The sequence below is a fragment of the Nicotiana tabacum genome, chromosome 13 (assembly GCF_000715075.1).
Source record: "Nicotiana tabacum cultivar K326 chromosome 13, ASM71507v2, whole genome shotgun sequence".
NCBI lineage: Eukaryota > Viridiplantae > Streptophyta > Magnoliopsida > Solanales > Solanaceae > Nicotiana > Nicotiana tabacum.
This window is the reverse complement of record NC_134092.1, coordinates 106471466-106543554: the sequence shown is the minus strand read 5'-3', so window position 1 is coordinate 106543554 and position 72089 is coordinate 106471466. Positions and strand designations below refer to the sequence as shown.

Below are 72089 nucleotides of genomic sequence, written 5' to 3'. Positions count from 1 at the left end.
CTATGGTCCACGCCATTCGATCTTCTGGCAGTACACAGTTTAAATATTTGTTGGATCGGGTCGCACGACTTCGGCATGATTTGCGCATGCTTGTATTGCTTGCCTTGAAATTTATAAATAATGATATTGCCTCCTCGGCCTGGGTTAAATTGTTAAATAATGGGAGATAAATTTGGAGATTTCTTAATTATAAAAGAACTGCTTACCTACTTCAAAATATTGAGCTTGCAACCGTTTATATTATCTATACTTAATTATATCATTGATATCCTATTTTTATCCCATAGTAAGTATCGAAGTCGATCCCTCGTCACTACTTCTTCGAGGTTAGCCGGGATACTTACTGGGTACGCGTTGATTTACGTACTCATACTACACTTACTACAAATTTTTGTGCAGGTACACATATGTTTAGCGGCCTTGTGGGCGTAGAGGTGCGATTATGGTGGGGACTTAGGTGAGCTGCTTTCTATACGACGCTCCGCAGCCAGCAGAGTCTCCTTCAGAGTATTGTATTTTCTTTCATGTCCAAATTTATATTCCGGACATTTATTGTAGTTTATTTTAAAATCCTAGAAAATGCTCATGCACTTGTGACACCGGGTTCTGGGATGATTAGGGGATGTTCAGTATTGAAATTGAAAAAATATTGTTATTTATTTTGTAAATTCATCTTTTACTAGATAAATTGAAGTAAATTACGATTTTAAAATATTAAAATGAGAATTTATTTAACCATTTAGTATTGACTTGCCTGACAATGGTGTCCAGCGCCATCACTGCCTCTAACGGATTTTTGGGTCGTGATACATCTGGTAAAACTCTAGCATTGAGTGATGTGTTGTATGTTCTTAATATCCAAACCAATTTGGGTTCTGTCAAACTATTAGAAAAAGTTAGAGTGAAGGTTTTTTTTGAAAATGATGAGGTCATATTGACCAAAAATAATACTTTTGTGGGCAATGGATATTGAACAATGGGTTATTTGCGCTTAGTATTTCTGATGTTATCAATGAAAATACATCTGCTTCTGCTTATATGATTGGGTCTATTTCTTTATGGCATGCTAGATTAGGACATGTGAATATCGCATATATAAGAAAAATGCAGTCACTAGGTTTAATATCTGGTTTAGACTTAAATAATATTGACAAGTGTGGAATATGTGTCGAAGCTAAAAGTACTAGAAAGACTAAATTATTATCTTTGATTCACACTTATATAGGCGATTTGAAACAAACTATGACTAGACGTGGTAAAAGATATTATATGACATTTGTCGATGATTTCTCTAAATATACTAAGTTGTATTTGTTTAGAACTAAAAGATGATGCTTTTAATACTTTTATTTCTTATAAAACTGAGGTTGAAAATTAACTTAGTAGAAAAATTAAGAGAATTAGATCTGATAGAGGTGGAGAATACTTATCGTTGAATAATTTTTGTGGAAAAGAAGGAATAATTCATGAAGTAACTCCTCTTTATTCACCTGAGTCTAATGGAATCGCTTAAAGGAAAAATAAACATTGAAAGAGATGGTGCACCCAATGTTAGTTAGTTATAATGCACCTGATAATTTGCAGGGTGAAGCTATATCATCTGCATGTTACTTACAAAATAGAATTTCACATAGAAGAACTAGCAAAATCCCTTATGATTTGTGAAAAGATTATAAACCTAACTTGAAATATTTAAAAGTATGGAAGTGCTTTGCTAAAGTTCTTTTGCTTGAACCCTAAAAAAAAGGTTCAAAAACTACTAATTGCATGCTTATTGGATATGCTGAACATAGTATTGTGTATAGATTCCTTATTTTAAAAAGTGATGTGCTTGATTTCAATACTATAATTGAAACAAAGAATACAGAGTTCTTTGAACATAGTTTTTCACTGTCTGATAAAATTTCTCATACACCAGTTGAAAGAAATAATGAGATTACCTCTAATGGGGAACTAAGAAGGATCAAAAGGCATAGAAAAGAATATGTTTTCTATGGAAATGAATTTTAAACTTTTCTTGTTGGCAATTAACCATCAAATTATTTTGAAGCCATATCTTCTTCATATGCTGAATATTAGAAAGAAGCAATAAAAGTTAAAATTTATTCTATTATGAAAAATAAAACATGACTTTTATTAGATTTACCTCCTTGTGCAAAACTTATTGGTTGTAAATAGATTTTCAAAAGGAAATTTAATCCTATTGGATCCTTAAATAAATATAAAGCGCCGTTAGTAAAAAAATATTTTTCTTAAAAATAAAATATTGATTATTTGATATATTTGCATGAGATACTAGAATTTCTTCTAAGTGGGTACGGTCCATTTAAGTTGATGTGGCATTTATTTTTGAATTTTTCTCATTAAATTTTATGTCATGTCATATTTATGGTGGAGATTTGATCCAGAATGAATTTGAAGTGATAATGATAAAGTTTAGTTACTTATAAATGATAAAAAAAATAGTTAAATGACATTAGTAAAACTGAGAGATAGTTAAATGTCCTTCGGTCAAATTTACCCCATTTGTCACCGTTGGTGTACTTAAGGGGATATATTTGAATTATAATACTTCTAGTTCTGGTATAATTTAAGGGTTGAAAAACAGTTCAATTCAGCTGGAAATTGAAAATGTCTGAATGAAGAGGTGTTGGCCCAAGAAAGAGAATAGTTTTGAAGATTGACAAAGGAACTGCGATATGAACCAAGTCCATCACTGGCATACATAGACACCGGCAGAGTCAAGGCACGTGAGGTGCACATGCAGGAGATAAGCGTATTCTGGTAGAATGAGATATCTCCTGATCGAAAAGATTGCAAAAATGATAAGGAGAAGGACTCCTTATTCAGTAAGAATAGTAACTAAGATAAGGAAGGATTTAGGAGCTGAGTTTAACTAGAATTCTTCCACCAAGGAAGAATAGCATTAGGATTCTAGTTAATTCTCTATCTACTAACTCTTATATATTGCAGAATGTTCTTATTGTACAAGGACGCACAAAAGCAAAAGTTAAGCAAGAATTGAGAGCAAAATAGTGAGGCAATTTGCAAGCAATTCGAGTGATATTTGAGTGTGCGAATCTGACGCTACTTGAACCAGCTAGAAGAACCAGTTCCAACTGTTGTCTTTTAGTCTAGTTATTTGCAGTAGGTGGTTTTAACTTGAACCTTTTCAGCTTTATCTAGAAGCATTTGTAATAGGTACGTTATGTTTCAAGTTAGAGTTAACTTGAAGTTTGTCGCTAATAGATAGAGGCTAGTTTGCTACAAAGGGTTAGAGGTAATCCTAGGTTTACAAAAGAGTTTTTGTAAATGTTGTTTCGGCTCACTGATTTAGTAAAGAGTTGTGGGAAAATCCTACTGGGAAGTAGGTCGTGGTTATTTCACCTCTTGAGCCAGGTGTTTTCCACGTAAGAATCTCTGTGTTCTTTATTTTCTGTACTTATTATTCCGCAACAGTAGTAGTTGAAACACATAGAAGAACCATGTCGTTTTATAATATGTGCACGCAAAAAATTAGACACCACATAAATCACTCCCCCCCCTTTTGTGTGGCATTGAAGTATAAAACAACAATTGATATTAGAGTGGGTTATCCTTGAAGAGGCTAACACTTTAGGAGAAGATCAAGATGAGTGCACCACCTGAAAACTGGGAAGGGCAATCCACTGCTAGGCCACCACTCTTCAATGGCCAGTACTATTCCTGGTGGAAAAATAGAATGAGAGACCACATCATAGGAGAAGACTATGAACTATGGGACATTGTCATAGATGGTCCATTGGCTACCATAAAAATAAATGTCGAAGGAGAAGAGGTGCCAAAAACAATAGCTGACTGCACTGCTGACGACTTGAGGAAATGGGAGAAGAATGTTAAGGCCAAGAAATGGTTTGTGTGTGGACTTGGCCCAAACGAGTACAGCAGAATTCAAAGTTGTACTACTGCTAAGAAAATTTGGGACACCTTGCAAGTGGCTCATGAAGGAATTGCTCAGGTGAAGAGGTCCATAGGTACTTTACTATATTCTCAATATGAGAATTTCTCTATGAAGGAAGGAGAGACTATCTAAGAGATGTATACAAGGTTCACCACACTGACAAATGAACTGAAGTCTCTTGGAAGGACTCTTCTTGAAGAAGACAAAGTTGAGAAGATTCTGACTAGGGTTCTACCAGTTTCTTGGGAAAGCAAAATCACTGCAATTCAGGAATCTAAGAACATTGCAACTCTTAGGTTGGATGAGCAAATTGGAAATCTCACTGCTTATGAACTTAGAAGGCAGATCATGAAGATGGATGTGCCCAAGAATGAAAGGAGTCTGGCACTCAGAATCACTGAAGGTGCTGATCTGGAGGAAGATGAAATGGCTATGATCACCAAGGACTTTAAGAAATACCTTATGAGAGGAAAAGGATCCTCAAAAGGTGGAAATTACAACAAAGCAAGGGTTCCTGAAAAAATGACCAATGAGGGCTGCTACAAGTGTGAGAAGACTGATCATCACATCAAGAACTGCCCTCAATGGGAAATTTAATGGAAGAAGGAAAGATCTAAACGAAGGAACAAGAAGAAGGAACCAGTTCATCCCAAGTAGAACAAAGAATCAACAAAGACTATAGTTGTTGCTTGGGGAGAAAGTTCAGATAAGGAGTCAGATGATGAAGATAGAGATGAACAAGCACTTATGGAAATTGGAGAATCAGATGAGGAATCTGAGGTATGTATAATTCATCTCAAAGACAAGATTAAGTTTTTGTCTAACGAAAAACTCTTTGAATTATTGCTAGATTTCATTGATGAATCTGAGGTAATAAATAAAGAAAAAGAATTATTGTCTAAGGATTGTGTGATTTTAAAAGCAAAGTGTAAGAACCTGGAGCTCAGAGTTAGTGAGACTGTGAGTGAAAATACTGCTCTGAAGAACCAGGTTCATACATTTGAAGCAAATATTCTTGAGTTAAAATCTGAAAATCTAAAACTGAAACTAGGAACCAGTAAGAAGACAGTTGATTGCACACAACTCACTTTAGAAGAAAATGTAGGCAAACTGAAAGATGAGTTGTATAGGAAGGATGAGCAGGTAAGAGTGCTAAAGGGGGATCTAGGCAAGGTCAAGCATGAACTAGACAGAACTAGTAAATGGAACAGGTCCTCCGATGCTTTGTCATGGCTACAGGAACATCACTGTAGCAATAGAAGATGACTTGACTTTGGGAATCAGCTACGTAAGTGGGATTCTAAAAGCAAGTACCTCACTCTTCCTGAGAGCAAGATTTGTACTCACTGTGGTAAGATTGGTCACTATAAAAGTGAATGTAACGCAAAAGAAAGGGCCAGTCAAAAGAACAAAAATTTTGTTCAAGGGAAGAATTGGTTACCAAGTTGGGCTAAAAGGAATTTAATTCATCCTTTTGCTTATAGAAAGGGACCCAAACTAGTTTGGGTTCCTAAGACTAACCCCTGATTTCCTTTTGTAGGTTCAAGTGAAGGGGAGCAGCCAAATATGGTACATGGACAGTGGCTGCTCAAAGTATATGACAGGAAGCAAGGACCAGTTCCTTTCGCTTGAAGACCTCAAAGGAGGAAATGTCTCCTTTGGAAATGGAAAGAAAGGTAAAATCATTGGGGTTGGTAAGGTAGGTAAGGATGACTCTCATTCCATTGAGAATGTCTACTTGATAAACGGCTTGAAGTATAGCCTAATCAGTGTGTCACAATTGTGTGATAGAGGTAACTTGGTAGCATTCACCTCTACTAAATGTTTTGTGATAAATCTTATCACTGACAAGATTATTTTGCAGGGTAAAGAGTGAATAATATATATATTATAGATATGTCCACACTCTCAGAGAATGAACTAACTTGCTTAAGTGTGCTGGATAGTGATCCCCCCCCTGGCTTAAGAGGCTTGGACATGCAAGTCTAAGTCAATTCAACAAATTAGTCTCCAAGGACTTGGTGATAGGACTGCCTAACATAAAGTTCAAGGAAGACAAAGTTTGTGAGGCTTGTGCAAGGGGGAAGCAGGTAAGATCCTCTTTTAAATGCAAAAAAGTGGTAAGTACCACCAGAACGATGGAACTGGTTCATATGGATCTCTGTGGTCCAATGAGAATATTAAGTTGAGGTGGTAAGAGATATGTGATGGTGCTTGTTGATGATTATTCTAGGTTTACCTAGACACTGTTTCTAACATCTAAGGATGAAGCATTTGACATGTTCACTTCCTTTGTTAGAAAAACTTAGAAACAATTAGGAAATCAACTTACATCACTTAGGTCTAATCATGGTACTGAATTTGAAAATGCTAAATTTGCTGAATTTTGTGATGTGCATGGCATAGATCATAATTTTTCTGCCCCTAGAACTCCATAACAAAATGGAGTAGTTGAAAGAAAGAATATAACTCTTGAAGATATGGATAGAACTATGCTTCTTTCTAGTAAGTTGCCCTATAGCTTCTGGGCAGAAGCTGTAAATACTGCATGCTATATCATAAATAGGTGCATGACAAGACCTCTAGTAGAGAAGACTCCCTATGAGTTACTTAAAGGGAGAAAACCAAATATATCCCATCTTAGGGCATTTGGATGCAAGTGCTTTGTGCACAACAATGGTAAAGACTCCCTAGGCAAGTTTGATCCCAGAAGTGATGAGGGAGTATTCTTGGGATATTCTTCACATAGTAAAGCATATAAGGTATATAACAAAAGAACTATATGTGTTGAAGAAAGTGTTCATGTGGTTTTTGATGAAACTAACATTCTAAGAGACAGGAACATGATGATGAAGCAATTGGACTGGTAAGAAACTTAAATGAAACCACAGCCCAGGCTGAAGCTGCAGTAGAAGAAGGAACAGGTGATGGAACAGGTCCTTCTACCCAGGGCAGCCTAACAGGGGGAATAGAACAAAGAGAAAATGATTCTCAAACCTCAAGGGAACCTGTCCATGAACCTGTTCCACAGCAACAAAGCATTGAAGGAACATCAAGGGGAAACTAGTTGGTTGTGAAACCTTACAAGTATCAAAGTTCTCATCCCATTGAGAATATAATTACCGATCCAACTTCTGGAATCAAAACCAGATCTTCATTAAAGAATCTTTGTGCTTTTGATGCTTTCTTATCTCTTATTGAACCTAAAAATGTTGTTGAGGCTTTGCAGGATGCAGTCTGGGTAAATGCAATGCAAGATAAACTCAACCAATTTGAAAGGAGTCAAGTTTGGCATCTGGTGCCAAGACCCTTGGACAGATCAGTAATTGGCACAAAATGGGTCTTCAGAAACAAACTTGATGAAGATGGAACTGTTACAAGGAATAAGGCAAGATTGGTGGTTCAAGGATATAGCCAAGAGGAGGGCATAGATTATGATGAAATATTTACTCCAGTTGCAAGGTTGGAAGCAACAAGACTCCTCATAGCTTTTGCTGCTTATATGGAATTCACCCTCCACCAGATGGATGTCAAGAGTGCCTTCCCCAATGGCTATCTAAAGGAAGAAGTGTTTGTCAAGCAATCTCTAGGGTTTGAAAGCAAGGAGAGTCCTGATCATCTGTACAAACTTGACAAAGCTCTTTATGGGCTCAAGCAGGCGCCAAGAGCATGGTATGAAAGATTATCAAAGTTTTTGCTTGTGCATGTAGTTCAGATATATGTTGATGATATAATCTTTAGAGCAACTGCTGATAAGTTAAGTAAAGATTTTGCTAAACTAATGGGGAGTGAATTTGAAATGAGCATGATGGGTGAGCTTAATTTCTTTTTAGGCTTACAAATTAAACAAAACTCAAATGGAACTATGATCCATCAGCAGAAGTATGTAAATGAGTTGCTTAAAAGGTTTAAAATGGAAGATTCCAAAGAAATTGACACTCCTATTGCAGCAGCTACAAAGTTGGATATAGATGAACCTAGTTCATCTGCCGATCAGAAGTTGTATAGGGGAATGATTGGTTCATTGTTGTATCTCACTGCTAGTAGACCTGACATTATTTTCAGTGTAGGCCTTTGTGCAAGATTTCAAGCAAATCCGAAGGAATGTCACTTGACTACTATCAAAAGAATTTTGAGATATCTAAAAGGCACCACCGATCTTTGTCTTTGGTATCCAAAAAGTAGTAATTTCAATCTTGTGGGATATGCTGATGTTGATTATGCAGGTTTTCTTGTGGATAGAAAGAGCGCCTCAGGTATGGCATACTTTCTTGGCTCATGCCTTGTGTCTTGGGCCACTAAAAAGCAGAATTTTGTGGCCTTATCTACTGTTGAGGCTGAGTATATGGCTGCAGCCTCATGTTGTGCTCAACTATTGTGGATTAAATAGCAATTGAGGGGTTTTGGAATCGATGTTGGATGTATACCTATCTTTTGTGATAACACTAGTACTATTAGTATGACAAAGAACCCCATTCATCATAAAAGAACAAAGCACATAGATGTTAGACATCACTTTTTAAGGGACAATTATGAGAAGGGATTGATCACTATAGATTTTTGTGCTACTGAAAAACAGATTACTGACATCTTTACAAAAGCACTAAGTAGAGAGCACTTTGAAAGGAACAGGTTAGAATTAGGGATGATTAAGATCACCTAAGTGAACCAATTCAGATTGTACATGAAAAAAAATTGGTTAGAAAATCTGGAATTTGTGTAAATAACCAGATTAATTGTTGCTCAGTCTCATACTGTAAATAGTATACTCCTATGCCATGTTTTAATATGAATCACTGGTCTCTAATGAAATTTTCTCTATTTTTGCAAATTGAGACATGGATGAGAGGATTATTCGTGAAGAACCTAGTTCATCATTGCTAGTTCATCTGAAAAACGAGGTATGTGTTCTACACTCTGCACATTTTGAAATACTAATATTTAAATCATGAGCAGAACTCTACCCCAATCCAAAATCTTCCAAAGCCTATCAAATAAAGATTTGAACCAGTTTCATTTCAACTAAAGAATCCTCACTGAATTAAAACACCTAGATTCTAGGGGAGCTGTAACCGTCACTCCAAACTAAAAATTGCAGAGTGATTAGACTTCTAATTGACCACAAAAAGCTGCCGTTGTGTATTAATTACACTTCTCCTTTAAATCCCTCATCATCAACTCTGAAAAATTCTTCATTATTTTTGGAAAAACAAAAACGTTGAAACCTTTTCTTCTCTCCTTGCCTTCGAATTCAATCCAAGCATTTTCCTTCATCACAAAACCATAACCAAAATGTCTAACCCCTGGAATAACCCTGGTACTCTTCCACCCCCTACTCCTTCCTCTTCCTCTACAAACCCTCAACCTAGTTCTACCCCCCAACCTAGAAAAAGGACAGTCAAAATGCTTGCTAGAAAAACAGTGGCCATCGGTGCTTTATTTCGAAAATTAAATGCCCAGCTTCAAGCAAGCCAAGCCCAAAACTCACAAAATTCTAGTGATTCCTTTAAATCAGCGACTGAGGGGGAAGAAACTGGGTCTTCCGATTCTGAACAGGTAACTTCTGTCCCAAAACCTTCATCTGAGGTTATTTCTGAGATTGCTAAAAATTTAGAAACTAGGTTCATCCTGGTTGGGTCTGTGATAGATGTGGAAATTCTTGAGGCAAGAAGGAGAGGTGGTAAAAACAAAATTGAAAAAGAAAAGGAGTTAAAGGGAGTACGAAGTGAAAAGAGGGGAAAAGGGAAAGAAGTGTTTGTTTCTTCACCCACCTCTGAATCTATTAGAATGGTTATTTGTGGAGCTGAGCCAGAGAGGGAGGAAGAAGGTGGCAGGCACACAGGGGGGAGTGGATCAGGAGAAGCCGCTGAAGGGCTAGTAAATCTTGGAAAGCAAGAAGACGAACCTGGTTCATCTGTTGAGGAAACCCTAGCTGATATCTTGAAAAGGTTAAGTGACAGTTACCAACCCAAGAAAAAAGGAACTCCTAAAGCTACAACCTCTGGGACAGCAAGAGCCAACAAGAAACGGAAAGCTGCTCTTTCTGAGACCTTTGATATTCCTCTTCCAAGAGGAAGAACTACAAGGAGCAAGCTAAAGCAGAGTGAGGAGGAGTTGCAGAGAGCTTTAGAGGAGAGTAAGAAGAAAAGAGTGGATAAAGGGAAAGAAAAGGTGGTTGAGCATGTCGAGGCTATTGAGTTGGATGAGATGGACCTAATCCATCAAAGTGAAAAAGTGGCAGAGGTAGAAGTTCAGACCCCTAAGCCAAAGAAAGCCAATACTTCCTCAAAGAAGTCTTCATCTGTTTCTAAGTCTGTTGAACCCTCTATCTTGGCTAAGCGAACCAGGTCTGCAGTGAAATCCAAGCAAGTGAAAATTACTTAAGAAGATGATTGGAGTGGTGAAGAGGAGGATGGTTCTGATGGTAAGAAGGACAAGATGACAAAGTTTGGTAAAAGAACAATTCTGAAAGGGAGATTGTTGAAGGACTTGGAAGAAGAAGGAATGATTTTGCTGCTGGAGAAGCTTGAGATACAGGGGTGGAAGGACATGGTCCTTCAGTTGGATGGGAGACTGGCTAGGAATGAGATTGTGGAATTCATGGCCAATGCTGAGGTCAAGGAAATCTCTTTTGATGCTAAAGAATTGGGTGAAATCCTTGGCATACCCTCTGAAGGCTATGATGACTATACTAGGCGGAAATGGCCCAGCCAGGATTCTCTTCCACCTGCCCTAGCTATCATAAGGAAATTTTGTGATAATGAAGAAGAGAGAGAGCCCAAGTCAGTCTATAAGAGTGAAATAAAGCCACCCCACAATGTGATCTTTGAATTCATCAACAAGTGTGTGTTGCCAAGGCAGGAAAGGAGGCATATTGCAAATTACATGGACTTGGTCTTGATGGAGTGTATGGACAGTGGGAGGCAGATAAACTAGCTTGGGTTCATCATTCAGCTTTTGGACAGAGTTGTCAATGGCTCCAAAGCCCATGCCATTCCTTATGGTTTCATCCTCACTTCTGTTCTTGCTCATTATAAGGTGCCATTGAAGAAGGCGGAGATAGCCACAAGCAAAGACCATTTTGGGACCAATACTCTTCTTGCTTGTGATTATGAGATCCATGTCGTTCCCAATGAACCTGGTTCATCGAAAAGGACACCTGTAAACAGCAAGGTCAGAGCCCTAGTGCAGGAGAGTGGGGCAAAGGATGCTGAGATAGCAAGGCTGAAGACTCGTTTGGCTGAGGTTGAATCTGAGAGGGATGTTCTCAGAGTTGAGCTTACAAAGGAAAGGGAGAAGAATGAGGGAATTCTTCACGATATGTTGAATCTTCTCCAAGCCAAAACCTAAGCCCCTAGTTCTTCCAATCCTTAGTTGTCTAGCCTGCCTGAAAATTCAGTGACCCAGATTCGGGACTTTTTCTTTTTTTGTTGCTTATGCTTTAAATGTTTTTGTTTCATTTTGTGGACTGTGGAAGAACCGTACTTTCTATCAATGAAATTTGATGCTCTTGTTCTTATGCACTGTCTCTATTTCCTTGATAGTTTGAATTCTTAGTTGACTACTGATGATTGATCCATGAATGCATTTGCAGTTGCCCCAGTAGCCATGAGTAATTTTTATAAAATCTAGGACTCACACATCTTTTTGCAACTTTTCGATGATGCCAAAAGGGGGAAGATGTACTCTGAACATGTGATATTTATAACCTAAATGACCCTGGTTCTTTATGATAAGTGCTTAATACTCCAATATGTGTCAATGTTGGATTAAGTTGAAACAAGCCTAAGCTTATGGACGCACAAAGTTTGTCATCATCAAAAAGAGGGAATTTGTTGGCCCAAGAAAGAGAATAGTTTTGAAGATTGACAAAGGAACTCTGATATGAACTAGGTCCATCACTGGCAGACATAGACACCGGCAGAGTCAAGGCACGTGAGGTACACATGCAGGAGATAAGCGTATTCTGGGAGAATGAGATATCTCCTGATCAAAAAGATTGCAAAAACGATAAGGAGAAAGACTCCTTATTCAATAAGAACAGTATCTAAGATAAGGAAGGATTTAGGAGCTGAGTTTAACTAGAACTCTTCCACCAAGGAAGAATAGCATTAGGATTTCTAGTTAATTCTTTATCTACTAACTTCTATATATTGCAGAATGTTCTTATTGTACAGGGACGCACAAAAACAGAAGTTAAGCAAGAATTGAGAGCAAAATAGCGAGGCAATTTTGCAAGCAATTCGAGTGATATTTGAGTGTGCGAATCTGACGCTACTTGAACCAGCTAGAAGAACCAGTTCCAATTGTTGTCTTTTAGTCTAGTTATTTGTAGTAGGTGGTTTTAACTTGTACCTTTTAAGCTTTATCTAGAAGCGTCTGTAATAGGTACGTTGTGTTTCAAGTTAGAGTTAACTTGAAGTTTGTCGCAAATAGCTAGAGGCTAGTTTGCTACAAAGGGTCAGAGGTAATCCTAGGTTTACAAAAGAGTTGATGTAAATGCTGTTTTGGCTCACTAATTTAGTAAAGAGTTGTGGGAAACTCTTACTGGGAAGTAGGTCGTGATTTTTTCACCTTTTGAGCCAGGTGTTTTTCACGTAAAAATCTCCGTGTTCTTTATTTTCTGTACTTATTATTCCGCAACAGTAGTAGTTGGAACACATAGAAGAACCAGGTCCTTCTATAAATCTGTGCACGTGAAAAATTGGACACCACACAAATCACCCCTTTTGTGTGGTATTGACGTATAAAATATCAAGAGGTCATCAAGAAAGTCACAGATCAGTCACCAATGCCACCGACTCCATGTAAGAAATTTTTTAGCTTGTTTTCTTCCCTTTTTGTTTTCTTTTTCACCATCAGTTGATAATTTATAATGATTAGAATGATTTCTTGTGCATAAAGATGGTGATATAAAAGAAAATATCACTCAAAAAATTTCTTAGTTATTTAAATTTTGTTAGAGTTGACCACTGATCAATCGTTCTAGCAATGGTGAACAAATTAGCAGAATTTGACCCCTCAGCCTCAAATGAAGTATGGGAAGTTCCAATATGCAGCTGCGAAATTCTGGAGATGTAGCTTTCCTAGAATCAGATAACATGTTAATTAGTAATAAACTATAAGATTTGACTTGAATACACTGAATAGTGTTAGGAATTTTTACAGTAATAGTGTACTTTTACTAATTATAGTAGGTTATCTGTCTTATTTTTCAAAAATATTAATACACATTTATCATGGATGGTTACTTATAGTTATGAATCGTTTTTATCTAGCTTGGTAATGTCTCTTCCAACTCCAATTTATGGTACTGCACTAGCATTAATTGCTACGGGAGAGATGTGCTTATAATCAATTGATCTATTATAAGCTTGTTTATTTTAATGTATATGATCTTGTTTCATGAACCCAATTATGATTCTTAGAATTTTGTGATTAATCTATTGGATTCTTCTGTTTACTTGTTTTGAACTAATATAAGACTAATACTATCTATGTTCATTGATTCTTAAAACCCTACAATTACTCTTGGAAAAAAAGGATATTCCTGTGCATAAAGTATCGCGCGTTCACGCAGGGTCCGGGGGAAGGGCCGCACCTCAATGGGATTGGGGTGTTATGTAAGCAGCCTACCCTGATGAAGCATCAGTGGCTGATTCCATGGCTCGAACCCGTGAGGTATAGGTCACACGGAGGGACTGTTGCTCCAAGGCTCCCCTCGGAGATATGTTTTGTGGTTGTCTGTGTAGTTTAATACCTCGAAGCGCATGATTCTTTAATCTGTGAAAAAACTAAGGTCTGTTTAAGATGAATATCCGACAGCCACTGGTCCAATTTCCCAGAGAAAATCCACAGAATTATGAGCAGAGGATGAACCAAACTGGATTTACTTGCCAGCAGCAGATCAAACTTGAATTGAGTGGCATCCATTTGCTCAACCAAATATGTGGCCTCAGAATTCTAGAGGTGATGCTATCTCAGAACCAGAATACTACAGGTGCATATATAAACTTCCAATTCTCTTTGTCTTAGCTTATTGTAATACTCATTACTCACACTCTGCTATATGATTTATGAATTTTGGTGAGTGATGTATCGATTTCGTTCATTACTTGTTGGACTAAGAGTAATTCCGCATTCTCTGTTATTTCCTCGCCCGAAAGAGAGAAACAAGAATGACAATTTATTCTTAGAACCAAAAAGTTACCAATCATTTTGTTGCCATTTGCTGATTAATTTACAAAAGGGCATTTCCTTGCCCTTTGGTTTAGGATGGATCCGGACTGAATTAATCTTGAAGATCTAAATACGGACTGGAAGTGAAAATACCGTCAAAATGTCCTCTTCCTCCTCCTAATTTCTTGCTCCCAAGGAACTCCAAAAGTCTCAGTCCAAGGAAATTCCACATTATTCTTCCTCCTTGTCTTCCTCTTTCTCCTCCTGTGACAACAATAACAACAATGATAATAAAAGCACTATTGCGAAGGAGGTTTGCAAAAAGCCATTTTCTACTGAAACAAAGTGGCTAAATCAAACTATTATGGTCTTAACTGCTTTTTCATATAAGCTAAATGACAATTAATATATTATAGCACGTATTGCATGTTATATCTTTTCTTTCAAGAAGGTTATTTGTAACATCTGGGAAATATTGAAACTCACCGGGTATATTGGATTTCTGACACGAACGTCTAAGACGTTGCCTCCAACTTCTTGTTGAATCCACAATAGAAAGTTTACACATATTCAGCTCAATTAGTTGTAGTGTGGTTACATCTGCAAAATCTTGAGGGATGGAGTGTAATGAGTCACAATTTCCCAAGACTAGGCATTCAAGACATGGAAAATAATCGCTGTTGGTTTTCCACAATGCTAGATCTGTCCCGTTTAGTAGCAAGAATTTTAATTGAGGAAACCCATCCTCAATTGTTTCCCACACTGTGCCTCGACAACTATATATCTTTAGTTTGAGGACTTCAAGTTTAGGCAACTTGCTAACAGTTCTTATGTCCTCCCATGGAACAAATGTGTTTTGCAATGTTAGCTTCTTCAGTTTTTTTGGAAAAGCATTTGCATAAGGAAGCCTCAAAGTTGAAACGATTTCGCCTACCCCAAATTCTGTCTCCTCAACTACAACAAACATATTCTCGCCTACACCAATTTCTGTCTCCTCATCTACAGTGCTTAGACTCTCGAGTTGATGTAGATGGCTGAGGTTATGGTGCGGAAAACTGCCCAACCGACCAAATAAGTAGTCCTTTTTGGTACCGCATATTTGCAACTTCTTTACATTTGAAATTGCTTGTTTGACTGATGGTGTGCAGCAAGCAGGATTCAATCCTGAAAGAGTGTGTGGGTAATTCCAAAAGTCAGAGATTTGTTTTCAAGTGGTGGATCGACCAAGTGGTTCACGGTTGACTTGATATGCCTTAATTGTGACATCCCCCAAATTTCCTTTGGTAAACATAGAGGACCATAACCAAGGAACACTGAAGGCAGAACACACTTAATTGTTAAACTCTGCAGATTCTTGAGTAAACCGGAGTATTTGAAGGTTGATATATGGTGAAAGCTAGGTATCTCAAGTAAAATAAACCTTCTATAATATTTGGCCTAGAGTCGAGTGTCACTGAACTTATATCTAGTACTCTTAGCAACTTGAAACGCGAAAAGTCTAGCTTTATGGTACAGAAACTATTACCGCAATATAGAATAGAACGCACTTCTGTATCTGTATCATCACCAAGGGGTAATTGATAATTCATCCCACTAGATTGGATACTTACTAGACGTTGATGGGAAGGGAAAAGGATGCTGGACTGCGAACCTTGATGTTGAACATCGTTCTCTGTGATAACATTCAAGAAGTTTATATTTTGAGCTTCCTCCAAGCAAAATCCATGTACCATATCATGAAGTCCACAGCTTTTGATTTTGCCAAAGAAACCCAACATATTGACAATAATCAAGCTTATGTCAACCAGATCTTTCAAATATTTCTCTGCCACCATTTCGAAGCTTTCGTCCCTCTTTACCTTAACAAACCCCTCTGAAGCCCATAATCTGACTAGTTTACTTACTTGAATGATGAATCTCACTACTCTTCTTGAAGACAACCAAATACAAAAGGCAAGCTCTGAGGTGATGAGGCAAGTGGTAGTAACTCAACGCTAGCACTCTTGAGCAATACTGATAAAGATCTGTGCTCATCAACAAGTTCACATCTTCAACCACTTTTGTCCATTCATCAAGTGATTTACCTATTTTTAGGAGAACTCCAGCCATGACAACAGTTGCTAGTGGTAATCCTTGGCACTTTCGGGCTATTTCTTTCCCTATTTTCTTCAAATTCAGGGGTTAAGCATTCATTCTCGAACACCTTCTGATACAACAAGTTCCAACATTCATCAAAAGTCAAAAGACGCATTTTAATAGGAGGCGTACCTAAACTAGCATACTTGGCAACCTCTGCGTTCCGAGTAGTCAATAGTATGCGACTTCCATTATTGTTGAATGGAAAACACATTCTTATATCATCCCAAGCCTCTATGGTCCATATGTCATCGACAATCACCAAGTACCTCCTACCTTTCAAGCTTTTTTGAAGTAAATCTGCAAGTTCTCCATCGTTCTTCTCATCAAGTACTTCGCTCCTTGAGAAAGTGTGACGAAGGAGGCCAAGGAATAAATCTCTCAAATGATATTCTTGTGAAACAATGATCTCTGCACGAACATCGAAATGAGACATTATCCGTGGTTCACTGGAAATCCTTGTTGCGAATGTTGTCTTGCCGATTCCCCCCATTCCTACTAGGGAGATAACTTTCAATTCTCTAACAAGTTGATCTTGCATCATCTCAAGTTCATTGTCGTAACCCACCATTTTACTCTTTGACTCTAAAACATGCTGTGATGAATCAAATAGATCAAAAGTTTGTGGTTTTGGATCTTTGATGTTTCTATACATGATCTTCATCTTCATCCACACCTTGCTATTGGAATCAACATTTTTAATCACTTGCTGCAAGCATTTTCAATCCCCCCATTCCTACTAGGGAGATAACTTTCAATTCTCTAACGCCCTTTTGCTTTTTTGACTTGCTGTAAGAATTCGCAAATAGTTTTTCCTTGAGGTCTTCCTTGAGAGTCTGGTTTCCGACAGAGCAAGTTCTCTCAATTTTGACTCCACCATATCTTCTGCAGTATATGCTACCTTCATTGTTTGTGCTTCAAGAGTTTTTAGCACCTCGCGATCTCTGATAATCTTGTCAGTTTCCTTGTTGAGGTTTTATTTTTTAAGATGTAATATTCTTAAAATGAGGGTGAATGGGAAATGGAGGGAAAATGAAATTTTGAGTAAAATTTTAAGTTTCCCCCTCTAAACAATGAGACATTGTCCCATATTGGAAGTGGAAGACATTTTTGGTGAGTATATATATAATTGCTCTTCTTGTAGCTCTTAAAGAGTTAAGAAGAAAGCAAGCCTCGCGCCGTCGTCGTCGTCGCTCGCTCGGCTCGGCTTCGGCTTCGGCTTCGGCTTCGGCTTCGGATTTGGATTCGGATTTGGTCAAGCGGCAATTGGAAGGGCTGGGAGCGTCATGTATAACGGCAAATCTCGTCATATACGACGAAGACATAAAACCGTTAGGCAATTACTCTCTAGAGGAATTATCACAATTGACTATGTAAAGTCAAGTGATAATGTGTCGGATCCACTTACAAAAGGCCTAACTAGAGAGGTAGTTGAGAAATCATCAAGGGGAATGGGGCTATGGCCGAGAACAAGTCATTGTGGCGGTAACTCTACCTAGAAGACTGGAGATCCCAAGATCTAGGTTCAAAGAGATCAAACAAAGTCATTAATGACGGTTCAACATTGTCAAATAAAATTTTAGTCCATTCTCGTGATGAGACAATGTTCAGTACCAAGGATAAAGCATTAAAGCTTTTTAATGATTTCTAAATTTGATACGGGGTATATCAAATAGTGTATCTACAGGATGACACGTTTAGGAATCACCTATTTAAGTGTGAAGTGTGAGCCGCTTCAAGGAGAACTTTGTAAGGCCAGTTCTCTACGCACTTATGAAACCAGGCGGTGTTCATGGCTGAAACGAACACAACAATGAGAACCAAAGACGGTTAAGGGTTGATTGTGTGACTTATGGTTGTCTAGGTATACACCAAAGATCGACGGTTCAAAGATATCAAATCTACCGATTGACCGAGTATATCCGACATAAGTTTACTACGGAAAGTTCAAAGGGAAACCTACTTATCCAGATGCAATTAATCCTTGCTTGTAAATCACACAGTTTTTTCATGCATACTTCCGTGATATAGCCATTCCCCATTCATGTGGGGGATTGTTGAGGTTTTATTTTTTAAGATGTAATATTCTTAAAATGAGGGTGAATGGGAAATGGAGGAAAAATGAAATTTTGAGTAAAATTTTAAGTTTCCCCCTCTTAACAATGAGACATTGTCCCATATTGGAAGTGGAAGACATTTTTGGTGGGTATATATATAATTGCTCTTCTTGTAGCTCTTAAAGAGTTAAGAAGAAAGCAAGCCTCGCGCCGTCGTCGTCGTCGCTCGCTCGGCTCGGCTTCGGCTTCGGCTTCGGCTTCGGCTTCGGATTCGGATTCGGTTGTAAACGGATATTTTCCAATCCGTGTATTGATAATTTGGCAGCCGGATAATGGTCTTCCCACCATGAAGTGCTTGCTCCACAAACATGAAGTGCTTGCTCCACAAACATGTAATGCTTGCTCCACCATGAAGGGTGGACGTTTGGTCTTGCACTCCTTCTTGGCTGCTATATATATGAGCAGCAAATGTTGAAGAAAAACTCAACATACAATTCGCTCAACAAATTGGCTATACATTGCACTCCTTCCTCTCAGAACTTCCATACGTTTTTCTGAGTATATACTCCTTCGTTCTGCATTATTTTTTAACTTCAAACAAAGCAACTGTAAGTGTGATTTGCTACCGAACTTTGTGTTCGCCGAAACACTGGGGTTTGAAGTACCGCTACACCAGTGTGTTATTCGTTCTATCCTGGGAGGAAATAATCCATTACCTTGGGTACTAGGAGGGGATTAAATTCCTTAAGGAAACACTGTGAATTCAGTGGGCTCGAATTTATTATTATTGTTTCATTACGTTAACTTATATTTTGCAGAATTAATATTTATAAATACAGCAATATTGACCGGGAATAACAATCTTAAGGAATTTAATATTTATTTCTGTACTTGTGTTATTCTTATTATTCTGCAAACTAAAACCTTTGTGGTTTGTGTACTCCCGTTTTGGAGAGTTAAGCCTTCGTGGCGTTTTGTTGGATATTAAAATCTACGTGATTTTTACTCCAGTTTGAAAACGTGTATTAAACGTTTGTTTGTGTCATTCTTTTACATAAAAGATGATGACTGAAAACGAAAACCAAGCTGTTCCGATGGCGACTGCCAACGCAACGACAAGCCGAACACCGGCGTTGGCACCGGCAGAAAAACCCGGAAAATTTTCCGGGATTGATTTCAAACGCTGGCAGCAGAAGATGTTCTTCTACTTAACTACGTTATGTCTACAGAAGTTCATCAAGGAAGATGTTCCTGATCTGCCGGATAAAACTCCAGATAATGAACGTTTTCTCGTGATTGAAGCGTGGAAGCATTCTGATTTTTTATGCAAGAATTATATTCTTAGCGGACTGGATGATAATCTGTATAATGTATACAGTAGCATGGAGACATCCAAAGAATTGTGGAATGCGCTTGAAAAGAAATATAAGACTGAAGATGCCGGGATGAAGAAATTCGTTGCCGCAAAATTTCTGGACTACAAAATGATAGATAGCAAGTCTGTTATTACTCAAGTCCAGGAATTGCAAGTGATTATTCATGATCTACTTGCTGAAGGTCTTGTAATCAACGAAGCATTCCAAGTAGCAGCAATGATTGAGAAGTTGCCTCCGTTGTGGAAGGACTTCAAAAATTATTTGAAACACAAACGAAAGGAAATGTCCCTTGAAGATCTCATTGTTCGGTTGAGAATCGAAGAGGACAATAAAGCTGCTGAAAGGAGAGGCCGTGGAAATTCAACAATAATGGGAGCAAATATTGTTGAAGCTAACAAAAAGAGGAAGAAGGCTTCTGGTCCGAAATACAACCCAAGCAAGAAGCGGTTCAGTGGAAACTGCTACAACTGTGGGAAAACCGGACACAAATCTACGGAGTGTCGTGCTCCGAAGAAAGACAAGAAAAGGGGTCAAGCAAACATGGTAGTAAACCATGATGATGTTGATAACTTGTGTGCCATGCTCTCTGAATGTAACTTGGTGGGAAATCCTAAACTGTGGTGGTTTGATTCAGGAGCCACTCGCCATGTTTGTGCAGTTAGAGAGGCTTTTGCTACCTATGCTCTTGCTGAACCCGGAGAGACAGTTTATATGGGAAATGCTTCAACAGCAAAAGTTGAAGGATATGGGAAGGTATTTCTAAAAATGACTTCTGGCAAGGTCATGACTTTGAACAATGTCCTTCATGTTCCCGAAATGAGAAAGAATTTAGTCTCTACTGGACTTCTTGTTAAGCACGGTTTTAAGTGCGTTTTTGTATCCAACAAGGTTGTAATTAGTAAGAATGAAATATTTGTGGGAAAAGGTTACCTCACCGAGGGCCTTTTCAACCTAAATGTAATGGTTGTTAAAAATAATAATAATATTTCAGCTTCTTCTTACTTACTTGAGTCAAATGATTTATGGCATGTACGTTTGGGTCATGTCAATTATAAAACCTTGCGGAAAATGATTAACTTGGAAGTACTGCCCAAGTTTGAATGCGAAAAATCAAAATGTCAAATATGTGTGGAATGTAAGTATGTTAAACATCCTTATAAGTCAGTTGAAAGGAATTCAAATCCTTTAGACTTAATTCACACAGATATTTGTGACATGAAGTCAATACCATCTCGCGGTGGAAAGAAGTATTTCATAACTTTTATTGACGATGGTACTCGATATTGCTATGTTTACTTACTGAATAGTAAAGATGAAGCAATAGACGCATTCAGGCAATACAAAAATGAAGTTGAAACGCAACTTAACAAGAAAGTAAAAATGATAAGAAGTGATAGGGGTGGTGAATATGAATCTCCTTTTGAAGAAATATGTTTAGAATATGGAATTATTCATCAAACAACAGCCCCTTACACGCCCCAATCTAATGGGATTGCGGAAAGAAAGAATCGCACATTAAAGGAGATGATGAATGCGTTGTTGATAAGTTCTGGTTTGCCACAGAACTTGTGGGGGAAGCCATTCTTACGGCTAATCGAATATTAAATCGAGTGCCCCATAGCAAAACACAATCCATTCCTTATGAACAATGGAAAGGAAGGAAGCCCAACTTGAATTATTTTAAAGTGTGGGGGTGTTTGGCAAAAGTGCAAGTTCCTAAACCCAAAAGGGTAAAGATAGGACCGAAAACCGTTGATTGTGGTTTCATAGGATATGCGACAAATAGTAAAGCATATCGATTTCTGGTTCATAAATCAGAAAATCCCGACATTCATAATAATACGGTTATAGAATCAGATAATGCTGAGTTTTTTGAAAATATATATCCGTATAAAAAGGAATGTGAGTCGTTTGGTGAAGGATCTAAACGACCTCGGGAAGAAACAAAAGAAAGTACATGTAATCAGGAGAATCCAAGACGTAGTAAACGTCAAAGAACGTCTACTTCATTTGGACCAGATTTTGTGACTTTCTTATTGGAGAATGAGCCTCAAACATTTAAAGAAGCTATGACTTCTTCGGAATCATTGTTTTGGAAAGAGGCAGTCAATAGTGAAATAGAATCCATATTGAACAACCATACATGGGAATTGGTTGATCTTCCTCCTGGAAATAAACCTTTGGGTTCTAAATGGATTTTTAAGAGAAAAATCAAAGATGATGGCACTATTGATAAATTCAAGGCAAGGCTCGTAGTCAAAGGGTATAGACAACGAGAAGGTCTAGACTACTTTGATACATACTCTCCAGTTACAAGAATTACGTCCATACGGATGTTAGTAGCATTAGCTGCAGTGTATGGTCTTGAAATTCATCAAATGGATGTTAAGACGGCCTTCTTAAATGGAGAGTTGGAGGAAGAAATTTACATGGAACAACCTGAAGGGTTTGTGGTTCCAGGTAAAGAAAAGAAGGTATGTAGACTTGTTAAGTCTCTTTACGGACTAAAACAAGCACCCAAACAATGGCATGCGAAATTTGACCAAACAATGTTGTCAAATGGTTTTAAGATAAATGAATGTGATAAATGCGTGTACATTAAAAATGTTCCAAATCACATAGTCATTGTTTGCCTATATGTGGATGATATGTTGATAATGAGTAATGACATTGCCAACATAAATGCTACTAAGCGTATGCTCAATAGCAAGTTTGATATGAAAGACTTGGGAGTTGCTGATTTAATTCTGGGAATTAAGATCAATAAGACTCCTCAAGGTCTGGCATTGTCACAATCTCATTATATTAAGACAGTACTTGAAAAATTCAAGCACTTGGGCTTTAAAGTTGCAAAGACTCCAATTGACGTGAATCTTGCATTAGCAAAGAACAAAGGCCAAAGCATATCACAATTGGATTATGCTCGTGTATTGGGATGCTTAATGTATATCATGAATTGTACACGACCAGACATAGCTTGTGCTATAAGTAAACTGAGTCGATATACGAGCAATCCAGGCCAATCTCATTGGATGGCAATGAAACGAGTTTTGGGATATTTAGAACATACCCAGAACTTTGAATTGCACTACAGTAATTTCCCTGCGGTGATTGAGGGATACTGTGATGCAAATTGGATCACCGGTTCAACTGATTCTAAGTCCACGAGTGGATATGTATTCACTATTGGTGGAGGAGCGGTATCTTGGAAGTCGTCCAAACAAACATGTATTGCCCGCTCTACAATGGAGGCTGAATTCATAGCCTTAGATAAAGCCGGTGAAGAAGCTGAATGGCTTCGGAATTTCTTGGAAGACATTCCATTTTGGCCCAAACCGTTGGCACCAATATGCATACATTGTGATAGTCAAGCGGCAATTGGAAGGGCTGGGAGCGTCATGTATAACGGTAAATCTCGTCATATACGACGAAGACATAAAACCGTTAGGCAATTACTCTCTAGAGGAATTATCACAATTGACTATGTAAAGTCAAGTGATAATGTGTCGGATCCACTTACAAAAGGCCTAACTAGAGAGGTAGTTGAGAAATCATCAAGGGGAATGGGGCTATGGCCGAGAACAAGTCATTGTGACGGTAACTCTACCTAGAAGACTGGAGATCCCAAGATCTAGGTTCAAAGAGATCAAACAAAGTCATTAATGACGGTTCAACATTGTCAAATAAAATTTTAGTCCATTCTCGTGATGAGACAATGTTCAGTACCAAGGATAAAGTATTAAGGCTTTTTAATGATTTCTAAATTTGATACGGGGTATATCAAATAGTGTATCTACAGGATGACACGTTTAGGAATCACCTATTTAAGTGTGAAGTGTGAGCCGCTTCAAGGAGAACTTTGTAAGGCCAGTTCTCTACGCACTTATGAAACCAGGCGGTGTTCATGGCTGAAACGAACACAACAATGAGAACCAAAGACGGTTAAGGGTTGATTGTGTGACTTATGGTTGTCTAGGTATACACCAAAGATCGACGGTTCAAAGATATCAAATCTACCGATTGACCGAGTATATCCGACATAAGTTTACTACGGAAAGTTCAAAGGGAAACCTACTTATCCAGATGCAATTAATCCTTGCTTGTAAATCACACAGTTTTTTCATGCATACTTCCGTGATATAGCCATTCCCCATTCATGTGGGGGATTGTTGAGGTTTTATTTTTTAAGATGTAATATTCTTAAAATGAGGGTGAATGGGAAATGGAGGGAAAATGAAATTTTGAGTAAAATTTTAAGTTTCCCCCTCTTAACAATGAGACATTGTCCCATATTGGAAGTGGAAGACATTTTTGGTGGGTATATATATAATTGCTCTTCTTGTAGCTCTTAAAGAGTTAAGAAGAAAGCAAGCCTCGCGCCGCCGTCGTCGTCGTCGCTCGCTCGGCTCGGCTTCGGCTTCGGCTTCGGCTACGGCTACGGCTTCGGCTTCGGCTTCGGCTTCGGCTTCGGATTCGGATTCGGATTTGGATTTGGATTTGGATTTGGTCAAATGATCGATTGATTGATTAATTTTTTGGACCAAATTTATTTGTTAATAGTAAATATTAAAGTAAGATTATCCGTATTTGTAAACGGATATTTTCCAATCCGTGTATTGATAATTTGGAAGCCGGATAATGGTCTTCCCACCATGAAGTGCTTGCTCCACAAACATGAAGTGCTTGCTCCACAAACATGTAATGCTTGCTCCACCATGAAGGGTGGACGTTTGGTCTTGCACTCCTTCTTGGCTGCTATATATATGAGCAGCAAATGTTGAAGAAAAACTCAACATACAATTCGCTCAACAAATTGGCTATACATTGCACTCCTTCCTCTCAGAACTTCCATACGTTTTTCTGAGTATATACTCCTTCGTTCTGCATTGTTTTTTAACTTCAAACAAAGCAACTGTAAGTGTGATTTGCTACCGAACTTTGTGTTCGCCGAAACACTGGGGTTTGAAGTACCGCTACACCAGTGTGTTATTCGTTCTATCCTGGGAGGAAATAATCCATTACCTTGGGTACTAGGAGGGGATTAAATTCCTTAAGGAAACACTGTGAATTCAGTGGGCTCGAATTTATTATTATTGTTTCATTACGTTAACTTATATTTTGCAGAATTAATATTTACAAATACAGCAATATTGACCGGGAATAACAATCTTAAGGAATTTAATATTTATTTCTGTACTTGTGTTATTCTTATTATTCTGCAAACTAAAACCTTTGTGGTTTGTGTACTCCCGTTTTGGAGAGTTAAGCCTTCGTGGCGTTTTGTTGGATATTAAAATCTACGTGATTTTTACTCCAGTTTGAAAACGTGTATTAAACGTTTGTTTGTGTCATTCTTTTACATAAAAGATGATGACTGAAAACGAAAACCAAGCTGTTCCGATGGCGACTGCCAACGCAACGACAAGCCGAACACCGGCGTTGGCACCGGCAGAAAAACCCGAAAAATTTTCCGGGATTGATTTCAAACGCTGGCAGCAGAAGATGTTCTTCTACTTAACTACGTTATGTCTACAGAAGTTCATCAAGGAAGATGTTCCTGATCTGCCGGATAAAACTCCAGATAATGAACGCTTTCTCGTGATTGAAGCGTGGAAGCATTCTGATTTTTTATGCAAGAATTATATTCTTAGCGGACTGGATGATAATCTGTATAATGTATACAGTAGCATGGAGACATCCAAAGAATTGTGGAATGCGCTTGAAAAGAAATATAAGACTGAAGATGCCGGGATGAAGAAATTCGTTGCCGCAAAATTTCTGGACTACAAAATGATAGATAGCAAGTCTGTTATTACTCAAGTCCAGGAATTGCAAGTGATTATTCATGATCTACTTGCTGAAGGTCTTGTAATCAACGAAGCATTCCAAGTAGCAGCAATGATTGAGAAGTTGCCTCCGTTGTGGAAGGACTTCAAAAATTATTTGAAACACAAACGAAAGGAAATGTCCCTTGAAGATCTCATTGTTCGGTTGAGAATCGAAGAGGACAATAAAGCTGCTGAAAGGAGAGGCCGTGGAAATTCAACAATAATGGGAGCAAATATTGTTGAAGCTAACAAAAAGAGGAAGAAGGCTTCTGGTCCGAAATACAACCCAAGCAAGAAGCGGTTCAGTGGAAACTGCTACAACTGTGGGAAAACCGGACACAAATCTACGGAGTGTCGTGCTCCGAAGAAAGACAAGAAAAGGGGTCAAGCAAACATGGTAGTAAACCATGATGATGTTGATAACTTGTGTGCCATGCTCTCTGAATGTAACTTGGTGGGAAATCCTAAACTGTGGTGGTTTGATTCAGGAGCCACTCGCCATGTTTGTGCAGTTAGAGAGGCTTTTGCTACCTATGCTCTTGCTGAACCCGGAGAGACAGTTTATATGGGAAATGCTTCAACAGCAAAAGTTGAAGGATATGGGAAGGTATTTCTAAAAATGACTTCTGGCAAGGTCATGACTTTGAACAATGTCCTTCATGTTCCCGAAATGAGAAAGAATTTAGTCTCTACTGGACTTCTTGTTAAGCACGGTTTTAAGTGCGTTTTTGTATCCAACAAGGTTGTAATTAGTAAGAATGAAATATTTGTGGGAAAAGGTTACCTCACCGAGGGCCTTTTCAACCTAAATGTAATGGTTGTTGAAAATAATAATAATATTTCAGCTTCTTCTTACTTACTTGAGTCAAATGATTTATGGCATGTACGTTTGGGTCATGTCAATTATAAAACCTTGCGGAAAATGATTAACTTGGAAGTACTGCCCAAGTTTGAATGCGAAAAATCAAAATGTCAAATATGTGTGGAATGTAAGTATGTTAAACATCCTTATAAGTCAGTTGAAAGGAATTCAAATCCTTTAGACTTAATTCACACAGATATTTGTGACATGAAGTCAATACCATCTCGCGGTGGAAAGAAGTATTTCATAACTTTTATTGACGATGGTACTCGATATTGCTATGTTTACTTACTGAATAGTAAAGATGAAGCAATAGACGCATTCAGGCAATACAAAAATGAAGTTGAAACGCAACTTAACAAGAAAGTAAAAATGATAAGAAGTGATAGGGGTGGTGAATATGAATCTCCTTTTGAAGAAATATGTTTAGAATATGGAATTATTCATCAAACAACAGCCCCTTACACGCCCCAATCTAATGGGATTGCGGAAAGAAAGAATCGCACATTAAAGGAGATGATGAATGCGTTGTTGATAAGTTCTGGTTTGCCACAGAACTTGTGGGGGAAGCCATTCTTACGGCTAATCGAATATTAAATCGAGTGCCCCATAGCAAAACACAATCCATTCCTTATGAACAATGGAAAGGAAGGAAGCCCAACTTGAATTATTTTAAAGTGTGGGGGTGTTTGGCAAAAGTGCAAGTTCCTAAACCCAAAAGGGTAAAGATAGGACCGAAAACCGTTGATTGTGTTTTCATAGGATATGCGACAAATAGTAAAGCATATCGATTTCTGGTTCATAAATCAGAAAATCCCGACATTCATAATAATACGGTTATAGAATCAGATAATGCTGAGTTTTTTGAAAATATATATCCGTATAAAAAGGAATGTGAGTCGTTTGGTGAAGGATCTAAACGACCCCGGGAAGAAACAAAAGAAAGTACATGTAATCAGGAGAATCCAAGACGTAGTAAACGTCAAAGAACGTCTACTTCATTTGGACCAGATTTTGTGACTTTCTTATTGGAGAATGAGCCTCAAACATTTAAAGAAGCTATGACTTCTTCGGAATCATTGTTTTGGAAAGAGGCAGTCAATAGTGAAATAGAATCCATATTGAACAACCATACATGGGAATTGGTTGATCTTCCTCCTGGAAATAAACCTTTGGGTTCTAAATGGATTTTTAAGAGAAAAATCAAAGATGATGGCACTATTGATAAATTCAAGGCAAGGCTCGTAGTCAAAGGGTATAGACAACGAGAAGGTCTAGACTACTTTGATACATACTCTCCAGTTACAAGAATTACGTCCATACGGATGTTAGTAGCATTAGCTGCAGTGTATGGTCTTGAAATTCATCAAATGGATGTTAAGACGGCCTTCTTAAATGGAGAGTTGGAGGAAGAAATTTACATGGAACAACCTGAAGGGTTTGTGGTTCCAGGTAAAGAAAAGAAGGTATGTAGACTTGTTAAGTCTCTTTACGGACTAAAACAAGCACCCAAACAATGGCATGCGAAATTTGACCAAACAATGTTGTCAAATGGTTTTAAGATAAATGAATGTGATAAATGCGTGTACATTAAAAATGTTCCAAATCACATAGTCATTGTTTGCCTATATGTGGATGATATGTTGATAATGAGTAATGACATTGCCAACATAAATGCTACTAAGCGTATGCTCAATAGCAAGTTTGATATGAAAGACTTGGGAGTTGCTGATTTAATTCTGGGAATTAAGATCAATAAGACTCCTCAAGGTCTGGCATTGTCACAATCTCATTATATTAAGACAGTACTTGAAAAATTCAAGCACTTGGGCTTTAAAGTTGCAAAGACTCCAATTGACGTGAATCTTGCATTAGCAAAGAACAAAGGCCAAAGCATATCACAATTGGATTATGCTCGTGTATTGGGATGCTTAATGTATATCATGAATTGTACACGACCAGACATAGCTTGTGCTATAAGTAAACTGAGTCGATATACGAGCAATCCAGGCCAATCTCATTGGATGGCAATGAAACGAGTTTTGGGATATTTAGAACATACCCAGAACTTTGAATTGCACTACAGTAATTTCCCTGCGGTGATTGAGGGATACTGTGATGCAAATTGGATCACCGGTTCAACTGATTCTAAGTCCACGAGTGGATATGTATTCACTATTGGTGGAGGAGCGGTATCTTGGAAGTCGTCCAAACAAACATGTATTGCCCGCTCTACAATGGAGGCTGAATTCATAGCCTTAGATAAAGCCGGTGAAGAAGCTGAATGGCTCCGGAATTTCTTGGAAGACATTCCATTTTGGCCCAAACCGTTGGCACCAATATGCATACATTGTGATAGTCAAGCGGCAATTGGAAGGGCTGGGAGCGTCATGTATAACGGTAAATCTCGTCATATACGACGAAGACATAAAACCGTTAGGCAATTACTCTCTAGAGGAATTATCACAATTGACTATGTAAAGTCAAGTGATAATGTGTCGGATCCACTTACAAAAGGCCTAACTAGAGAGGTAGTTGAGAAATCATCAAGGGGAATGGGGCTATGGCCGAGAACAAGTCATTGTGACGGTAACTCTACCTAGAAGACTGGAGATCCCAAGATCTAGGTTCAAAGAGATCAAACAAAGTCATTAATGACGGTTCAACATTGTCAAATAAAATTTTAGTCCATTCTCGTGATGAGACAATGTTCAGTACCAAGGATAAAGTATTAAGGCTTTTTAATGATTTCTAAATTTGATACGGGGTATATCAAATAGTGTATCTACAGGATGACACGTTTAGGAATTACCTATTTAAGTGTGAAGTGTGAGCCGCTTCAAGGAGAACTTTGTAAGGCCAGTTCTCTACGCACTTATGAAACCAGGCGGTGTTCATGGCTGAAACGAACACAACAATGAGAACCAAAGACGGTTAAGGGTTGATTGTGTGACTTATGATTGTCTAGGTATACACCAAAGATCGACGGTTCAAAGATATCAAATCTACCGATTGACCGAGTATATCCGACATAAGTTTACTACGGAAAGTTCAAAGGGAAACCTACTTATCCAGATGCAATTAATCCTTGCTTGTAAATCACACAGTTTTTTCATGCATACTTCCGTGATATAGCCATTCCCCATTCATGTGGGGGATTGTTGAGGTTTTATTTTTTAAGATGTAATATTCTTAAAATGAGGGTGAATGGGAAATGGAGGGAAAATGAAATTTTGAGTAAAATTTTAAGTTTCCCCCTCTTAACAATGAGACATTGTCCCATATTGGAAGTGGAAGACATTTTTGGTGGGTATATATATAATTGCTCTTCTTGTAGCTCTTAAAGAGTTAAGAAGAAAGCAAGCCTCGCGCCGTCGTCGTCGTCGCTCGCTCGGCTCGGCTCGGCTTCGGCTTCGGCTTCGGCTACGGCTTCGGCTTCGGCTTCGGCTTCAGCTTCGGCTTCGGATTCGGATTCGGATTTGGATTTGGATTTGGTCAAATGATCGATTGATTGATTAATTTTTTGGACCAAATTTATTTGTTAATAGTAAATATTAACGTAAGATTATCCGTATTTATAAACGGATATTTTCCAATCCGTGTATTGATAATTTGGCAGCCGGATAATGGTCTTCCCACCATGAAGTGCTTGCTCCACAAACATGAAGTGCTTGCTCCACAAACATGTAATGCTTGCTCCACCATGAAGGGTGGACGTTTGGTCTTGCACTCCTTCTTGGCTGCTATATATATGAGCAGCAAATGTTGAAGAAAAACTCAACATACAATTCGCTCAACAAATTGGCTATACATTGCACTCCTTCCTCTCAGAACTTCCATACGTTTTTCTGAGTATATACTCCTTCGTTCTACATTGTTTTTTAACTTCAAACAAAGCAAATGTAAGTGTGATTTGCTACCGAACTTTGTGTTCGCCGAAACACTGGGGTTTGAAGTACCGCTACACCAGTGTGTTATTCGTTCTATCCTGGGAGAAAATAATCCATTACCTTGGGTACTAGGAGGGGATTAAATTCCTTAAGGAAACACTGTGAATTCAGTGGGCTCGAATTTATTATTATTGTTTCATTACGTTAACTTATATTTTGCAGAATTAATATTTACAAATACAGCAATATTGACCGGGAATAACAATCTTAAGGAATTTAATATTTATTTCTGTACTTGTGTTATTCTTATTATTCTGCAAACTAAAACCTTTGTGGTTTGTGTACTCCCGTTTTGGAGAGTTAAGCCTTCGTGGCGTTTTGTTGGATATTAAAATCTACGTGATTTTTACTCCAGTTTGAAAACGTGTATTAAACGTTTGTTTGTGTCATTCTTTTACATAAAAGATGATGACTGAAAACGAAAACCAAGCTGTTCCGATGGCGACTGCCAACGCAACGACAAGCCGAACACCGGCGTTGGCACCGGCAGAAAAACCCGGAAAATTTTCCGGGATTGATTTCAAACGCTGGCAGCAGAAGATGTTCTTCTACTTAACTACGTTATGTCTACAGAAGTTCATCAAGGAAGATGTTCCTGATCTGCCGGATAAAACTCCAGATAATGAACGCTTTCTCGTGATTGAAGCGTGGAAGCATTCTGATTTTTTATGCAAGAATTATATTCTTAGCGGACTGGATGATAATCTGTATAATGTATACAGTAGCATGGAGACATCCAAAGAATTGTGGAATGCGCTTGAAAAGAAATATAAGACTGAAGATGCCGGGATGAAGAAATTCGTTGCCGCAAAATTTCTGGACTACAAAATGATAGATAGCAAGTCTGTTATTACTCAAGTCCAGGAATTGCAAGTGATTATTCATGATCTACTTGCTGAAGGTCTTGTAATCAACGAAGCATTCCAAGTAGCAGCAATGATTGAGAAGTTGCCTCCGTTGTGGAAGGACTTCAAAAATTATTTGAAACACAAACGAAAGGAAATGTCCCTTGAAGATCTCATTGTTCGGTTGAGAATCGAAGAGGACAATAAAGCTGCTGAAAGGAGAGGCCGTGGAAATTCAACAATAATGGGAGCAAATATTGTTGAAGCTAACAAAAAGAGGAAGAAGGCTTCTGGTCCGAAATACAACCCAAGCAAGAAGCGGTTTAGTGGAAACTGCTACAACTGTGGGAAAACCGGACACAAATCTACGGAGTGTCGTGCTCCGAAGAAAGACAAGAAAAGGGGTCAAGCAAACATGGTAGTAAACCATGATGATGTTGATAACTTGTGTGCCATGCTCTCTGAATGTAACTTGGTGGGAAATCCTAAACTGTGGTGGTTTGATTCAGGAGCCACTCGCCATGTTTGTGCAGTTAGAGAGGCTTTTGCTACCTATGCTCTTGCTGAACCCGGAGAGACAGTTTATATGGGAAATGCTTCAACAGCAAAAGTTGAAGGATATGGGAAGGTATTTCTAAAAATGACTTCTGGCAAGGTCATGACTTTGAACAATGTCCTTCATGTTCCCGAAATGAGAAAGAATTTAGTCTCTACTGGACTTCTTGTTAAGCACGGTTTTAAGTGCGTTTTTGTATCCAACAAGGTTGTAATTAGTAAGAATGAAATATTTGTGGGAAAAGGTTACCTCACCGAGGGCCTTTTCAACCTAAATGTAATGGTTGTTGAAAATAATAATAATATTTCAGCTTCTTCTTACTTACTTGAGTCAAATGATTTATGGCATGTACGTTTGGGTCATGTCAATTATAAAACCTTGCGGAAAATGATTAACTTGGAAGTACTGCCCAAGTTTGAATGCGAAAAATCAAAATGTCAAATATGTGTGGAATGTAAGTATGTTAAACATCCTTATAAGTCAGTTGAAAGGAATTCAAATCCTTTAGACTTAATTCACACAGATATTTGTGACATGAAGTCAATACCATCTCGCGGTGGAAAGAAGTATTTCATAACTTTTATTGACGATGGTACTCGATATTGCTATGTTTACTTACTGAATAGTAAAGATGAAGCAATAGACGCATTCAGGCAATACAAAAATGAAGTTGAAACGCAACTTAACAAGAAAGTAAAAATGATAAGAAGTGATAGGGGTGGTGAATATGAATCTCCTTTTGAAGAAATATGTTTAGAATATGGAATTATTCATCAAACAACAGCCCCTTACACGCCCCAATCTAATGGGATTGCGGAAAGAAAGAATCGCACATTAAAGGAGATGATGAATGCGTTGTTGATAAGTTCTGGTTTGCCACAGAACTTGTGGGGGAAGCCATTCTTACGGCTAATCGAATATTAAATCGAGTGCCCCATAGCAAAACACAATCCATTCCTTATGAACAATGGAAAGGAAGGAAGCCCAACTTGAATTATTTTAAAGTGTGGGGGTGTTTGGCAAAAGTGCAAGTTCCTAAACCCAAAAGGGTAAAGATAGGACCGAAAACCGTTGATTGTGTTTTCATAGGATATGCGACAAATAGTAAAGCATATCGATTTCTGGTTCATAAATCAGAAAATCCCGACATTCATAATAATACGGTTATAGAATCAGATAATGCTGAGTTTTTTGAAAATATATATCCGTATAAAAAGGAATGTGAGTCGTTTGGTGAAGGATCTAAACGACCTCGGGAAGAAACAAAAGAAAGTACATGTAATCAGGAGAATCCAAGACGTAGTAAACGTCAAAGAACGTCTACTTCATTTGGACCAGATTTTGTGACTTTCTTATTGGAGAATGAGCCTCAAACATTTAAAGAAGCTATGACTTCTTCGGAATCATTGTTTTGGAAAGAGGCAGTCAATAGTGAAATAGAATCCATATTGAACAACCATACATGGGAATTGGTTGATCTTCCTCCTGGAAATAAACCTTTGGGTTCTAAATGGATTTTTAAGAGAAAAATCAAAGATGATGGCACTATTGATAAATTCAAGGCAAGGCTCGTAGTCAAAGGGTATAGACAACGAGAAGGTCTAGACTACTTTGATACATACTCTCCAGTTACAAGAATTACGTCCATACGGATGTTAGTAGCATTAGCTGCAGTGTATGGTCTTGAAATTCATCAAATGGATGTTAAGACGGCCTTCTTAAATGGAGAGTTGGAGGAAGAAATTTACATGGAACAACCTGAAGGGTTTGTGGTTCCAGGTAAAGAAAAGAAGGTATGTAGACTTGTTAAGTCTCTTTACGGACTAAAACAAGCACCCAAACAATGGCATGCGAAATTTGACCAAACAATGTTGTCAAATGGTTTTAAGATAAATGAATGTGATAAATGCGTGTACATTAAAAATGTTCCAAATCACATAGTCATTGTTTGCCTATATGTGGATGATATGTTGATAATGAGTAATGACATTGCCAACATAAATGCTACTAAGCGTATGCTCAATAGCAAGTTTGATATGAAAGACTTGGGAGTTGCTGATTTAATTCTGGGAATTAAGATCAATAAGACTCCTCAAGGTCTGGCATTGTCACAATCTCATTATATTAAGACAGTACTTGAAAAATTCAAGCACTTGGGCTTTAAAGTTGCAAAGACTCCAATTGACGTGAATCTTGCATTAGCAAAGAACAAAGGCCAAAGCATATCACAATTGGATTATGCTCGTGTATTGGGATGCTTAATGTATATCATGAATTGTACACGACCAGACATAGCTTGTGCTATAAGTAAACTGAGTCGATATACGAGCAATCCAGGCCAATCTCATTGGATGGCAATGAAACGAGTTTTGGGATATTTAGAACATACCCAGAACTTTGAATTGCACTACAGTAATTTCCCTGCGGTGATTGAGGGATACTGTGATGCAAATTGGATCACCGGTTCAACTGATTCTAAGTCCACGAGTGGATATGTATTCACTATTGGTGGAGGAGCGGTATCTTGGAAGTCGTCCAAACAAACATGTATTGCCCGCTCTACAATGGAGGCTGAATTCATAGCCTTAGATAAAGCCGGTGAAGAAGCTGAATGGCTCCGGAATTTCTTGGAAGACATTCCATTTTGGCCCAAACCGTTGGCACCAATATGCATACATTGTGATAGTCAAGCGGCAATTGGAAGGGCTGGGAGCGTCATGTATAACGGTAAATCTCGTCATATACGACGAAGACATAAAACCGTTAGGCAATTACTCTCTAGAGGAATTATCACAATTGACTATGTAAAGTCAAGTGATAATGTGTCGGATCCACTTACAAAAGGCCTAACTAGAGAGGTAGTTGAGAAATCATCAAGGGGAATGGGGCTATGGCCGAGAACAAGTCATTGTGGCGGTAACTTTACCTAGAAGACTGGAGATCCCAAGATCTAGGTTCAAAGAGATCAAACAAAGTCATTAATGACGGTTCAACATTGTCAAATAAAATTTTAGTCCATTCTCGTGATGAGACAATGTTCAGTACCAAGGATAAAGCATTAAGGCTTTTTAATGATTTCTAAATTTGATACGGGGTATATCAAATAGTGTATCTACAGGATGACACGTTTAGGAATCACCTATTTAAGTGTGAAGTGTGAGCCGCTTCAAGGAGAACTTTGTAAGGCCAGTTCTCTACGCACTTATGAAACCAGGCGGTGTTCATGGCTGAAACGAACACAACAATGAGAACCAAAGACGGTTAAGGGTTGATTGTGTGACTTATGGTTGTCTAGGTATACACCAAAGATCGACGGTTCAAAGATATCAAATCTACCGATTGACCGAGTATATCCGACATAAGTTTACTACGGAAAGTTCAAAGGAAAACCTACTTATCCAAATGCAATTAATCTTTGCTTGTAAATCACACAGTTTTTTCATGCATACTTCCGTGATATAGCCATTCCCCATTCATGTGGGGGATTGTTGAGGTTTTATTTTTTAAGATGTAATATTCTTAAAATGAGGGTGAATGGGAAATGGAGGGAAAATGAAATTTTGAGTAAAATTTTAAGTTTCCCCTCTTAACAATGAGACATTGTCCCATATTGGAAGTGGAAGACATTTTTGGTGGGTATATATATAATTGCTCTTCTTGTAGCTCTTAAAGAGTTAAGAAGAAAGCAAGCCTCGCGCCGTCGTCGTCGTCGCTCGCTCGGCTCGGCTTCGGCTACGGCTACGGCTACGGCTACGGCTTCGGCTACGGCTACGGATACGGATTCGGATTCGGATTCGGATTCGGATTCGGATTCGGATTCGGATTTGGATTTGGATTTGGATTTGGTCAAATGATCGATTGATTGATTAATTTTTTGGACCAAATTTATTTGTTAATAGTAAATATTAACGTAAGATTATCCGTATTTGTAAACGGATATTTTCCAATCCGTGTATTGATAATTTGGCAGCCGGATAATGGTCTTCCCACCATGAAGTGCTTGCTCCACAAACATGAAGTGCTTGCTCCACAAACATGTAATGCTTGCTCCACCATGAAGGGTGGACGTTTGGTCTTGCACTCCTTCTTGGCTGCTATATATATGAGCAGCAAATGTTGAAGAAAGACACCAAAAACTCAACATACAATTCGCTCAACAAATTGGCTATATATTGCACTCCTTCCTCTCAGAACTTCCATACGTTTTTCTGAGTATATACTCCTTCGTTCTGCATTGTTTTTAACTTCAAACAAAGCAACTGTAAGTGTGATTTGCTACCGAACTTTGTGTTCGCCGAAACACTGGGGTTTGAAGTACCGCTACACCAATGTGTTATTCGTTCTATCTTGGGAGGAAATAATCCATTACCTTGGGTACTAGGAGGGGATTAAATTCCTTAAGAAAACACTGTGAATTCAGTGGGCTCGAATTTATTATTATTGTTTCATTACGTTAACTTATATTTTGCAGAATTAATATTTACAAATACAGCAATATTGACCGGGAATAACAATCTTAAGGAATTTAATATTTATTTCTGTACTTGTGTTATTCTTATTATTCTGCAAACTAAAACCTTTGTGGTTTGTGTACTCCCGTTTTGGAGAGTTAAGCCTTCGTGGCGTTTTGTTGGATATTAAAATCTACGTGATTTTTACTCCAGTTTGAAAACGTGTATTAAACGTTTGTTTGTGTCATTCTTTTACATAAAAGATGATGACTGAAAACGAAAACCAAGCTGTTCCGATGGCGACTGCCAACGCAACGACAAGCCGAACACCGGCGTTGGCACCGGCAGAAAAACCCGGAAAATTTTCCGGGATTGATTTCAAACGCTGGCAGCAGAAGATGTTCTTCTACTTAACTACGTTATGTCTACAGAAGTTCATCAAGGAAGATGTTCCTGATCTGCCGGATAAAACTCCAGATAATGAACGCTTTCTCGTGATTGAAGCGTGGAAGCATTCTGATTTTTTATGCAAGAATTATATTCTTAGCGGACTGGATGATAATCTGTATAATGTATACAGTAGCATGGAGACATCCAAAGAATTGTGGAATGCGCTTGAAAAGAAATATAAGACTGAAGATGCCGGGATGAAGAAATTCGTTGCCGCAAAATTTCTGGACTACAAAATGATAGATAGCAAGTCTGTTATTACTCAAGTCCAGGAATTGCAAGTGATTATTCATGATCTACTTGCTGAAGGTCTTGTAATCAACGAAGCATTCCAAGTAGCAGCAATGATTGAGAAGTTGCCTCCGTTGTGGAAGGACTTCAAAAATTATTTGAAACACAAACGAAAGGAAATGTCCCTTGAAGATCTCATTGTTCGGTTGAGAATCGAAGAGGACAATAAAGCTGCTGAAAGGAGAGGCCGTGGAAATTCAACAATAATGGGAGCAAATATTGTTGAAGCTAACAAAAAGAGGAAGAAGGCTTCTGGTCCGAAATACAACCCAAGCAAGAAGCGGTTCAGTGGAAACTGCTACAACTGTGGGAAAACCGGACACAAATCTACGGAGTGTCGTGCTCCGAAGAAAGACAAGAAAAGGGGTCAAGCAAACATGGTAGTAAACCATGATGATGTTGATAACTTGTGTGCCATGCTCTCTGAATGTAACTTGGTGGGAAATCCTAAACTGTGGTGGTTTGATTCAGGAGCCACTCGCCATGTTTGTGCAGTTAGAGAGGCTTTTGCTACCTATGCTCTTGCTGAACCCGGAGAGACAGTTTATATGGGAAATGCTTCAACAGCAAAAGTTGAAGGATATGGGAAGGTATTTCTAAAAATGACTTCTGGCAAGGTCATGACTTTGAACAATGTCCTTCATGTTCCCGAAATGAGAAAGAATTTAGTCTCTACTGGACTTCTTGTTAAGCACGGTTTTAAGTGCGTTTTTGTATCCAACAAGGTTGTAATTAGTAAGAATGAAATATTTGTGGGAAAAGGTTACCTCACCGAGGGCCTTTTCAACCTAAATGTAATGGTTGTTGAAAATAATAATAATATTTCAGCTTCTTCTTACTTACTTGAGTCAAATGATTTATGGCATGTACGTTTGGGTCATGTCAATTATAAAACCTTGCGGAAAATGATTAACTTGGAAGTACTGCCCAAGTTTGAATGCGAAAAATCAAAATGTCAAATATGTGTGGAATGTAAGTATGTTAAACATCCTTATAAGTCAGTTGAAAGGAATTCAAATCCTTTAGACTTAATTCACACAGATATTTGTGACATGAAGTCAATACCATCTCGCGGTGGAAAGAAGTATTTCATAACTTTTATTGACGATGGTACTCGATATTGCTATGTTTACTTACTGAATAGTAAAGATGAAGCAATAGACGCATTCAGGCAATACAAAAATGAAGTTGAAACGCAACTTAACAAGAAAGTAAAAATGATAAGAAGTGATAGGGGTGGTGAATATGAATCTCCTTTTGAAGAAATATGTTTAGAATATGGAATTATTCATCAAACAACAGCCCTTACACGCCCCAATCTAATGGGATTGCGGAAAGAAAGAATCGCACATTAAAGGAGATGATGAATGCGTTGTTGATAAGTTCTGGTTTGCCACAGAACTTGTGGGGGGAAGCCATTCTTACGGCTAATCGAATATTAAATCGAGTGCCCCATAGCAAAACACAATCCATTCCTTATGAACAATGGAAAGGAAGGAAGCCCAACTTGAATTATTTTAAAGTGTGGGGGTGTTTGGCAAAAGTGCAAGTTCCTAAACCCAAAAGGGTAAAGATAGGACCGAAAACCGTTGATTGTGTTTTCATAGGATATGCGACAAATAGTAAAGCATATCGATTTCTGGTTCATAAATCAGAAAATCCCGACATTCATAATAATACGGTTATAGAATCAGATAATGCTGAGTTTTTTGAAAATATATATCCGTATAAAAAGGAATGTGAGTCGTTTGGTGAAGGATCTAAACGACCCCGGGAAGAAACAAAAGAAAGTACATGTAATCAGGAGAATCCAAGACGTAGTAAATGTCAAAGAACGTCTACTTCATTTGGACCAGATTTTGTGACTTTCTTATTGGAGAATGAGCCTCAAACATTTAAAGAAGCTATGACTTCTTCGGAATCATTGTTTTGGAAAGAGGCAGTCAATAGTGAAATAGAATCCATATTGAACAACCATACATGGGAATTGGTTGATCTTCCTCCTGGAAATAAACCTTTGGGTTCTAAATGGATTTTTAAGAGAAAAATCAAAGATGATGGCACTATTGATAAATTCAAGGCAAGGCTCGTAGTCAAAGGGTATAGACAACGAGAAGGTCTAGACTACTTTGATACATACTCTCCAGTTACAAGAATTACGTCCATACGGATGTTAGTAGCATTAGCTGCAGTGTATGGTCTTGAAATTCATCAAATGGATGTTAAGACGGCCTTCTTAAATGGAGAGTTGGAGGAAGAAATTTACATGGAACAACCTGAAGGGTTTGTGGTTCCAGGTAAAGAAAAGAAGGTATGTAGACTTGTTAAGTCTCTTTACGGACTAAAACAAGCACCCAAACAATGGCATGCGAAATTTGACCAAACAATGTTGTCAAATGGTTTTAAGATAAATGAATGTGATAAATGCGTGTACATTAAAAATGTTCCAAATCACATAGTCATTGTTTGCCTATATGTGGATGATATGTTGATAATGAGTAATGACATTGCCAACATAAATGCTACTAAGCGTATGCTCAATAGCAAGTTTGATATGAAAGACTTGGGAGTTGCTGATTTAATTCTGGGAATTAAGATCAATAAGACTCCTCAAGGTCTGGCATTGTCACAATCTCATTATATTAAGACAGTACTTGAAAAATTCAAGCACTTGGGCTTTAAAGTTGCAAAGACTCCAATTGACGTGAATCTTGCATTAGCAAAGAACAAAGGCCAAAGCATATCACAATTGGATTATGCTCGTGTATTGGGATGCTTAATGTATATCATGAATTGTACACGACCAGACATAGCTTGTGCTATAAGTAAACTGAGTCGATATACGAGCAATCCAGGCCAATCTCATTGGATGGCAATGAAACGAGTTTTGGGATATTTAGAACATACCCAGAACTTTGAATTGCACTACAGTAATTTCCCTGCGGTGATTGAGGGATACTGTGATGCAAATTGGATCACCGGTTCAACTGATTCTAAGTCCACGAGTGGATATGTATTCACTATTGGTGGAGGAGCGGTATCTTGGAAGTCGTCCAAACAAACATGTATTGCCCGCTCTACAATGGAGGCTGAATTCATAGCCTTAGATAAAGCCGGTGAAGAAGCTGAATGGCTCCGGAATTTCTTGGAAGACATTCCATTTTGGCCCAAACCGTTGGCACCAATATGCATACATTGTGATAGTCAAGCGGCAATTGGAAGGGCTGGGAGCGTCATGTATAACGGTAAATCTCGTCATATACGACGAAGACATAAAACCGTTAGGCAATTACTCTCTAGAGGAATTATCACAATTGACTATGTAAAGTCAAGTGATAATGTGTCGGATCCACTTACAAAAGGCCTAACTAGAGAGGTAGTTGAGAAATCATCAAGGGGAATGGGGCTATGGCCGAGAACAAGTCATTGTGGCGGTAACTCTACCTAGAAGACTGGAGATCCCAAGATCTAGGTTCAAAGAGATCAAACAAAGTCATTAATGACGGTTCAACATTGTCAAATAAAATTTTAGTCCATTCTCGTGATGAGACAATGTTCAGTACCAAGGATAAAGCATTAAGGCTTTTTAATGATTTCTAAATTTGATACGGGGTATATCAAATAGTGTATCTACAGGATGACACGTTTAGGAATCACCTATTTAAGTGTGAAGTGTGAGCCGCTTCAAGGAGAACTTTGTAAGGCCAGTTCTCTACGCACTTATGAAACCAGGCGGTGTTCATGGCTGAAACGAACACAACAATGAGAACCAAAGACGGTTAAGGGTTGATTGTGTGACTTATGGTTGTCTAGGTATACACCAAAGATCGACGGTTCAAAGATATCAAATCTACCGATTGACCGAGTATATCCGACATAAGTTTACTACGGAAAGTTCAAAGGGAAACCTACTTATCCAGATGCAATTAATCCTTGCTTGTAAATCACACAGTTTTTTTCATGCATACTTCCGTGATATAGCCATTCCCCATTCATGTGGGGGATTGTTGAGGTTTTATTTTTTAAGATGTAATATTCTTAAAATGAGGGTGAATGGGAAATGGAGGGAAAATGAAATTTTGAGTAAAATTTTAAGTTTCCCCTCTTAACAATGAGACATTGTCCCATATTGGAAGTGGAAGACATTTTTGGTGGGTATATATATAATTGCTCTTCTTGTAGCTCTTAAAGAGTTAAGAAGAAAGCAAGCCTCGCGCCGTCGTCGTCGTCGCTCGCTCGGCTCGGCTTCGGCTTCGGCTTCGGCTTCGGCTTCGGCTTCGGCTTCGGCTTCGGATTCGGATTTGGATTTGGATTTGGATTTGGTCAAATGATCGATTGATTGATTAATTTTTTGGACCAAATTTATTTGTTAATAGTAAATATTAACGTAAGATTATCCGTATTTGTAAACGGATATTTTCCAATCCGTGTATTGATAATTTGGCAGCCGGATAATGGTCTTCCCACCATGAAGTGCTTGCTCCACAAACATGAAGTGCTTGCTCCACAAACATGTAATGCTTGCTCCACCATGAAGGGTGGATGTTTGGTCTTGCACTCCTTCTTGGCTGCTATATATATGAGCAGCAAATGTTGAAGAAAGACACCAAAAACTCAACATACAATTCGCTCAACAAATTGGCTATATATTGCATTCCTTCCTCTCAGAACTTCCATACGTTTTTCTGAGTATATACTCCTTCGTTCTGCATTGTTTTTAACTTCAAACAAAGCAACTGTAAGTGTGATTTGCTACCGAACTTTGTGTTCGCCGAAACACTGGGGTTTGAAGTACCGCTACACCAGTGTGTTATTCGTTCTATCTTGGGAGGAAATAATCCATTACCTTGGGTACTAGGAGGGGATTAAATTCCTTAAGAAAACACTGTGAATTCAGTGGGCTCGAATTTATTATTATTGTTTCATTACGTTAACTTATATTTTGCAGAATTAATATTTATAAATACAGCAATATTGACCGGGAATAACATTCCTCAATAAGTGTTCTCAAGGAATCAAGTTTTCCATAGAGCACTTCCATTAGTTCTTTGTCTTCCCTTGTAAGGTGTGATTGGTGTCCAATGGATATGGAGATTGTTGCCATTAAAGAAGTTATGGCAGAATAGGTCATCTTTCCGTGCTTCTATGTATTGTAATGCTGCAAATTTGATTAAAAATACTTGCAGGATATACACTATATGACCTCTCTCAAACAAGATAACGAAGAAGCTCTAGCAGAAAATAACCAATGTAAAGTGAGGCCAACGTGTTTCGTCCCTTTTCTTTCACATATGCAGAATATAAAGGTCGCTATCAGCACAATAAAAGAATATGTGCATATGCTTTTATGGTTAGTGCTAGCAAGAATGATAAGACCATCAATAATTGAGACTGAGCTTCGACTTTTTATCTTCATTTTTCTCTCTTTTGTTCCTTTTCTTATATGATTCTTGGAATTTTATGACTGATCTTTCGGGTTCTGTTATAGACTACACAGGAGAGCCCAACCCAAAAGACTAGTCTATTAGGTGGGAGAGCCCATTTAGCTGTATACCCATTAGCATTTCTCATTTTAATCAATGAGGGGCAATCGACACATAACAGGTTCTTCCGTTTACTTGATTTTAAACTCCACGCTCGTTGATTCTTAGAACCCAACAATTTCTCTTGGAATTGATTCAATTTGGTGTAATCTCCGAACTTATAAAGCTTGCCCTTGCAGATTAATTTGTCTGTCTGTTAGCTTGATGAAATTACAACGAAATGAATGATTCTTTAATCTGTGAAACAATCTTTCCCTGCTTCTCTTTAAATAGCATATAACAAAAGATAAAGTAAAGGAAATTGCAGGAATCAAACATTTTATTACCAAAAAAAGAACCAAAGTTATCTGCCTGAAGAAACAGCCTAAACACTACAGCAAAGCCTGTCCTGGAAAAATACATTCTATATGAGATTAAGATAAGAGTAGATAATCGATTACAAACGCCTGATTCTTTTAGAAGGCTTAAAATGAAGAGGATGAGTTTCTGGTGTGGCGGTTTCATTTACCTTCCACATCCTGATTGTCTTGTCGGCGTGACAACTAATAAGCCTCGTGCCAGTTACATCATAGGTGAGAGCATAGATACCGGCTTCACTATCCAAAGACCCCGGCTGAACTTTGGTTTGAACTTGCTGGAAATTGTGACCACTTCTCCAATCCCAAAACCACAAGCTTCCATTCTCACCTCCTGTTGCCATTACTCCTTCATCATTGACAGCCATCGTGTTGATTATGGTCTTCTGTTGGGAAAGCATATTATGTAAAAGTTCTCCTTTAGGAAGGTTAAATTTTTTTATGTTGTCCGCTGATGCAGAAGCAAAAGAATCTTCTTTAGGATGTTGAGCCATGGCTCGAACAAATTTTTTGTGATGTGTGAGTGTTACCATTGTCTTACCATATCTAAGGTCCCAAAACTTTGTGGTTGAGTCATGAGAGCCAGTTACAACCTGAGGATCCATTGGTCGAGTAAAAACAGAGCAAACGCATTGTCATGTCCAGAGAGAGCAAATATTTGTGTTTTACTCCGAATATCCTAAACCCTACAAACAGAATCACCACCGCCAGTGAACAAGATGTCAATTGTGGGATGAAGAGCCAAACAATAAACACCACTCAAATGGCCATGATAGGAGCGAATCACCTTATTTTGTTCAAGGTCCCAACATTTAACTTGCTTATCATCACCAGCTGAGAACATGTACGTGTGTTTGTTGCTTACAACAAGGCCTCTTATTTGCCCAATGTGATTTGTTAATGTGAGCTTCAACCTACCGCTAGCTAAATCCCATATCTTAATAGTCCGATCTGTTGATCCTGTACAGAACCAATTGTTACTAGGATTGATTGCCACTGACCGCACCCATCCCAAATGCCCACTAATAACCCTATAATTTTTCCAGAGAGGACGCCACACTATTTCCTCCGCAGCAGTTGACATATTTTTTTATGAGAATGAGAAATAGTTGTAGTATTCCCTGAATCTAGTGAACAGTCGAGAAAGGAGGTAGGAAGCTTTGAATTCATTCAACTAAGAAAAATAGGTAGTAGTATCTATATTTATAATAGTATCAAACCAAATTTTACTTGGACTAGAAAACATATTCAAATTTTGACTATAAACCCTATCCTAAACCGAAATTGAGTGGGGGGAATCACATATAAAGGCAAAATCTAAAAAGCAAAAAGAAATTCTCCGTAAACGTAGTGTCCGAACTGAACGCTTATTTACAAGTCTGAGCGAAGCTCCCCTGAATTTCTGGATTAGTTTCGTAAGGGGCTTAACAATCCGGTACTAAAAACAATTACTTGTAATATTATTATTATTTGGGACTCAAATAAGATTTTTTTTTATCATATTTTTTGCAAATACTTTTTAAATATTTTTAAATTATTAACTATTATGACTTATAATATTTTTTATATAATTTTTAAATTTAAAATTTATTTTTTTAAAATGCAAATTTTATATTCGAATTAATTCACACCGAAAATTAATATGACCTTGTATTCCAAAAAAAACGAAGGCAATACTAGAAAGCCACGTAATCTATTAAACACAGTGATCTATAGCTTGTTTGGCCAAGCTTCTAAAATCAGCTTATTTTGAGAAGTGTTTTCTCAAAAGTACTTTTTAAAAAAATACTTTTGGTGAGAAGCACTTTGAGTTTGGCTAATTAATTTGAAAAACACTTTTGAGCAGTAATTAGTGTTTGGCCGAGCTTTTGAAAACTACTTCTAAGTGTATTTTTTTTTAAAAGTGCTTCTCAGAAAAGTATTTTTGGAGAGAAGTTACTTTTTTCTGCTTTTCAAAAACTGTTTCTGCTTCTCCTCAAAAGCACTTTTTTTCCTTCCAAAAGCTTGGCCAAACACCTCAATTTTGACAAACAAAAAAAAAAAATACTTTTGGCCCAAAAATAAATTTGACCAAACCCGCTACTAGTATTATCGATATTTCTTGAGAAACTTCAACCTTTTTCAATGCTTGGCTGAGCTCCTTCAAATGCAGCTACTTACAACAGAAAACGACCAAAGAAGTTATCCAGATGTGTGGGGCGGCTCAAGAACATGTGGGGCCTAAAGTCAAAGTTTAATATGGAGCCTATATTTTTAAAAGAAAGTTATAAAATTGTTTTTATTAGAAATCTATTCTTCTAACTTTTTGAGATATAAATTTTTAATATTTTTTTTTATAATAGATTTTTCTAATAATTCTTTCTCAATTGATAATATAGTCAATTCATTATTTAATCTTTCTTGAAAAATTATTGATCTTAAATAAGATTTTATAGAGTAATAGAAATATAGGACTATTGGAAGCTTAAATGTATGATTGAATATGTAGGGGCTAAGGCACAAGCCTTACCTTCCATAACTGTGGAGCCGGCCCTGCAGATGTCTGAGCTGCGTTTATTACCAAACAAAGGGAACAGCTAATTGGATAGTTCATGGAAAATAGAAAATTCCAATTGTGTTTTTTTTTATTTTTGAGACTCCAAAACTAATCTGATACATCGTTCTCTCTCTCTTTTGAAATGATTAAAAATGATCTAACTTATTTCGTGGCATACTCTCAATATTTATCATTATTTGAAACAGAACAACAGTTATAATAAAGTCTTCATCTTCGTCAAAACAGACAGTCATTTCATAATTTTGATCCACTTGAAATACACCAATAAATAACATTCTTTCTTTCCTCATCCCTTATGGAGTCTGTACAAAAGATAAACATGGAGAAGAGAATATTTGTATATACAAAGCATACATTTTTAGCAATGATTTACTCTTGTAAAAAGATCAATGTACAATTTTGATTGTTCATTCCGTCTATAATTACAATTACTTGGTTTTATCTCTCGATAAATAGTTTGATTAACAAGGAAGGACCAAAAAACTTCACTAAGAAAAATAATTGTTGGTCTCTTAATTTTTACTATTTTAAAGTTTATGTATATTTCACATTTCATTATTTAGAGCTTGCACTCTTTTATTTTAAAATTTTATTTCTTCCATATGTTGTAATAGGAGTGACACTTATGTTATTCTTAAAAATATTGTAATGGTTGATATGTTATACACGTGTAACGCACGTGACCAAATACTAATTTAATCAACTCCAAGAAAGAATAGTTAGAGCACTATTTGTGAGCTTCTGAAGGTGAGAACAAGTAAGGTAGCAAATGGGCTGTTTTGGCCTGTCAAAATGGGCATTGCCCAACCCTGCACAAAGTTCACTGTGAAAATAGCACGGGCTAGCCAATTTTCGGAATGGTAATTGAAAAATAGTCAGTGTTTGCAAAGTCATTGAAAAATAGCCATTATTTTGATGCAACACGCAAAGTTCCAGCATCAGCATAATATACTGGAGATTGGTGCATCTGTGTATGAACTTCCAGCATATTATGCTGGAATTCCAGCACATGGAAAGTTCCAGCATAATATACTGGAGATTGGAGCACTTGTGTATGAACTTTCAGTATATTATGTTGTACCAGTATATTATACTGGAACTCATGTATATTATGCTGGAAATCCAATATATTATGCTGGAACTCCATCAACCAAAGCATGAACATCCATAGTCTGATTGCCCATCCTTCGTTGGGATTAGATGCCGAACCTCTAAACCATGAACCGAGAAATTCTCATTTCGAGTCATTCACTGTCTCGACACATAAACAAGCATCCTACCATTACACCAACACCGTACGATAACAATGCATGAACATCATAGCAATCCGTGCATAGCCTCAAAACCATCGAAAATATAGATATTGAGCTGAAACGACAGAACATCCTTCCTCAAGAAGACGATAATAACCTACCCGAATACGCAGGGAAAATATCCGGTACCACGTCTGCAATACCACCACAACTACTCGACGCCCAATTGATAACAAGCGTTTTATGTCGCATAAGATTGAGTAGGAAGGAGATAAAGGCATAAGCCTCAAAGGAATTAAATCGCACGATGAGAAATCAAGAAGGAAATGCTCCTAATAGCCCTGTAGCCTCTCGAAGATAAGTATAGATGTGCCCGTACCGATGCACAAGACTCTACTAGACTTGCAAATAACTCGTGAGACCTAAGTGAACCCAACCTTGCTCTGATACCAAGCTGTCACGACCTAAAATTCACTATAGGTCGTGATGGCGCCTAACACCGCCGTCAGGCAAGCCAACGGTGATTTATCAAATTAATTACTAATTTTATTACTTTCAAAAATATAGATTTTAATAAGGAAGGAGATTTACACTTCTAAATCCACGAAAACGTACAATATTTATACTTTATAAATGTATACACTGCCGAAGATCGAGCGGCACAAACCATAGATGCATCTATTATACTGCCGAGGCGTTTGGCCCGCTCCCCAAGAAAGGAAGGAAGTTATCGAATTACGAGACACGTGCTTACAATACGGTACATGAGCACAAAGGGAATATAATCTTTATCGTTTCTCAACTTACTAGCCAACAACTCAAGGTGATAAGGCTCGGCCTAGTATACATATATTTATTTCTAAATCAATTTCAATCATAAGTTCAATTAGTTAAGCCAACAGGATGGATTCATGTATTTCAATTATTACATGGTAAAGTCTTAAGACTACCCGGACATAACCATACTTTAGCTACGTACGGACTCTCTTCACCTAGTACGTACGTAGCACCCACAACTATTAGCACATAATAATTACATCACCTAGGGGGTAGTTTTTCCCTCACAAGGTTAGACAAGAGACTTACCTCGCTCCGAATTTCCAAAACCGGCTCCAATACCTTTCTAACTCTTCAACTCAAGCCAACGATCTATAACTAGTCAAACAATGTGTAACTCAATCAAAATATACCCCAATGCTTATAATTAATCAATTCATAACAATCCCCAACTCCGCTCTAAAAGTCAATAAAGGAAACCATCGTGCCCATGTGCCCGGATTCTGAAAAATTTCAAAGATAAACTTTACCCATAACACCACGAACTCAAATATATAATTTATTCTAAATTTTATGTCCAATTTCGTGGTCAAAATCTAAAAATACTAATTTTTAGGTTTTCTACCAAAATCTCAAATTTTTACTAATTCTCATACTTAAGTCCATATATAAACCATGTATTTAACTCACAATGTGAAGAAATCACTTACCCCATAATAGATGATGAGGATGACACTCCAACGTTGCTCCAAAATCGGCTCTGATGGACAAAATAAAATGGAATTGAGCCAAACTCCCGTTTTAAATTAAAAACCACACTGCCCAGCCCCACCATCGCACCTGCAGCCAAACAGTCTCACATGAGACTCCGCACCTACGAACAAATCCATCGCAAGTGTGGTTCCCTCTAAGGCCAGGTAAATCCGCATCTGCGAACAAATCTCCCGCTCTTGCGCGACCACTTCTGTTGTCCATCTCACGCTCCTGCGCTCCCCTACGTGCGGAGGTCGTCTGCTTCTGCGACCCCAGCTTCCCAGCTCTCATTCCACTTCTGCGGGCCTCAAGCGCTTCTGCGCTCGCGTTTGCCGCTTCTGCGGCCGAGGCCTTCTTGGCCAACCTCTGTTTCTGCGCTTCTTCTCCGCATCTGCGGCTTCGCAGGTGAGGACATTTCCTCGCACCTGCGCTCCCCGACTTCCCCTACGATAATTGCACCTGCGATTGAATATTCGCACCTGTGTGACCGTACCTACGACCACTTCTTCCGCAGGTGCGAAGGCACCGGTCTTCAGCAACACCAACACTTCTTCAGATCCAAATTTCAATCCGTTTTCGATCCGTTTCAACCCCGAGGCCCCCGAGACCCCATCCGAACATACCAACACATCTCAATTCATGATACGAACTTACTTGAAGCATCAAATCATACCAAACAACATCGAAACTATGAATCGACGATCGAAATTCTTCTTTAAACATTCAAACTTAGACGAACGTGTCCGAACTATACCCAAACATTCTGGAATAACGCCAAACTTTGCGTACAAGTCACAAATCACGATACGAACCTATTCCAAGGCTCGGAACATCAAACGTACATCGATAACACCAAAGCTCACTTCAAACCAAACTTAAAAAATTCTAAAGCCTTCCAAATACCAACTTTCTACAATAAACGTCGAAATGCTCCGGGTAATCCGATACTCAACCCGAACATATGCCCAAGTCCGAAATCATCATACAAACCTATTGGAACCTTCAAATCTCGATTCCGAAGTCGTTTACTCAAAAGTCAAACCTTAGTCAATTTTTCCAACTTAAAGCTTCCGAAATTAGAATTTTATTTTTGAATCAACTCTGAACTTCCCGACATTCAATTCCGACCACACGTTCAAAGTCATAAAGCATGAAGTAAAGCTACCCAAGGCCTCAAACCGCCGAACGACGCACTAGATCTCAAAACGACCGGTCGGGTCGTTACACTCTCATACTATTCCTAAGAATAAGATATCAACTTTTGCTAACTCAATTTTTCAAAATTTAATCAAATTTGCTCCTGTCACAAAAACACACTAAGAAGACGACAATGACAATTTAATGTCTAACATTAATGACAATTTAATGTCTGATATTAATGATAATTTAATGTCAAATATTAATGACAATTTAATGTCTACTATTAATGATAATTTAATATCTCATTTCCGAAATAGTGAATCGGTAATTACAATATGGTTACTAGGGTGTACAAAGAAAACCGATAAACCGCACCAAACCGATAATCCGAATCAAATCGAAAATAAAACTCGGTGTGGTTTGGTATTGGAAAATAAAACCCGACCATAATTGGTTTGGTTTGGTTTTAACTAAAAAAAGTCAAACCGAAACCAAACCAACCGGATAGTACATTTATATAATTTTATATATATAAATTTTTATTATAATGTAATTTATAAATATTTCTTAAACTTTTTCACAATTTTATCTTTTAACGTATTATTTCAAGTTTAGATTTAACATTCTTGAATGGTAAATATATTTTATAGCCCATTAATGTAGTAACTCAAACAAAGTTCAAATCAATACTAATGCTAACAAAAAAATTCAATTCAATACTAGGAATGACGATAGTGTTGGATAATTATTTTAGTTTTACATTGGTTTATAATGAAAATGCACAACTTAGTTTGTCTTTTTCTTTAGTGCTTAGTTATGTAATTAATATTAGTACTTATTAGCTATACTTATTTTAGCATGACCTATATAATATTTTTAGATTATGTTAATTTTTATTATGGCTTATTAATTAGTAATATTTATTTTATGTAATTTTATTATTTTATCTTTGTTATTGAATATTTTAGTATAATGTTATGACTTATCTAATATTATTGTGTTAGTTTCTTGAAAAACCCATTATATAGTTGTATTTTACTAGAACTTAAGAAATATTTGGAGCACAAGTTACATATTTTATGCTATGAAGACTTTACCGAAAAAAATCCGAAACCCGAAAAAACCCAAAAACACCCGAGGAAAGTCGAGATTGAAAAATCCAACTTTGTTGGTTTGGTTTGGTTTATAAATTTCAAAATCCGACACTATTGATCTAATTTGATAATTAAAAAATCTGAATCAACCCGACTTATGTATACCCCTAATGATTACAATCTAATGCTTTCACATTGGCAAACAGAAAAGGAACAGCTGTGTACACTCTTCTGACATCATTAGCATCGTCATTTAAGAAAGTAATAAAGCACTCAAAGTTTTTTATATTTACAAAATTGTATTGTGAACAACTAAAGTAATAAAGGACTAATTGATGGGCAAAAAGATACTTGAGAAAAGTCAAAATACAACACATTCCAAATAAGGGCTTTAATAACGTGATTTTCTTGAGCACAAGAGGGTATACGGATAAAATTGACCTTCGAAAAATAGTGAAATAAGGGGTGCAGTTGGAATAAAACTAAACAATATCTAATTTTAGCGCCAACTTTTTAAAACCGTCCAATCATCTCAACTTGGTAGCTAATTTAATCCAAGTGGACCGAGTGGAAAATGATTTTTTGATTATGTTGTAAGATTTTACCTGTAAATAGACCACTTCTTTCTCATTTTTTCATCAAACTTGTGTCAATTCTTCTTGAGTGTTGTAAGATATAGAGAGAAAGTTGTGAGAAATTTGAGTAGAGAATATTGGGTAACAATTGTGTAAATTTTCTCTTGGATTGAATTTGTGAGGTATTTTCTTGTGTATTTTCTAGGTAAACTAGAATGGTATCTCTAATTTTGTACTCTTTCTATGCATTTGATTTAGTGGTATAGGCCCTCCTCACCCGTGGTTGTAGGCATATTAACTGAACTACATAGCAAAGCCAGATAGACAATGGATTCTTTTTTGTTATACAAATTGCATCGGATCAGATTCAATACTAAGTGTAACATGCATGAGAAATATTAATGGGGTTGAAGAGGGGTTTCATGTTGTTTTCTTGGTGTTGAAATAGATAACGGTTGTTCAGTTATTACACTATTTTTAGATATTTGATGATATAAAAGGTGTTTATATCATCACCTTTTTAGATCTCCTCTGTTCATATATTTTTTTCAATTCATTCATTCATTCTATTCTGCTTTTTTTTATTTCTCTCTTTTACCTTCTTTTTTCATTTTTCTTCTTCTCTTTCTCTCTCTAACTTCTCCAACGCAATTAATTCTTTAAGATGTCACGGTCAACAACAAATTAAGGATCCAGATATTAGCTATTGATTATTTCAAATTGAATTTTATCTCTATCTTGAATTACTATAAACTTATCTCCCAATAAATAATTTATGTTATTATAAAATTTAAGTTACACGATGTGAGATTTGCTTAATTATATTCTTATCCTCAATGTTGAAATTTGTCTCCAATTTTAATACGAAATATAGTTTTTTTGGTAAGCAATTTATATTTAAAGAATTTAGGTTGTTTTAAGGCTATATATATATATATATATATATATATATATATATAGTAGGTGAATGGGGTTTAAGATAATATATTCAATCAAGTTTAGGTGATAACTAATAATACTAATAAAATAAAATATAAGTTTAGATTAATCAAGAGTATATCTTATCTTAAAACACTAAAAAACCTCTAGTCCCACAAATGGAGTCTGGGAGGGTAGTGTGTACGCAGATCTTACCCCTATCCTAGGGAGGTAGATTGGATGTTTTGATAGACCCTCGACTCAAGAAAATGAAAAGAAATTATAAAAACAAAAAATAATAACAACAAAGGCCAGAAAGATAGTATATACCAGCAATTTAAGAGCTAGAAAAATAGATGAAAAAAGCAATAGCAACAAAAATAACAGAAAAATACTAGAAAATCGACTAGCCCTGAAACCCTCCTAAACTATTACGTTTTTTACAGTTAGTGATGACCCAAAAGGTCATCTTTAAATTTAATAATTATTTATGTGATCTAAGACCTTAAAAAGTACTATGCATCATTCCTCGACTTGCGTACGCAGTCTATATAGTTTTCCGGAAAGTTTTTATATGAAAATTTAATTAAAATGTGAAATAGAGCTTTAAAACTCAACTGAGTTGACTTTGGTCAACATTTTGAGCAAACGGACTCGGATCAGTATTTTGACAGTTCCGGTAGGTCGGTATCGTGATTTGGGACTTGTTTGGAGGTCCCTAACTTGAATTATCGTCAGTTGGCGAAAACTAGAAGCCTAAAGGCTTAAAGATTTTAAAGTTTGACCACAAATTGACTTTTATTGATATCGGGGCCAGATTCGAGTTCTGAAAATTTTCATAGGTCCGTTATATCATTTATGATTTGTGTGCAAAATTTGAGGTCAATCGGACTTGATTTGATAGTTTTCGGCATCAAATGTAGAAGTTGAAAATTCTTAAATCCCTCAAGTTTGAATTGTGGTATGATTTGTGGTTTTAGCGTTGTTTGATGTGATTTGAGGCTTCGTTTAAGTTTGGCAAGGCATCGCATTCGCGAAGAAGAAATTCCTGGACAGCAGAACTTAAGTTCTGGAAATGGGATTTCGTCCCATTTTTCATTAATCAAGATTTTGAGCTCGGATAAGGCGATTTTTGGGCGATTTTTACGGGAAAACATTGGGGTAAGTGTTCCTTATCCTATATTGATTATATTTCATGATTCCATATTCATTTACATCATGAATCCGTGAATTTATGGAAGAAAAATTATTATTTTTATAAAATCTTCCAAAAATGTAAAATGAAGATTTGAAAGTCAACCCGATGTCGGAATTTAATAATTTTTGTATGGTTGAACTCGTATCGGAACGGATATTCGGATTTCATGAGTTTTTTCGGGATTCGAGATGTGAGTCCCACTGTTGATATTTTTAAATAAAATTTGGATTTTAATCCGGAAAAATTATAAATTCATATGGAATTAATTCCTATAATTTGTATTGAGTATATTGAACTGTTTATGACTAGATTTGAGGATTTCTGATACGAATTTGCGAGGCAAAGGTTTATTGGATTCTTGAATTTGGTTGCAAAGCGAGGTAAGTGTCGTGGTTAACCTTGACTTGAGGGAATAGAACCCTTGAATTATTTGCTATGTGAATTTCATGTGTAACGATGTATAGGTAAGGTGGTGAGTGCCTATACTTTGTCAAATTAATTTTTTGCTTAATTATTTAAACATCTTAAATTATTTTTAAGACACGAATTAATTGTTATAATAATTGTTTCTCTCTTATTCCTTGTCAAATATTAATTCTTGAATTCCTGCAATAATTGTTACATGCTTACTTGATTTATGTGTCTTAATTGCTACTTGACATTTAGCATATTAAATATTAGACAACCTATTTTCTCCCTAATTTCCACAATTAATTGCTACTTGTCATTGTTTGTTTCATAGATAGATTATAATTATTGTATGCCTTGATGCTTAATAGTTTCTCATTGAACGTGGTATTTATTGGAGTATTTTTATTATATTTAAGAGCTGTTAAAATATATGGGGGGGTCGGGTTGCACGCCGCAACAAAAATAAAAATAAATATATTGGGGGATCGGGTTGCACGCCGCAACAGAGTTATTTAAAGTTTATAATGGGGGATCGGGTTTCACGCCGTAACAGATTTATTTAAAGTTTATATTGTTGGAACAGGTTGCACGCCGCAATGGAAACGAGTTGAGAGATTGTGACTGCTGAATTGACTTCAATTATTGAGGTTATTTACCGGTCTTACTACTATTCCCGTTATTATTATTATTGTGTAATGTAAGCGACATGCCTTAGCCTCGTCATTACTTCGCCGAGGTTAGGATCGGCACTTACCAGTACATGGGGCTGGTTGTACAGATACTACACTGTGCACTTCTTGTGCAGATTTCGGAGTTAGTCCCAGCGGCGCACTGTAGATTTGCCTGGATATAGCTACCATTGGAGACTTGAGGTATAACTGCACAGCGTTCGCAGTTCTGAAGTCTCCTTCTATCTTATCTCAGTTGTGTATTATATTTCAAACAGCTTGAATCTTATTCAGACCTTTATTTGTATTATTCTACAAGCTCGTGCACTTGTGACTCCAGTTCTGGGATGGTATTTAGATATCACGTTTATTATGGATTATTCACTTTATTTTCGCATTTGTTTCTTTGTTATTAATTAATTTAAAATTATGCTAAAATGGCTAATTATATTCTAATGTTGGTTTGCCTAGTAAGTGAAATGTTAGGCCCCATCACGGCCCCGAAGGTGGGAATTTCGGGTCGTGACATACTTAAACTATCTAGCGACCCCAAAACCCCTATTAACTACATACACGTATATATTAAAAAAACCTCGGGGATGTTTTAGTGGTGAGTGTGATACACCCTTCTATTTACTCAGCCTAATCTAATATATCAATTTAATTAAAAAATTTAACTAATAATAAAATTAATTAAATAGGTAAATATTTGGGGGTTAAAAAATCAAAGAACGAGGGTAAAGGGATAAACACATGGTCTGTAAAATTAAAAAAAATCTCTTCCATCTCATCCGATAATGGCTATACCATGTCTCAATCGTGATTTTCACCATTAAACTTTGATTAAAATTTGGATTTTTCCCATTAACCTTCATTTTCACTGGGAATTTTAGTTGAATACACTAGATTTGGGATAAAAAAATTAGTGTTTGATAAAAATTTCAGTTCGGGTTTGGTAAAAGTTATGGGCTTTTAGTGGACTCAATAGTGTTGAAAGAAGAAGATCTCAATGAAGAAGAAATAAGAGAAGAAGAAAAACTCAGATGAAACCCATAAGAATAAAGGAAGAAGAAAGATGAAAAAATGAAGAAGAAGGCTAGAATACAAAGAAAATGGAGGGAAAATAGAAAAATTAAAATTTTTAAAGAGGGTAACAGTAATTAATCATTAGAGACAGCCTATTGGGGCTATTTTTATGTATAATTTCATCTCCCGCGCGCCTTTTGGTGAGTTACCTTACATATTTCATTAAAAAATCGACGAGGGGCTTTTTATAGGGGGATACAGTTAAGGGGGGTTTTGGGGATGCCGCATACTTTAAGTATGTAACTAACAAAAATCATTACTAGAAATCAGGTGATTTCCGTCCAAGGCTTTCCGACCGAAATCGGTCGGGAAAAAAACTGATCGAAATCGGTCGGAAATAAGAGTATTTGGTCGCAAAAGTCAACAAAAATTTTCTGACAGCAAAAAAATAAAAATTTCGACCGATTTCGGTCGGAAATTGGTCAAATATTTGGTCATACTTGTATATAATGTACAAAAATAATTATTTATTAAATATTTTCCAAATTTTCGACCGAATTCGGTCGGAAATTGGTCAAATATTTAGTCATACTTGTATATAATGTACAAAAATAATTATTTATTAAAAGTTTTCCAAATTTGCGACGATTTCGGTCGGAAATTGGTCAAATATTTGGTCATACTTGTATATAATGTACAAAAATAATTATTTATTAAAGATTTTCCAACTTTTTGACCGATTTCGGTCAGAAATTGGTCAAATATTTGATCATTCGTGTATATAATGTACAAAAATAATTATTTATTAAAAGTTTTCTAAATTTTCGACCGATTTCGGTCGAATATTGGTCAAATATTTGGTCATACGTGTATATAATGTATAAAAATAATTATTTATTAAAATATTTCCAAATTTCCGACCGAAATGGGTCGGAAAGTTTGAAATAATTAATTCCTGCCCAAGTTTGAAATGCTTATATATATATATATATATACTATACTATACTATACTATACTATACTATACTATACTATACTACATCTTATATATATATATATATATATATCCATAAAATAGTAAAGCCAATAAGGCCTACTGCAGGCGGGCAACCCCCGATCCAGAATAATAATAATATATAAAGCCATTCTGGTCTGCTTGTCACGACCCCAAATTCCCTCCGTAGGATGTCGTGATGGCACCTAGTCTCTAAGACTAGGTAAGCCTATCAATGCGGAATAAAAATTTAAATCTGAAATAAATAAACAACAATTCAAACAATTTCAACTCCCAAAATCCAGTAGAAATAAGTCATAAGCTTTTAAGAATTTATCCTCAATGTCTCTATATATATATATCAAGGTCTAAAGAAAATAAGGAAGCAACACAATAATGATAGAAGGGAACTCCGGAGTCTGCGGACGCTGGCAGATATACCTCGAAGTCTCCATGTACAGGTAACTCACTGATGTCGGGGCTGGTAAGGAGTACCTGGATCTGCACAAAAAGATGTGCAGAAGCGTAGTATGTGTAATGACCCAACCGGTCATTTTAACTTTTAGAACCCCTTTCCCTAAAATAAAACTTTTCGTAGGTGCCTGTAATAATTTATGACTTGCGGGGATGGTTGGTTCAGGATTTGGAAGTGTTTGAGGTGAAACCGGAACACTTGGTTCCTTAAGTTGGCCTTAAAGTGCTAAGTTTGACTTCGGTCAACATTTTGAGAAAACGACCCCGGAATAGAATTTTGATGATTCCAACAGTTCCATATGGTGATTTTGGACTTAGGAGCGTGATCGGAATTTTATTTGAAAGTCCATAGTGAAATTAGGCTTGAAATGGCTAAAATAGAAATTTAAAGTTTGAAAGTTTGACCGGGGGGTTGACTTTTTGATATCGGAGTCGGAATCCAATTCCGAAAATTTTCATAGCTCCGTTATATAATTTATGACTTGTGCGTAAAATTTGAGGTCAATCGGAGTTGATTTGATAGGTTCCGACATTGAATGTAGAAATTAAAAACTCTTAGTTTCATTAAGCTTGAATTGGGGCATGATTCATGGTTTTAGAGTTGTTTGATGTGATTTAGAGGTTCGACTAAGTTCGTATGTTATTTTAGGACTTGTTGGTATATTTGGTTGAGGTCCCGAGGGCCTCGGGTGAGTTTCAGATGGTTAACGGATCAGAATTTGGACTTAAAAAAAAAAGCTGCTGCAATTTTTCCTCTTCTGTTGGGCATTCTGGACTGTCATCGAACCCAGGCATCGAGCCCAGGCATCGAATCCAGGGATCGAGCCCAGACATCGAACCCAGGCATCGAGCCCAGACATCGAACCCAGGCATCGAGCCCAGACATCGAACCCAGGCATCGAGCCCAGACATCGAACCCAAGCATCGAGCCCAGGCATCAAGCCATAGTTGACGAGGCTCAGGCTCGAGCTTATGTATCGAAGCCATGATCGAAGGCCCATCTCGAGGGCCATGATCGAAGGCAAGGCTCGAGAGATAGGATCGAGACCCAAGATCGAGGGTCACAATCTTAGACTCAAGTTCGATGCCATGATCGAGGCTATGATCGAAGGACCGGACTCGATGCCATGATCGAGGCCATGATCTGAGGTCCCGGCTCGATCCTGTGATCGAAGCCACGATCGAGGCCTGATCGAGGGCCGTGATCGAAGCCTGATCGAGGCCCTGTTCGAGGCCCAGTTCCGAAGTGCTGGGCAGTGTTATAAAAAGAGGGCTTTCGTCCTATTTGCCATTTTTGACGAACTTGAGCTTGAGCAGAGGCGACTTTTGGCATATTTTCAAGGGAAAAATATTGGGGTAAGTGATTCTAACTCGGATTTGATCAATATACAAGAATATATCATTGTTTTCACGATTTAATTAGTGTTTTGAGATTGAAATTTGGAAAAGTTTAGAAATCTCATAGAAACGAAATTTTGAGATTTCGGTATCGATTCGGAGTCGGATTTGAGTGAAACTGGTATGGTTGGATTCGTAATTGAATGGGTTATCGGATTTCATAACTTTCGCCAGATTCCGAGATGTGGGCCCCGCGGGCGAATTTTTAATTAATTTCGGATCTTTTCTTTAAAATGTAGTATTTTCTTATAGAATTGATTCCTATAATATTTAGTGATTGTATCGAATTATTTTGGCTAGATTCGAGCCAGACGGAGTTGAATAATTGTGGAAAAGGCCTTATAGAGGATTAAATTGGAGCAAGACGAGGTAAGTCTCTTGTCTAATCTTGTGAGGGGGAAATTACCTCATAGGTGATTAAGATTAAATAATTGTTGCTAATTGTGGGGGCTACGTACGCAAGAGGTGACGAGAGTCCGTGCGTAGCTACTATTAATACTAAAGTCCGGGTAGTTTAGGACTCAAAGCATGTATTACTTGTGTAAATTGTATTCTTTGATTAATTAATATTAATTGATATATATGAATATATATATTGTGAATTGTTTGATAAAGATATTAAAGGATGAAAATATCATAGGCTTGATTTCTATTTAAATTAATTAATTGTTAAAAGAATTGTTCTCCTCCCAAATTCATCTTATAATGAATATACTCTCCTTCCGGAGGCACATAAGAAAATATCCTCCTTTCTTGTGGAGCGGGCCGAACGCCTCGGCAGGATAGATACATCTATGGATCGCGCCGCACGTCCCTCGGCAGTGTACACGACACTCTGGATCGGGTCGTACGTCCTCGGCAAAAATCGTGCTTAATAATAATAATAATTACACGATGCTTTAATAATTTATTTCAGCTTGTAAAGCTAATTAGTAAATTGGAAAATCTTTGGGATTTAATGAATTATTATTCTTGCTTGTTAAGGAATTAATTGTTACTCCTGTAAATGAGATTTAATTGATAAATTGGAATTTATCTGAATTAAAGGAATTTAATTAATATATTGAAAATTGATACATTTGAAGGAATTTGATTATTTCCGCTGATTAAATAAATTCTGTAAATCACATTGATTTAAATATCCTAGTTTTATTTCAATTGTTATTGACCTATAGTGAGTGTCAAAGTCGGCCATCTCGTCTCTACCACTTTGAGATTAGGCTTGATACTTACTGGGTACACGTTGTTTACGTACTCATACTACACTTGCTGCACTTTTTGTGCAGGATCTGAGACAGGTACTAGTGGAGGACCTATCATCACATACCCACGTCATCCAGAGGCATAGTGGTGAGCTGCCTTTCTGAGCCGTTCTGCAGCTACCAGTGTCTCTTCTGATATTTATATTCTGTCTATTTTATTTCAGACAGTATTTGGAGTTTTGTATAATCTACTAGATGCTCATTCACTTGTGACACCAGGTCTTGGCACACACATTGGTAGAAGTTGATATTTTATTATTTTCTTGAAATAAATTTTAACTAATGTACGTTTTACTTATTAGTTGGCTTGCCTAGCTGTAGTGTTGGGCACCATCACGACCTACATGTGAAATTGGGTCGTGACAGTATGAGTATACAATAGCGGTACCCAGTAAGTGCCAAGCCTAACCTCGGTAGAGTAGTGATGAGGTCAGGTCAAGCCCTACTAGAAAATAATAATTGCATGGTAAAATGTTTAACAATATAATAAAATAAAATAAAAATAGAAATGAATCAAGTAGCATGTCACTATTTAATTACAAAAAAATAATGGCAAATAATATCTCGTGAAATCAAAATAGAGTTCCTTTCAACTTTATGAAAATCACAACAAATAATCAAAGGCAACTATGGCCATAAATCAATATCAACAAGGGCGCTCACGAGGTACCGCCTCGTAGTCCCAAATCATAAATAAATTCACAATATCTCATTTCCTTATCTCACCACGGGAGCCTTCACAATTTATTTTAAAGAAAATATTTTTTCCGAAATAGCATCCCGCGTTTTAGCCATTCTTATCACACTGCATGACTTCTAGTAGTTTCCCTACTAGCCACGCGTATCAAGCCACCCTTATCTCACCGAATTCGGTCGTAAATTAATTTTTTTTGCCCAGAAATTAATAATTTCCGACCGAATTTGGTCGGAAATTTCAAATAAATTCTCCAGTTTATGGAAATTTCCGACCGAATTCGGTCGGAAATTATGAATTTATATTTATTTTTTAAAATAAATTAACAATTTATTACAATTTATAATTAATTATTTAATTAAATACAATTATTATTTTTTAAAATTTCCGTGGAATCAAAACAGAGTTCCTTTCAACTTTATGAAAATCACAACAAATAATCAAAGGCAACTATGGCCATAAATCAATATCAACAAGGACTCTCACGAGGTACCGTCTCGTAGTCCTAAATCATAAATAAATTCACAATATCTCATTTCCTTATCTCACCGCGGGAGCCTTCACAATTTATTTTAAAGAAAATATTTTTCCAAAATAGCATCCCGCGTTTTAGCCATTCTTATCACACCGCATGACTTCTAGTAGTTCCCCCTACTAGCCACGCGTATCAAGCCACCCTTATCTCACCGCATGCGTTTCAATACTCAGACCTTATACCACCACATGCGTATCAACATCACAATATATCACAATTTATACCTCAAGTGCTCAAATAAATAACTTGCCAAAATACTTCAACAACAATATTTTTCCACAATAAAGAGCTCACGGCTCATGCCAACATAAATCATCAATAATATTTTTTCACAATAAAGAGTTCACGACTCCATCACAATGAGTACAAAAATCTTACAAAAATATTCAGGAATAAATAATTCAGCAAAATAATATTTCAAAATCTTTAATACGTTGCTTCAATACCAAATTTAAAAATGTCAAATACTTCATATTAATAATATTTAATTTAAAGAAAATCAACTTCAAATAATGCACAGAATAAAAGAAACCAAGTTTCAACTAAACATGTAAAACAATTAGCAGGAAAAGGTCAAGCAACTTTAAAACATTAAATCAATGATGAAGAATATATCCGAATAAAATAGTTTCATTAATGCCCAACAGTGATCAACACAATTTAAAAACATAATCTTTCACATTTAACCCGCGTACATACTCGTCACCTCGTGTACACGACTTTCAACACATTACAATTTATCACTTCAATACCAATCCTAGGAAAAATTTCTCCCACACAAGGTTAGACAAGTCACTTACCTCGACTTGCTCCAATTTAACCAAGTAGTATGCCTTTTCCTCGATTTTTCGACTCCGATCGACTCGTATCTAGTCATAATTAATTCGATACAGTCAAACAAAATTATAGGAATAAATTTCATAAGAAAATATTACATCTTTCAATAAAATCCGAAATTAGTTCAAAAATCACTCGTGGGGCTCATGTTTAGGTCTTGAAACTGTGATTGTAATTTATAAAATTCATCATCACAAGTACATGTATCACCTTTGCAAGTTGTACAAGTATTATCAATATTTTTATCACTATCAGATAAATCAAGCAAATCAATTTCAGCTTCGGATTCTGATTCAGAATAATAATCAGATTCCGATCCAGAAGTATATAACAAACTATAAACCTTATCACGTAGTTCATCTTCTAGTCCTAAGGTTTTCAGCTTTTGAAGCTTACAATTTGGAGCTATATGGCCAAATTTACCACACTTATAACACTTAATGTCAGCAAGATCTCGCTCATTTAACAGGATCGTGGCGGGCGGTAATCCGCCATGCCTTCTCAATTAAATTAAAACAGAAATCACCGTTTGACCGGGAACTGGACTTGTTTCACACCTCACATCTGGCTTTTATATGCCTGGAAGGTTTCCACCAGTTAAAGATTTCTATTTTAACATATTTGAGAATTCTTAATCTAGCTAATTCAGTACCCTTATATTTAAAGACTGGCGGTAATCCGCACAATCAGTAAGGATAAGAATTGAAATATACTTGAATTTTATATATAGTTTAATGACTGTATGGAAGGTTAAAAACCTTTACTCAAGCAAGGGGTCTGTCATAATATAATACATACTTTTATTGAGCCCATGTGTCTAGCAGTTCTAACCGTGAAAGAAGATGCCCTTTTAACTCCTTTATCGGGCTGAGGTTCACGGCTGGCTAGACGGAGCCACTAAGGCAAAGCCAATAAGAGTAGTGTTATATCAGACTGTACCAACCATCTTGACACCAAGTCAAAACTCTATATATAAAACTCATTTATATTTTAATAGATGCCGTCGCTTTCATAGTGTATATAGGAGAGAAGTTAGATACTCAACATAGATATGAAGTCTCTTAGCCGGACATCGTCACGGCCAGAGAGGAGAGACTAGAAGAAAATCTAAACTAAGAAAGACAGAAGTATGTACCTTGTGGCCAAGAAGCAAGGCCCTGAAGATGAAGAACTGAAAACTTTTATTTATTTGTTCTTCTATTACAATCTACAAACTTCAAACTAACTCTTTACTTACACTTAGAGAGAGAGAGAGAGAGTTCTAGAGAGAGGGAGTCTTCACGTCTGCCTCTTAAGAATGAACGAATGACTTCTATAAATAGAAAAAGAAAAGGAATCTATGAACAGTAAAAGTGGGTCCCCGTGGGTCCCTGTAACAGTGTTTCTACTGTAGAAACAGTGTATTTACTGTTGATGAACAGTGTATCTACTGTTCGAGTGGGTCCGGCGGCTTCACTATGCTGTAGGTCCGGCGGCTTCACTGTTTGAGTGGGGTCCAGCTGTTTCACTGTGCTGGTTTCTTTTCCGCTTTTTTAAATTTGCGGATGAATTCTTCTGTATCATGTAAGTCTTCTTCAGATAATATCCTTTCTGCTTCAATGGGCTGAGAATCTTCAGCAATATCATCGTTGCTTGTTTCACTTTGCATTGACGTATCTGACTTTTCATATTGATTAATGGAAGACAGTAAATTTCTTTTAACCTCTTCCAAGTAACTGTTAATCATCTCTGTTTTATCTCCTTCTTGAAAGGAGATCCTTCTGGCAATATGCCTCACTGAACTGTCATCAATTACCTCTTTCTGAGGTTTACTGGAATATTCTTGGATCTTCATCTCGATTGAATCCAAGAGCTCTTGACCATATAAGGTCTTTGTTTTGGGATCCTTCTTCATTAACTTGTCCCAAAAATTGTTGTAAAAAGTCCTATATAAGCAGGGGACTTGTTCTTCAGTGAATCCGACTTCTGGATTCCATTTGTGTATCCAAGGGATAGAAAATTCCAGAAAGAAATATATTTGGTTAATTTTTTCTGGGTAGCAGATATGATCTGCGTGGTATAAATCGTTAATAAAAGGAGAAATTTTTATCCATTCTTTGTATAACATGAGAAATGGATCTGGTAAAATCTTTATTGTTGGACCGTGGTATGACCACCAGTTTAGAAACCAATTAGGAACAGTTGTTGCAAATATCTTTGCACATACTTTTATAAACCAAGTATGTTTGTGTCTATCATTATTGTAGTATAATACTTTATCAAAAGCTTGGATATAATCCCAATAAGTAAAATTCATTTTATTTTTGTTAAGGCTTATCTGCCTTTCCTTCATTGTGGATATACCCCAGTCTTCAACAGATATAATCTGTTTAATTATAATCTTCGAGAAGTTATAAACGTTCTCGTCTGTGCTATACCCAGAAAAGTGCTGAAAATCTGCACTTCCAGTACTGGTCAGTATCGTTTCATAGTAGGAACGGGTTTTGTATGACTCACCCGGATAATATAACCCATTTATCAAATACCTTTGGAATATCTTCCATGGTTCTTCTTTTCTCTGAATGTCAGAATTTTCTAAGAGAAATATCATTTCTCTTTTTGGCACTTTCTCGTATGACTTGATATCATCATTGTCATCTTTAGTAATGGAAGCAAAAGTATTACTTTGCTTAACAGAAGTATCTTTCTGTTTTTGAGCAGTCAAATATGCCTGCAAATGTGCGTATAACGGACTATCTTCTGGAATATCTTCCAGATGGACGGATGGTCCAATCGATGATTCTTCTCTGAGAGATATCCTCTCATTGACTAAACTCCTTCTTCCCATTTGTATAACTGGGGAGTTTGAAGAGGATCCGTATGACGATCCCGAAGGTGATGACCTTCCTTTGGACTGTGGGGATGATCTTCCCCAACCTCTACCTCTTCCCCTACCCCAGGGGGGTTCCATCCTGTAAATATTCACGAGATAAGAAATCTGGCAGAGAATTATCAATTCCCTTTTTATATTGTATTTCAAAATCAAAAGGGGCTAATTGAGCTTGCCATCTTGCAAATATCATTTTTGAGGCATCATGTTTAAAATCTTTATTAAACATATATTTAACAGATTGTGCGTCAGTTTTTATCAAAAACTTTTGATTGTATAAGTCGTCCTGAAATTTTAAAACACATTTTACTATGGTTAACATTTCATGTGCCACAGTAGCGTATTTTTTCTGGGCTTCAGACCATTTACCAGAATAAAATCTAATCAGATATTCATGTTTATCATTGGGATTTATCTGTTTTAATATCCCTCCATAACCAATATTAGACGCATCAGTCTCTATAATTTTTTGCCATGTAGGATTAGCAAGGGTTAAGCAAGGTAAAGATTTAACACGTTGTTTAATATTTTTTACCAAAGTAGTGTGACTATCAGTCCAAGGGCTTTTATAATTCTTTTTTAACCTATCATATAAGGGGGCTAAATCACGTGACAGATCTTTATAAAAAGGTGAAATATAATTTAAACTTCCCAAAAATCTTTGTAACTGAGTTCTATCAGTAATAACATCGGGAAATTTTGAGGCAAAATCAATCGATCGTTGAATAGGAGTAATCTTCCCCTGACAAATATAATGTCCTAGGAATCTAATGTTAGTTTGAAATAAGCTCATTTTTTGTTTTGAGATTACCAAACCATTTTGTATAACAATTCTTTTGAAAATATCTAAATGCTTAATATGCATTTCAAGTGTTTTGGAAAATACCAAAATGTCATCGATATATACAATGACGAAGTCTAGATAAGGGTTGAAAATATCATTCATAATTTTTTGGAATTCTGAAGGGGCATTTTTTAAACCAAAAGGCATAACATTCCATTCATATTGCCCAAATGGAACATTAAAAGCAGTTCTATAAGTATGCTCTTTAAATATTTGAATCTGCCAATAACCAGATTTTAAATCAAATTTTGAAAATATATTGGCGTCATATAATCTAGACAATAAATCTCTTTTATTAGGAATAGGATACCTAACCCATTTCAAATATTTATTCAAGGGCTTATAATTAATGACTAATCTAGGAACACCACGTTCCTTTTCAGCTGCGTTATTAACATAAAAAGCTGTACAAGACCAAGGAGATTTTGAGGGTTTTATCAAACCCTTTGATAGCAGACTATCAATCTCTTTTTTGCAAAATTCCACCAATTCTGCATTCATCTGACAAGGTCGAGATTTAGTAGGAATATCATCCTCAGTGAAATTATCTTCATATGGAAGAGTAACAATATGCTTTTTTCGATTCCAAAAAGCACTAGGATGCTCAGCACAAATATCAATAGCAATCTGCTCGGAAATCAATTTGATTTTTTCCTGTACTTTAGTAGAATTCAGAGTATCAAATATATTCATACTAAACATTTCTAATTGTAAAGAATCAACATGTTTTTGCTTCATATCAATTAAAGCATTAATATCTCTAGTTACTGGATCTGTAACAAAAGTATAACTTATCTCTTTATCCTTATAAGTAGCAGTAAAACCTTTCGAGTCTATGCTAGTAAAAGGATAAACGGCGTTAATAAACGGTGTTCCAAGTATAATTGGAGGGTATAACTGGTTTTTTACCAAGAAAAAGAAGTGAGGAATACAGACTTTATTCTGACAAATACCCGTATTAGGAAGTTTATACTTTATATCTAAAGCATGTCCGGATGCAGATCTAACCATATGAGTAGTTTTTTGAAAATATTTCGTAGGTACTAAACCTTCTTGAATGCAGCTAACATCTGCTCCACTATCAATCATGGCAATGTTTGTAATTGAGAAACTATTATCAATGAGAATAGTACATTTGATGTACCATTTATGAGCAGTAATAATTTGCATCATTCCTAGAAACATATCATGTTTAGGATTAAAATTAATAGGTTTTTCTTCAATATCATTTTCAAAAATACCTTTGTTTTTATCATTAGATTTCTCAGCTGGAGAATTGATTTTCTCAATCTGAGTAATCCTATGATCACAAATCATTTGATTTTGTTTAAGAGATTTGATCTCTCGTTTTAAGTTTTCAACTTCAATTTTTAAATCATCGAAAGAAGAATCTCTTGCTGGAGATGCATTTTTGTTTAACAAACGGTTATTAACCTCTAGTAAGGAATAAGGCGGGGAATATTCAAATTCTTTTTCAAAAGGTTTTGCAAAACTAGAACTTGAATTAGAACTTGAACTAGCAGCCAAATTAATAATTTTTTCACGAAGTTTTTCATCATTAACTTCTTTTAAAAGTTCTATTATATTATCAGAAGTAATAGTTTTCATGTTTAGGTCTTGAAACTGTGATTGTAATTTATAAAATTCATCATCACAAGTACATGTATCACCTTTGCAAGTTGTACAAGTATTATCAATATTTTTATCACTATCAGATAAATCAAGCAAATCAATTTCAGCTTCGGATTCTGATTCAGAATAATAATCAGATTCCGATCCAGAAGTATATAACAAACTATAAACCTTATCACGTAGTTCATCTTCTAGTCCTAAGGTTTTCAGCTTTTGAAGCTTACAATTTGGAGCTATATGGCCAAATTTACCACACTTATAACACTTAATGTCAGCAAGATCTCGCTTAGACCTATTTTTGGTAAATCTAGTAGACTTGCGATGTGCTTTCTTGGCTTCTCGTTCTTCTTTGGATCTATATCTAGATCTCTTTTTCCTATAAGGACTGTCTTGGTTGGGGTATCTATGATGCTTATGTTTCTTTTTCCTATGAGTAGAAGTTTCGGGTAAACCGAACTGGGCGCAAAAGTCCCCTAACTGGTTTCTTTCTTTAAGATTATCCATCTTAAGTTGTCTGGACAATCTTAATTCATTGCACAGGTTTAATCCTTCCTATGTGCAAATTCTTATTAATTTACCATAGGTATAGTCTGCATAAGGAATTTCTCCATAACTACCTCTTAAAACCTTTCTAACTCTTTCGGCAAATAAAGAGGGAAGGCCATCTATGAACTTAGCTTTCCAATGTTCAAACTTATTTTCTGGTAGTTCCATCACTCTACTCATAAAGGTGTCTTTATACCACCTAAACTCACTTAAAGTCTTACATCTAAGGCTATTAAGGAGAGTACGAACAGTTTCATTTTGGTTGGTAAATCTACCATTGAAGTGTTCTAATATAGTAAGAATAAGGGTATAAACGGCATCTTCTCTATTTGCCACTAGGGCCATGCCTAAGTTATCAAGTCCTTCGTCAACGACTTTAGCGTTAATAACCATTGCCCTTTCGTTGACAGACAAATAATTGTCCCACCAGCCACGAAGTTGGCCAGTAAAACCTGCAACAATCATTCTGCAAATATTCCTATCTGTATTTTTTACACTTTTACAGATAGTTGCATACATAAGCATTCTATGTACTAGAATAGTTAACTGCCTATCAGTCAAACCATCAAGATTACTTATAACACTTAATGTCAGCAAGATCTCGCTTAGACCTATTTTTGGTAAATCTAGTAGACTTGCGATGTGCTTTCTTGGCTTCTCGTTCTTCTTTGGATCTATATCTAGATCTCTTTTTCCTATAAGGACTGTCTTGGTTGGGGTATCTATGATGCTTATGTTTCTTTTTCCTATGAGTAGAAGTTTCGGGTAAACCGAACTGGGCGCAAAAGTCCCCTAACTGGTTTCTTTCTTTAAGATTATCCATCTTAAGTTGTCTGGACAATCTTAATTCATTGCACAGGTTTAATCCTTCCTATGTGCAAATTCTTATTAATTTACCATAGGTATAGTCTGCATAAGGAATTTCTCCATAACTACCTCTTAAAACCTTTCTAACTCTTTCGGCAAATAAAGAGGGAAGGCCATCTATGAACTTAGCTTTCCAATGTTCAAACTTATTTTCTGGTAGTTCCATCACTCTACTCATAAAGGTGTCTTTATACCACCTAAACTCACTTAAAGTCTTACATCTAAGGCTATTAAGGAGAGTACGAACAGTTTTATTTTGGTTGGTAAATCTACCATTGAAGTGTTCTAATATAGTAAGAATAAGGGTATAAACGGCATCTTCTCTATTTGCCACTAGGGCCATGCCTAAGTTATCAAGTCCTTCGTCAACGACTTTAGCGTTAATAACCATTGCCCTTTCGTTGACAGACAAATAATTGTCCCACCAGCCACGAAGTTGGCCAGTAAAACCTGCAACAATCATTCTGCAAATATTCCTATCTGTATTTTTTACACTTTTACAGATAGTTGCATACATAAGCATTCTATGTACTAGAATAGTTAACTGCCTATCAGTCAAACCATCAAGATTACTTATAACACTTAATGTCAGCAAGATCTCGCTTAGACCTATTTTTGGTAAATCTAGTAGACTTGCGATGTGCTTTCTTGGCTTCTCGTTCTTCTTTGGATCTATATCTAGATCTCTTTTTCCTATAAGGACTGTCTTGGTTGGGGTATCTATGATACTTATGTTTCTTTTTCCTATGAGTAGAAGTTTCGGGTAAACCGAACTGGGTGCAAAAGTCCCCTAACTGGTTTCTTTCTTTAAGCTTATCCATCTTAAGTTGTCTGGACAATCTTAATTCATTGCACAGGTTTAATCCTTCCTGTGTGCAAATTCCTATTAATTTACCATAGGTATAGTCTGCATAAGGAATTTCTCCATAACTACCTCTTAAAACCTTTCTAACTCTTTCGGCAAATAAAGAGGGAAGGCCATCTATGAACTTAGCTTTCCAATGTTCAAACTTATTTTCTGGTAGTTCCATCACTCTACTCATAAAGGTGTCTTTATACCACCTAAACTCACTTAAAGTCTTACATCTAAGGCTATTAAGGAGAGTACGAACAGTTTCATTTTGGTTGGTAAATCTACCATTGAAGTGTTCTAATATAGTAAGAATAAGGGTATAAACGGCATGGAAAGATCTTATAAAGACGGGAGTGGCAATATTACTAAAGCCATTTACCCTCCTCAATCATCTTTTGTTTTACCTAATAATACAGGTATTACTTTTACTGCATTTCAAAAATTTATTGATGAAGATGTTGCTGCAGTCAGCATCGCAGAAATTAATAAATTAATTTCTCAAAATAATTATTTGAGTTTATATGTTAAAGTTTTGGGTGAAAACGTTAGTTTTCTTAATAAAAAACTTGATGATTTAACAGTCTTGATTAAGGAGATGAATACGAAAAAGACTTTGACTGATATTGCCTCTTCTTCAGGAAGCAAATCAGAACCTCAGATTGTTGTTACTCATATTCAAAGACCTCCTGATATTCAGGATTTTAAATTTAAATCTTTTGGAGACTTAGAAGAACTTCTTGATAAAAAGTTATCCGGTTTGAATATCAAACCCATTGATTTATCAAATGATTTTGCTGATAAATTAGATTCTACTTTTGACTATAAAAAGGATGTTTTGTCAGAGTTTAATAAACTCAGAAGTTACCCCAAAAAGAATAGTAAGTTTGCAGATAGCAGATATGCTGATAAACCTAGAATGCAGACTTATTATTACAATCGTCCTACTCCTCAAGATGTTTTAATAGAGGAACGTGATTGGAATCAGACTAATACGTCTTACAGTGGTTCCGAAATTTATGAATGGAATCTTGATAGTTTGACTGATAGGCAGTTAACTATTCTAGTACATAGAATGCTTATGTATGCAACTATCTGTAAAAGTGTAAAAAATACAGATAGGAATATTTGCAGAATGATTGTTGCAGGTTTTACTGGCCAACTTCATGGCTGGTGGGACAATTATTTGTCTGTCAACGAAAGGGCAATGGTTATTAACGCTAAAGCCGTAGACGAAGGACTTGATAACTAAGTCTGTATTCCTCACTTCTTTTTCTTGGTAAAAAACTAGTTATACCCTCCAATTATACTTGGAACACCGTTTATTAACGCCGTTTATCCTTTTACTAGCATAGACTCGAAAGGTTTTACTGCTACTTATAAGGATAAAGAGATAAGTTATACTTTTGTTACAAATCCAGTAACTAGAGATATTAATGCTTTAATTGATATGAAGCAAAAACATGTTGAATCTTTACAATTAGAAATGTTTAGTATGAATATATTTGATACTAGAACTGCTAGACACATGGGCTCAATAAAAGTATGTATTATATTATGACAGACCCCTTGCTTGAGTAAAGGTTTTTAACCTTCCATACAGTCATTAAACTATATATAAAATTCAAGTATATTTCAATTCTTATCCTTACTGATTGTGCGGATTACCGCCAGTCTTTAAATATAAGGGTACTGAATTAGCTAGATTAAGAATTCTCAAATATGTTAAAATAGAAATCTTTAACTGGTGGAAACCTTCCAGGCATATAAAAGCCAGATGTGAGGTGTGAAACAAGTCCAGTTCCCGGTCAAACGGTGATTTCTGTTTTAATTTAATTGAGAAGGCATGGCGGATTACCGCCCGCCACTTGATCCTGTTAAATGGTGTCAGAGCCTAGGTACTTTCATGGTATATATAAGATAGATATGAAATATTCGACATAGATATGTTTCTGAAATATGGATTTATGAGAAACTAGTATGAAAAATACTAGATTGGAAGAGGTAGATATACCTCAAAACCTTGATTTGTTAAACAAATGGACTATTCCTAAAGTCCCTATTAGAACAATCTATGATTATGGATGGTTTGATAAACTCTCTTCTAAACAACTTATTAAAACAACTGAGCAATCTTTAGCTTTAAGTTCGTCTGAACAGACTATTCGTTTGTTAAACAAACATGATGTAGATATTCATAAACACCAGTATAATTATTTGCATATTGGTATGGTTCAAATTGCTTTTAAGCCTTTAACCCTTAAAGGGTTACCAGAGACATTTTTGGCTGCTCTCAGAGATGCCAGAAATTTGAATTTTAGACAGTCTCTGATGGGTTCTATTGAATCTACTGTCGCCTATGGCCCAGTATATTTTAATACTCAACCCAATTTGCAATTATCTTTATCTGATGTTAATATACTTGATGCATTAACATTAAATGTGAAAACGCATGGTTATAATTATGCGCCTGGTTCTGAACTGATATGTTTATCGTATAGAATATATTTTAAATTACTATCTACGTTAAACCCCAGATGTAAATTATATGATACATCTGATCAGACTATTCTAGTGGAAACGAATTTTGCAAAGTCTAAGGTCACCACGAGAAGACCTATTAAGTGGGAAGAAATTAATTTTCCAACCACATGGACTTTGGATTCGGTTATATCCCCCAGTCAGATAACTGATACTGTTAGTAATACTGAGTATTCTCATATTACTCAAAATCCGGATGGTAGGATTTGCATTCAGTTTGACGATAATAGTTCCACTTATAGTAGACAGTCATTTTCTAATAATAGAATGTTGCCTACTATTAATTCTAGTTATAACAGACATTCCTTTACTAGTCGTAGACTGTTGCCTGATATTCAACACATTTCTCCTGTTGAACCAGTCTATGGACCAGCTAGAAATCGTGCTGCATCTTTACACACAATTTCTACTAAAGTAGGTGATAAACCTGTTGAAAGGGTTAAGATTAACCCCAAAACAAATATTGTTCAGGATAGTGATAATATTTCTGATAAGGATATTCCTTCTGCGTCCGAAATGGATTTTGACCCCAATGATTCTTAATGATTCCACACCAA

At 36.7% G+C, this 72089-nt stretch overlaps 1 long non-coding RNA gene and 1 pseudogene across 1 annotated transcript; both read right to left on the bottom strand.

Moving 5' to 3' along the window:
• Nucleotides 1–14085: 14085 nt before the first annotated feature.
• On the bottom strand, nucleotides 14086–17192 carry LOC107796923 (uncharacterized). Its single transcript, XR_012698128.1, has 2 exons — nucleotides 14606–17192; nucleotides 14086–14383 (listed from the first exon to the last, which is right to left on the bottom strand). It is a non-coding gene; the product is annotated as an uncharacterized LOC107796923 (long non-coding RNA).
• A 24951-nt stretch (nucleotides 17193–42143) lies between these two features.
• LOC107818667 (protein pleiotropic regulatory locus 1-like) lies at nucleotides 42144–44251 on the bottom strand (annotated as a pseudogene).
• Between the last annotated feature and the right edge of the window lie 27838 nt (nucleotides 44252–72089).